Source organism: Silene latifolia, chromosome 10 (assembly GCF_048544455.1).
Source record: "Silene latifolia isolate original U9 population chromosome 10, ASM4854445v1, whole genome shotgun sequence".
Lineage (NCBI taxonomy): Eukaryota > Viridiplantae > Streptophyta > Magnoliopsida > Caryophyllales > Caryophyllaceae > Silene > Silene latifolia.
The window spans coordinates 27,110,049-27,174,900 of NC_133535.1; the positions used below are offsets into that span (position 1 = coordinate 27,110,049).

General features: G+C 41.3%; 3 protein-coding genes and 1 non-coding gene across 5 annotated transcripts; 1 reads left to right on the forward strand and 3 right to left on the reverse strand.

The window, feature by feature from the left end:
* Window positions 1-2,356: 2,356 nt before the first annotated feature.
* LOC141605419 (putative galactinol--sucrose galactosyltransferase 5) lies at window positions 2,357-7,763 on the reverse strand. The gene is made up of 4 exons (XM_074424174.1): window positions 6,204-7,763; window positions 3,751-3,928; window positions 3,294-3,661; window positions 2,357-3,125 (listed from the first exon to the last, which is right to left on the reverse strand). The coding sequence occupies exons 1-4, from the start codon at window positions 7,431-7,433 to the stop codon at window positions 2,550-2,552; spliced, it is 2,352 nt and encodes a 783-aa protein (XP_074280275.1). The 5' UTR covers window positions 7,434-7,763; the 3' UTR covers window positions 2,357-2,549.
* Window positions 7,764-31,682: 23,919 nt separating this feature from the next.
* Window positions 31,683-38,843, reverse strand: LOC141605420 (uncharacterized). Of its 2 annotated transcripts, none has more exons than XM_074424176.1 (2): window positions 38,570-38,843; window positions 31,683-35,006 (listed from the first exon to the last, which is right to left on the reverse strand). In XM_074424176.1, the coding sequence occupies exon 2, from the start codon at window positions 34,140-34,142 to the stop codon at window positions 33,696-33,698; it is 447 nt and encodes a 148-aa protein (XP_074280277.1). In that variant the 5' UTR covers window positions 34,143-35,006; window positions 38,570-38,843; the 3' UTR covers window positions 31,683-33,695. The 2 variants fall into 2 exon arrangements, with proteins under 2 accessions (XP_074280277.1, XP_074280276.1); XM_074424175.1 differs by having other exon boundaries at window positions 31,683-35,009.
* A 2,321-nt stretch (window positions 38,844-41,164) lies between these two features.
* On the forward strand, window positions 41,165-42,040 carry LOC141607339 (uncharacterized). Its single transcript, XM_074426694.1, has 2 exons — window positions 41,165-41,507; window positions 41,676-42,040. The coding sequence occupies exons 1-2, from the start codon at window positions 41,165-41,167 to the stop codon at window positions 42,038-42,040; spliced, it is 708 nt and encodes a 235-aa protein (XP_074282795.1).
* Window positions 42,041-53,580: 11,540 nt separating this feature from the next.
* LOC141609847 (small nucleolar RNA R71) lies at window positions 53,581-53,687 on the reverse strand. Its single transcript, XR_012527753.1, has one exon. It is a non-coding gene; the product is annotated as a small nucleolar RNA R71 (small nucleolar RNA).
* Window positions 53,688-64,852: the final 11,165 nt, after the last annotated feature.

Sequence of the window (64,852 nt, forward strand, 5' to 3'; positions counted from 1 at the left end):
ATGGTCTGATCGGCCATTTTCCCGGCGGACTCCGAGTTCGAGGCCGCCGCACTTGATGAGCTCATTTTTAGGTCCCCTCTTGGGAGGCCTTTCATCGCCGCGAAGGTCGCCACTGTTGCTCGGCTCACGGATCTGCTGAACCTTGGCGTCGAACCTCTTCACGTAACTCCGGAGAGATTCGCCTCCCTCCTGTTTGATAGTCAGGAGGTCCGATGTCTCGACGGCTCTCCTCTTGTTGCAAGAGTACTGGGCCAGGAAAGTGTCCTTTAGGTCGGCGTAACAGTATACCGACCCGTCGGGTAGCCCCTTGTACCAACTTTGCGCCATCCCATGCAGTGTTGTTGGGAAGACTCGGCACCAAACCTCGTCGGGTTGCTCCCATACCGACATGTGAGACTCGTAGGCCTCAACGTGGTCGGTTGGGTCGCCTTCCCCTTTGTATGCTATGGGTGGCAACTTCAGCTTAGTCGGCACCGGGGTATCCAGGACGTAGGCGCTGAGAGGCTGTCTGACCGTGTGTCGAACGATACGCGGCGATCGACTCCTCGCACCCCTAGTCCGGCTCCTCCCCCGTGGCGGGAGGGGCTTTTCTCCGACTCGGTGAGTCGGACTCCTTCCCGACTCCGGTGAGTCGGGCTTCTTCCCGACTCGGTAAGTCGGGCTTCTTCTCCGACTTAGATAAGTCGGACTTCTTTCACTCCTCCGGGAATGCCTCGTCGGCGGCGCGGCGACGGCGTCCTCCCGTGAGTGCGGGAAGGGCTTAGGTCCGCCACTAGCGCTCCGGGCTCCCCGCGTCTTGACAGGCCGCTTCTTCCGGTTTCGTTCAAGTCTCTTGGAGTCACATTATGGGCCCCGGTCTCCTGGACGGGTTCCGCCGCTCTTGTCGGTGTGACAGTGTGAGCCGGCGCACTACTTATTAGTTCCAGAAGTAGCCTCAGTTTTGCTGCTTCGGCCACATGTCCCATGATGGTGATCTGGTCGGTGGGTAGCGGCGTATCTGGCATTATTGGCATCCCGTATTCCGGCTGAATTACTAGGCCGGTGGAGGGCTGCGCAACACCAGAATTGTGGACGGTATCATCTTGGTAGGGTTCGGTTTCGTCAGTTACGAATACCTCTTGTTGTTTCGACATCTTCTTAGCTTTTTGGGTGGGTTTTTTGTTTGGGAATGAATGTGACTAGCTTCTAGTATCTATCCCCACAGACGGCGCCAATTGTTCCGGGTGTAATTCCAGAGCAAGTTTGTTTACCACCCGCGCTTGTAAGATGACGTCTTTGGTTGAATCTTCCTCGCCTTGAATGTTCTCCTCGGCCTCTCCTGCAACAATGAGCGAACTGAGGGCTTGGCTTTGTGCCAAGCGTACTCACTCCGACGCTCAAGTCAGTAAACTCGAATGGACTAAGTTGTATGTTACTTGGCTAAGTATGTGTTGTAGAGAGATAAGGAAGATGTTACCAGATGAATAGTGATTCTTAGGCTCAATTGTGGATCCTCTAGCAGGTGGAAAGACTGATCTACCCCTCGGCCGAGGGACCTATGGCAGGCCGGCGGGCCCTGTTGACTCACCGCCGAGGGGTCTTGGATATGAGTTCGCGGATGTGTGCCCCTACCGCTAGTTGTCTCAAATGGGACCTAGACAGTCAAGCGCTTGTCGGTTAAGTTTAGGTCGTTGACTTGTTGTGGATATCCTTGACCTTGCTCAATGTGTTGACTTGGTCACACGGTGCATATACCCCATCAATAATAATAATAATAATAATAATAATAATAATAATAATAATAATAATAATAATAATAATAATAATAATAATAATAATAATAATAATAATAAATCAAAATATGTAAAACAAAGGAAATTAAAAATTACCCTAAATATAGTTAATTACATGTGGTTAGCAAGTTAACTACATATGTGTAATTACTAATATAACCCTAAATTAACTACATATGATTCACTCTAGTTTGCCACATGACGCAATTTAATTGGTCGTGTATGAGATTTTCATACACCTCATGTATGAGTAGCCTTTTCCATAAAAATTTCTGGAAAAGAATCCTCGATAGGCACAAAAAAAAACTTGAACTAGTGACGATATCCTTTACGTACATCGGCACGCTAAAGTCGTTAATCACGGTAATAATATTCCAACATATTTTAATAATCTTTAAGGACTACTCTCTAGTTTTTTTTGGTGATTATCTTTAATGTATGGATGTGAGTGTAAATGTATACTATGTTAAAAGCACAAAAACTTTAGAAAAACCGTCTCTCACTACGTTATTGAGAGGTCACTTATAATCGACTGATTCAAAATGACACCCTTAGAATTAGGAATAATATAAGTCGGCCATTGATTGATATAAACAAACTTCTTTTTTGTTATAATAATAAAGCTTTCTTGAATTCAATCCATACAAATAACAAACTATAGGCTTGTTCCACGACCAAATATCCAAAAGGGAACAAGCAAATTATACAAGAAAATTGAAAGCCAAACTTCAAAAATTAATTAGGCATCAATCTAGTTAATAATAATAATAATGACTCTTAAGCTTCAAACATGTACTCAACAATTGAAGAACCACCCAAGTCATCATTCCATGGCACTTGTACCTTAATCATACTCTCCTCATACTCAAACTCAACATCTTCTCCATTAACTTTACAACCTCTCGGCTTTCCGGATGCAAAAACCCGCATCTCCCCTGCTCCTTTCACTCCAACCTGAACCATTTTCTCATCATCGTCAATGATATCAAACGACTTAACTGCGCCTCCAGCGTTAAGCATGTTCACTAGCCCTATAGGAGCAAATTGGATTGCTTCCCATGGTAGAGTTGTGACTGGAGAGACGATAATGAGCTCGTAATCAAAGGATTCTAGTGATATTTCGACGGTTTCAGTCATTTCTGAGAGGACTAGCTTGTCTCCTTTGCAAAAATACATAGCAAACAACTCTACTCCTTCTGTTGGAAATGGCTTGTGACCATTTTCCCATTCTACGTCTTTTGGGCGTGTCTTGCATGTGAGTGGTTTCGAGTGCTCGGAGTAGCATTGAGTCCTTCTGAATTCGCGGTTCCATCCTCCTCCTTGACAGTTGAACACTCCAATCACTCCATTGAACTACAACAAACACACATACACATTCATTTAATTTCCATATTATTTTTACTATTTTGTTCGGTTCAATTTAGTTTGCTTTCAGTCACACTAGAGAATTTAATTCACCGAACTCTTAAATAATAACGCGGCCTAAAAGATAAAAACAAAACATGACAAATAAAAAGATACCTTGTTGATATTCCAAATTTTGAGCATAGTTTTGCCATCATGCAGAGGATCGACAAAGAGGCAATCCCTAGTAGGGAGTGCATAATACTCGCAACGAACAGTCGAGCCATCAGGAAACACAAGTCTCTTGAGTAGATCATAATTATGCTTGCCAACAGCGTCACTGACATAAATAGGACCACCGGAGATAGCACGAGAAGCAGCATGAAATTCAGCACAAGGATGAGTAGATTGGAACATATCCCAATCAGGTTGTATGAAATTGCCCATCCATATGCTATTATAAGCACAATGCACCATGTGACAACCTTGTAGCCAATATGTACCATTTATATCACCGTATGGATCCGTCGGCCAAAAATCATCCCCTGTTGTTACAAACACTTGATGTATTAATAGACGATCTAAGATATTGGGAAAGGAGCGGATGTGTGATTGCGAATTGTGATAGACTTACCAACGCGGCCAAGACAGATGGTCTCGGTACCAAGGAGCATGAAATCGTTGCATTGTTCCATGCTAGCGATCACACCATTGCCTTTGAAATGTTTCCGTACTGATTCGGTGATTGCCTTGTAGTATGTTTTCGCAAGTTCGACTCTTCCTCCGTACTCCTCTGCTATCAGTTCTAGCAACTGCATCCATTGTTCATCAAAACACTAAGTCATCTTACCCAATTCATTACGGTCTTTAAATAAATGATCCATAAAACAAGTTACACATTAAACCCCCATCAGTTATTACTTTGTTATCATATAGATCAAACTGTTTAAATGACCCGTGAGGCCGTGACATTAGTAAATTCGGAGTTGGCGTGTTTAAGCTCACTTCGTATTCCAATCGTCATGCTTCAAATTAAAAAAGCATAAATCATTTCTTAATATTGGTTTAACTATAGAAGTATAGAACTATTGTAATATTTGGAAATTTTTACCTAAAGTCAATGTAATAAGGCCCCGGCTATAACATTAATCGTGAGTAATTAATTATGAGTGATTGATAAGATTTGGGGTAGCATAATTGAAATATAAAAAATTCAAACATTTATTATTTTAGAGTAAATTTGGGTCGTGGACAAAAAGAAATTAGATAAGGATAGGTTTGGTTAAGTGTCTTATAAGACCATCTCCAATATTAATATTAAAAAAAAAAAAGCATTATAAAGTTGCGTGATTAAAGGATAAATAGAGAGTGACTAATGGACAGCTTTCGGTAATAGCTACATTTGACTAGCACGAGGAAGCTAATTTCTTTGTCATGTAAACGAAAACGAGATATCCTCCCTCGCCCTCGATCATTTATTTATGTTTATTTTTGACACAAAAAATTAGAAAAATGAGGAGGAACATTTGTGAATAGTATATTTAATACTCTCTTCTAGTCTAATTGTTGGTTTCCTTTTTTTGGACATATTAAGTAAATAAATTTGGACCACACAAAACACCCTACCCCACATGAAATTAAATTTAGACCACACAATACATACCAAAAAAAAGAAAGGGAACCAACACTCGACTAACATCGAAAAAGAAAGAGGAACCAACAATCAGACTAGGAGGGAGTAGATGATAAGTAGAGAGTAATACACTAATATAATTCAATGGTCAATTTAACCATAAAAACTTTTTGGGATATTCTACAGTGTACCTCTGAGTTTTTGAGTTTTTAAAGTTATACCCCTGCTTTTTTGAAATTCTATATCATACCCTTAAACTTTATATTATAGTCTATAACATGACCTTATTAATTGTCTTTATTAACGTAATTCGTTAGTTGATCGACTATTTCACTCATTCATGCACCAATCACTCCTTAACACGCCCGCTTAGTTATTAGCTCACCCAATTATCCACTAACTCGCTTAATAATCAATTAACATTTCCAAAAATGCACAAAACTTTCATTTCGTTTTTTTGCTTCTTTAAATAGGTATTAAAGGTAATTTGTAATTGACTAAAGTTAGTTTGTGATTATTATCATAAAAGAAGATGATATGATGTTAATCAATGAGATTTGAGGTTAAAGAACGATTGTTTAAGAGACAACGAGTGAAAAGAGTGTTGAAAGAGGTCATTATACGGATGAAGTAAAGAGTTCAGGGCTACACGGTGGAATATAAAAAAAGTAGGGGTACAACATGGAAAACGCAAAAACTCAAGGGTACACCATAAAATTTTAAAAACGTAAATAAATGAACAAGACATACTAAAAAAAATTTATTATGTAATTGTAAGGTTTCTATGTGTAACAAAAATGAGGGTACCCAAAACAAGGGAAGTTTAACTTACACAAATTCTCATTATAGACGGACACTATCCGTCTATACGTATAGACGGATATCATTTCCCTTCACAAATTACCCATTTGCCATAAAGTGGGAAGCATATGGGGGTGCCCCACCTTGTCCCCCCTACCCATTTTATTAGAGGTCTTTACCCGTCTGTTCGCTCCACCCGTCTATACCAAGACCTATTGTTTAACTTATGCGAAAGTCTAAATTTAGCAGTTTAACAAAACTTTTTTAACAATCATCCAAATTTAGTTTGCCGACAAACTACGTCGGTATACAATATTAAGATGAAGAATTCTTGACAACGACTTTCTATAGTCAGAAAATCACAAGGTTATGCGGGAACTTCCTTTGGACCACTTGTACGGCGTATAAATCATATATTAGGATCCTGACTTATACGAATGGTCGGTCACTTGGACGACGTACCAACTACCAATATTGCTATCGTTTAACGGGATATCATTCAAAAATAAAGATACCGTTTCCAATTAAAAATGTTCACAACAGTGTTTTAAGTAAAAGGTTATATTCTTGACAATACTAAAACGGAGCAAATGTATAAGAATTTTGGACAATACTAAATACGAAAAATATGATAAATTAGAGCAATTACTTACATGGATAACATCAACTTTGACTCCATCAATGCCACAAGCCTCCAAATGAGAATGCAATCCTTCATACAATTCATGAGCCTTTTCGGGTTGAACCAGCCCAACACCATTGTTCACAATCTTATCAACGGCTAGATCCTCCATTGTCAACTCCAAACCCGGTGAGAGTTTCGGGTTTATTACCCGGGCTTCGGGTAGATCAGGAACATTGGGCCTGACCCCACCCCAGTAGCCCATAAAAGCATGCCAAACATAAACATGTTCAACACTCTTGAACTCCCCCTTTAGGTCCCTCACAAATGCCCCCAATCCTGAATTGGGCTTATCTATCGTGCCGTTTTCATTTGGGCTTACATAATCTCTAAACTTGTAGTTTTCCTCATACTTGATCAGCCTACATGGCATTTGCTCCCCGGCCGAGGTCCGGTTCATGGCCTCTTGGTCCGTAATTGGGTCATCGTCGTGGCAAATTGATTGCCACCCGTCGTCTATGAGAACGAGACCAGGAGGGGTCCCGTTCTCTACTAGACCTTTCACGCCTTCCCATACACCATTGGGCTCCACTTTGAGGTAAAAGGCATCCCATGTGCACCAACCAAACTTGTCAACTATACCCGGAGGACATTTATCCTTTAAAAGGTTAAACGTCCCCAAATGAGCTTGGATCGTACCCATAGCATCTTTAACTAACTTAAACGGGTCTGATCCCGCTTGCATATAAACCACTGAGCGGAACGAGTCGCCAGTCACTTTTGTGGACCCACTCTCTACACACATATCCACAAAGTCATCAACCCCACCCGATTGAAGACCCGCCCTAAATGATCCCTCAATGAATGGGATGATCACAACATAAGGTCGACCCAAATCCTCATCCGATTTATCTAGGATGAGAATTTGGGTCTCATTCTCAACATCCCGTCCATTAGACCCAACCCAATGCGTAGTCCACCACACCTTAAACCTAAAGATACTCATAAAGGGTATGTCCTTAAGCTGTCCTATGGGTACCACGTGGCGGGAATCAGGCTCAGGCACATCAAAGCCGACAAAGAGCCCATCTGATCCCGCCACGTTAGTGCCCGTGACATTGGAAGGTACATCAGACAATATTACATGACCATTGACCATAAAAGTTGACTTTTCCAAGGAGACAAGCATTGGACATTGATCATGGTCCGCTACTACAACGTCGGACATCTCGGAATTGGCCTTGCTTAAGCTTGGAGTCATTTTTTAGACAATAAATTATGGTAATTCAAGTGAAATTATGATTTATACACAGAAAATTCGAATACAAAACCAATTTGGATAGTAAACAAATATATTGACAAAGATATTGGACGTTAATTAAAGGGATTTTGCGGAGGTCAAAATTAACGGAATTGATTCGAGAGATTACTAGAAATTGGATATAAAAGTGTATGTGAAAGGAGAGTATGAGAAAAAGAAGGTGACGGAAATGGTAGTTATATAGGGAGCTGAAATGCTATTTGATTGTTAGGAATTGAAGGTAGATAAGGTAAGGTGGTTGGCTACGGCCGCTACGGGTAACGATGTCATGTGATTGCGTATATTTTTATTCAATAAGTTATTAAGACGATCACATCTCACCACAAGCTAAAGACAGAATGTGACCCTATTTAAAACGAAAATATAACCTTTTTTACATAAAAAGTTACCAAAACAATTTTTAAAGCTATAATAATTTGTCATTAAAGTGATCGCATTTGTCATTAAAATGACGTGATATTTGACCCGTTTTCAGCTGGTAACGAAAAATATCTGTCTTTAATAAAAATTGCTAAATTTTATTTTATTTCATTTTAATTCATTTATACGGGTCCACTTTAGTTTTGTAGTCTAGTGTAGAAAGCTCTTTAGCTCTCTTTTTAGAAATAAAATATTTAGGTAATAGTAACTTATAAAATCAAAATAATTTATGAAATGGTGTCCCACGAGGCCACGAATAATGATCGTTAAGATTTGGTCAATCATAATGTTTGTGATGCGTTAAAATAAAGTGTTTTAGCCGCAAAACAGTTAGGAATCTTAAAGTTAATTGTGGAGGGTGATAATTTATGTGTTATTAACTCACTCCGTAATACTTGGCAAATTACTTGGGAAATCTCTAGTATTATTAAGGAGGTGAAATTAGACCTTCATTTGTTCGATAAAGTGATAATTAAACATTGCTTTCGTAAAGCCAACAAGGTTGCTGACTTCATTGCTTCTATTGGACATTCATGTTCAACTTTTTCGAGGTGGTTTGAAAGCCGGTGGCTTCAACTTACCTCACTCATTTAAAAGGATGAGATATATAGATTGGTCCTAGCATAGAGGATCAACCTAATTTTCTTTCCTTATAAAAATAAATAAATAATGTGTGTGATCTTTAAGCAATATGGCCGACTTTAAGGGTCTCAATTTTTTGTAAGGGTGAAATTGATATATTTATGATTAATAGAGTTTTAAAACTTGATCGATCCATAAAATTGATTATCTAGCGTTTTTAGGATCAAGCTAAGGCCCGTAAATCTTGATTCTCGATCTAATTGACACTGACTTTGAAAAAATTCGTTAATCTATAATCTTAATTCAATGACTCTCCACTACAATGCAATTTTGAAGGTATGTAGTGTGAGGAATGGTAGTTCTATTGATATATTCGCGGATATCGATTTAGAATCTCTAACAGTCAGGACTTCTAACCCCACTGCCCTACCATTACTTATTTATGCATCAGATGACACTCCCATTAGTGACATGGGTCACGGGCATCGAATTAAGATCCCCCATGTTAGTTTTTAAACTTGTCTCAAGTGTGATTTTTCCCAAGTTACCTAAACCCATGCATAAAATGGCAATTCTAAAGCAATTATCCAGGGACGTCTTAAAACAAATAGAGACCCGGTGCGATACAGAAAAATGAGGCCCCAAAATGAATGATTAAGTATATTATATTTCGAGATTTGTATTGAATTTCATTAATAAAAGCTTATAATACGGTGACCAAAAGCGGAGGCCCGGTTCCCACGCCCGTGGCCTTAGACACCCCTGCAATTATCCATATTGCTAAGATTTCATACCTTCTTCGTATTATGCGAGATAAATTCAAATTTAATCCAGTAAAGTGATATATTTCGAAAGGGCACTTTATTCCGCTTTCTAACCTTGTCCCTAAGGGTGATTTTCCCAAGTGTTTGATTTTCCTTTCATATCAATCCCCTACTTCTTAAATTTTACATTTTCACATGCTTTTAGTAGCAGTTGAAATCATCTGTTTCACTTTAATATCCCATCTTGTATCCCACCCAGGGGCGGATCTAGGTGAGAGGCTAATTGGGCTTCAGCCCAACCTGTTTTTAAGAATAAAAATAATTTGCATTTCAAAATACTTAGTGCTGTATTGTAGCTCAGTTGGTGAGACAACTAGACCTTTTATTTCACTGTTGACTTAGTGGCGGGGGTTCAAACCCCATAACAAGCGTATTTTTGTTTTTCTTTTATCCTTATTAAAATTAATTTAAACAAATTAAAGACTCCTTTTATCCTTATTAAAATTAATTTAAACAAATTAAAGACATCCACCTCTTTACGCATACAAATATATTGCATTTTGATAAGACGGAGATTATAAAACGTTTTCATTTTTTTACGATTGTTGTTAAATTTGTACTATAATACGGAGTAAGTGAGTAACTGAACTTGTATCATTGAATGTTATTGAAATTAAATATATAAACAAGTCCACATTTTGTAGTATTTAATCTTATATTTTAATATGATAATATTTATTTTGTAATTATCCTAAAATGAGTGTCTTATCATTCGCAGCTATGTAGTATATGTGCATCTGAAATTATACGGTTTGTCAGTCTTTCATATCTAACCACCGACATCAACTAGCTCAACCTACTTCTAAATCCTGGATCCGCCCCTGATCCCACCACTTTAAAATTTTGACACATCATAATTTAAATGATAGAAATGGTAATATACTATAATTAATCTGTATATCAAAGTTCTTATATGTCAATACTCAATAGGAGACATTAAATTCGAATGGCACGTTTGTCTCTTTCGTTCTATGTGCAATAAACAAGTGTAGGGCGAAAGATGAGTGAATTCTTCCAAGCTGAATCTTTTAAGAAAACAAGAATATCCAACATTTCATGTTAAAATTTGGACCAATAAACATTCAACATTTGTACTTTATTTGCTCTTTTCATTTTGACTAAAACTGTAGTTAGTTTTTATAGTTAGTCGGTTTGCGTTTGCCGTTTCTTGCATGAAATTTTCAAGGCATGCATTCCACCTTGTCTTGTTTATAGTTGAGCTAATTCTTTGTTGTTCATTATTTAATGCTATCGTATTCTAATTTAGTCGGTGGTGTTGTTTCATTGTGTGGAGTTGGCTAATTTTGAAAGGTTGCGTAACATTCAACTTTATTTTGTTTTTGTTAAATATTCTTGTACAAAAAAACAGATGTCTTTGTGTTATATTTTGTGTTATGTGGCCGGAGTAGAAATTTATGTACTAATCTCTATGTTTGGTTTAGATTAATATGTTAAATTATAATATCTTATTCATTCTAGTGAATAAGTCGAATAACGACAAAAAAGAAGTTGGTAGATGATTTGTTTGATGCATTTGCTAATCCAATCTTATGGATTAATTGAGTATAGATTCATTCCTACGGTTCTAACTATTACCTTAAACTTTGGATTAAATTGATTTCCTGACATTCTTCACAACCAATAGAACATTCTTGTGAAGAGACGTGATAAGAGTATAAATTCATTCATAGGGTAGTCCAACTATTAGATTAAGTTTTTGGTTGAGTTGGAATCTCTCCAGGGCCGGTCCTGAATATCTCGGGGCCCTAGGCAAAATTGTAAAATGGAGGCCCGGGCTCTTTAAAAAGTTCTCTTAAAGTAATTCATGTGTCACTGTATAATATAATTCGATAAACGAAACAACACAAACCTTTGGAAGAACACTACAGAGTATTTGTTTTTCCATTTTTAAAGACGGGTCGAAATTCTTTCAAATTTTAGATATGTATAGTTCTATTAGATTAGTAAATTTTTACAAATTATGCCATGAGAAACCCAAGTAAATTTTTACAAATTATGCCATGAGAAACCCAATTCGCTAAATTCCAGAAAATAAAAAAAATAGAATGTAGCCATGAATAATACTCCAACACAAGACCTCCTACCAATTGGTAAGATAAATAACCACTAGGCTACTTCTCTTATTTTGATAATTATATGTGTTCCGGGCGTAATTCCAGAGCAAGTATAGTTACCACCCTTGGCTTGTTGAATGATGTCTTGAGTTGGATTCTCCTTTGGTCTTAATCGTTCCTCACGGCCTCTCCTGCAACAATGAACGAACTGAGCGCTTGGCTTTGTGTCAAGCGTACTCACTCCGACGCTCAAGTCAGTAAACTTAAGAGGTAAGTTGTTACTTGGCTGAATGTGTATTGTAGAGAGATAAGAAAGATATTACCAGATGAATAGTGTATTTAGGTTTAGTTGTGGATTAGTTGGGATCCTTTCCTCAATGAAGGTTGAGGAGTATTTATAGGCTTTCACCTTTTGTCACGTAGTGGCCAAGTGGCCAAGTGGCTAGCGGTGGAAAGACCGATCTACCCTCGGCCGAGGGGCCTATGGGCTGGCCTGGCGGATCTGTTGACTTGCCGCCGAGGGGTCTTGGATATGAGTACGCGGATATGTGTCCCTACCGCGAGTTACCATGCCGAGACCAGTGACAGCCGATGGGCTGCATCGGCTAGACTGTTTAAGTCGTTGACTTGCTGTGGATATCTTTGACCTTGCTCAATCATGTTGACTTGGTCAGCGGTGCAGAATATGCCCCATCAATTTGCCCCCAGCGTAGTCTATGACGTGGTATGGGCTCCGATGTATGTTTGAGCGTATATTCTGCGCAAGTAATTTGTAAAAAATTTCCTGCATCGGCCTCTTCTGCGGCGGCTTCTTTTGCCTCGGCCTGGTCTTTCTTAGGCCGTACCATATCCCCCCTCCACATGGATGCGTAAAGGGCATCCGATGTGGAAAAGAAAGTGACGCTGGCCGAGACCAGGGTTGAGAGTGCCGGTTGTTTTTGATTGCCCCCTGCCGGCGCTTTTTAGCTTGGTTGATTATGTGGCCGGCGGAGAGCAGATGCTTGGGAATTTGTTGAGGAAGGTGAATAGGCGAGGAGATATGAATAGGCGTGTTGAAGACGCTTGGTCACTGTTGCATTGATTGACGTCTAACTGTTGCAACGATTGACATCCCGTGGTTGCATGTCCGACACGTGTCCGCACGCCGATTGGTTGACGCTTCATGGGTCATTCTCGATTGGTCCTTCTTCATGGGCTTTTCCCTATAAATAGGGCAGTTGCTCCGTAAAATTGGTCACCAATTTCATTCTCCAAAATTTTCCTCTAAACTTTCGAAGGTTTCTTTGTCTTCTAATTTTCTCAGTTGTCATTCCGGCGAGTGTTTTTCTTCAAGGTAAACAAACAAACTTCTTCTCTTTATTTTGTTGAACAATTATTGCTATTATGTCTTCTCGCGACGCTGGGACTAGCACTTCGTGGGAGGGTTCCCGTTGCGTCTTGATGGGGAGGAGATACTAGACGCCATTCCAATAAGGTTTGGGGGCCCTAGGTCTCCTTCTCCCGTAGTCGATCCACCAAATCGGAGGGACGGGAGGATGAGGGTGACGATGCTTGATGAGGATGAGGGGACCCCTTCGATGGTGGGAGGTCATTCATCCCGGATCATGGCGAGCCCTGCACGATTGGTCTTGAACGTGGTTGGTCCCATAAGTTCGCCGCTTGTTCCGGCGAGACATTTTTCGGAGGCCATTTCTCATTCGGTGAGGGGTATAAGATCGTTATTCCTAAGAAGGGTCATGCGGTCTGTTGCCCTCCACCGGGTCACACCGGCGTGTACATCGGGCATCCGGAGTATGGGCTGCGGTTTCCTCGAATAAATACGTCGTGGCCATTATCGAGCTATGAACGTCGCGGTGGCCCAACTACATCCGCGGGCCATGAGGACGATAGTTGGCTTTGTGTGGCTTTGTCTCTTTAAGGGGGAGATCCCGACAGTCAACTTATTCCGCCGACTTCACGCTTCGGCCGTCAATTTCCGTAAAGTGGGGTGGTACAACTGACGAGCCAGCTATGTCTCCGTGAACAAGCTTACTTCTTGCAAAGACTGGCAACGGCGGTGGGTGTATGTCCAAGTGCCGGAGGATTACCCTTTGCCTCGGTCTTTCCAGAGCCCTGTTCACTTTCGGTGTGAGAGCCGGGAAGAGTACGATAAATGTATCTCCCGGGGTAAGGCTAAGATGGATGCTTCGATGGTCCTTCTTGCGAGGATGAGAAGCGGGCGATCTGCACTGTTGACGCCGAGAAGGGATGGCTGCCCCGACTCGGATTATTCTTCGGGATGAGCTGCTTGCCACGTCGGCCTCATACCGGCCCTCAGCCAGGGTGAGTGGGGTCGGTGTGAGGCCCATCTTAGCTCGTTATGTTCCTGTTTTTAGAGCTATGTTTCATTTCTTTCATGTAATTCTTTGTTTGATTACTTGCAGACCGGTTTGGCCAGAATCTGTCCGAGAGTACCTTGAAGAGGATAGGCCTTGATAAGGACGGGAAGGTCGTTGAGCAGCATCCTACGGCTGAAAAAAGTGATCGTAGACCGGCTCCTAACGACCTTATGGAGAAGCAGCTGAAGTCGTTGGATCTGTCGGCGGCCCAAGTACGGGTTCTCGGAGGCGTGCCGAAGAGAACAAAGAAAGGAGCGTCCAGGCTGGCGGCGGCATCAGCTTCCTCAACTTTGGCCCTCTCGGCCCCTAGCAGCTTCTCAACTTCCTCCACGCGCTTCGTGGCAGAAGAGAGATCCGAGCCCTTCGCGGCTTCCCCTTTGCGGCAGAGAGATCCAGTTTAAGCTTTGCGAGCAGTGGCGCAGCTTGGGCCATAGTTTTCTCCTGCTCCGTGATGTAGGAGCCGGCCTGTTGGGTCCACCTCCCCAGCCTCTTATACATTTTCGCACCCTCTGCCACAAGCTCGGAGGCAGAAATCTTCTGAGCCGAGGAGTCAACGATGACATTTCTGTCACCCGCCCTCTCAATAGCCTTCTCAGGCTGCTTCCCTGATTGCCGTTCAGCAAGAACGGCGGTCGCCGAGGGAGGATCTACAAAAAATTTACACAGAGCATCCATGTCACCTTGCATTGACACATCAGAAAGCCGGTCATCAGGGATGTCCAACGAACCGGCTAAATCCGAACCGCAAGTTAGATCCGTACCAGTTTGGACCCTCTTAGTTGGAGGGCCGGTAGGCTTCTCCCCGGCAACGGTAGGCGTATTACTATACTTGCTCTGGAATTACGCCCGGAACAATTGGCGCCGTCAAACTGAAAATGGTCCTGGACCTAATTAGTAATACGCCTGCTCACACTGTCACGCCGACAAGAGCGGCGGAAAACGCCCAGGAGACCAGGGCCCAAAACGTGACTCCGAGAAATTTGAACGGAGCATTGGGAGAAGCCGACCTAACCAAGTCGTCGGGGGAGCCCAAAGTGGGCGTGGTAGACCTAAGTCCTTCCCGCACTCATGGGAGGACAGCGTCCCCGCAACACGAACGAGGCTTACCCCAAAGGAACCAGAGGAGTCCGACTCAGCAGAGTTGGAGAAGAAGTCCGAGTCGGAGAAGAAGTCCTTCCCGCTACGAGGAGAGGAGCCGGATTAGGAATGCGAGGAGCCGATCGCCGCGCGTCGTTCGATGGCGGTCGACGACCCCTCAACGCCTACGTCCTAGACGTCCAGGTGCCAACTAAGCTCAAGTTGCCACCTCTATCATACAAGGGAGACAGTGATCCAGCCGACCACGCTAAGGCTTTCGAGTCTTACATGTCGGTATGGGAACAGCCCGATGAGGTCTGGTGCCGAGTCTTCCCGACAACTTTGCATGGGATGGCTCAAAGTTGGTACAAGGGGCTTCCTGACGGCTCGGTATACTATTACGCCGACCTAAGAGACGCCTTTCTAGCCCAGTACTCTTGCAACAAGAGAAGGGCCGTGGAGACATCGGACCTCCTAACTATCAAACAGGAGGGGGGCGAGTCTCTACGAAGCTATGTGAAGAGGTTCGACGGAAAGGTCCAGCAGATTCGAGAAACTAATCCCGAATTGGCAGCCTTCGCGCTGATGAAGGGCCTCCCAAGGGGAGACTTGAAAAATGAGCTCATCAAGTGCGGAGGACTGAACTTGGACGCCGCTAGAAAGATGGCCGACCGGGCCATCAAGGTAGAAGACTATCACAAGACCTGGGTAGGCCCCAGTGAGGCCGAGCACTCAGAGAAGGAGAGCCGCCGGGAGGACAATCCGGATGAAAGACGCCGTGATAACAACGGGTCACGGTCCGATGAAAGACGCCGCGACAATAATAGGTCACGGTCGGACAAATCTGCCAGGAAACAGAACCCGGCGGATGCCGGGGGGAGCTCGGGAACGTATTACAAAAAACGGTACGATGATCACACCCCCCTAGTCGTGTCGGCCGCCGAAGTCTTCGCGTTGAGCAAGAACGAGGGCCAGAAGTGGGAAAGACCCCCTAGGCCGAGGAGTGACGGTGACACGAGCCAGTACTGTGAGTACCACGGCCACACCGGTCACTTAACCAACGACTGCCGACATCTGAAGAATGCCATTGAAGAGCTGATCCGAAAGGGGAGCCTCAGCAAATATGTTGCCGGTGGCCAAAAACCAGATGCCGGCGGATCGCATAGCAAGTCCGTCTCTGAACGGATAGGAGTAATCCATGCTATCATCGAAGGCAACGAGAATGGTGGGTCCGCTCATGGGCACAAACGGCACCTAAATAAACCGTGTCAGACCATCAACCTTGTGCCCAACACAGCCACCCCCGCTTCCCATATCCCCGATATGACCATTGGGAAGAAGGACTACGAGGGAGTCGTCGCTCTTCACAGTGACCCACTTACTGTCCACCTAGACATAGCCAACCACCTGGTGAAGAGGTGCCTGATTGACACAGGCGCCTACACAAACATTATGTACAGAGAATGTTTTCTCAGCCTCGGTCTGAGAGTCGAAGATTTGAGCCCCTGCACCAACCCGCTGTATAGCTTTTCTGGGGTCGGCCTGGTACCCCTGGGATCGGTCAGACTGCCGGTGAGGTTCGGCGAGGGAACTGCAGCCAGGAATGTTATGTCTGAGTTTATAGTTATCGACGGCACATCTGCCCACAACGTGCTCATAGGCCGGGTCACTTTGAGTGAAACCGACGCCGTGATTTCCATCCGGGCCTTGACATTGATATACGTCTCGGACCGGGGGGAAGCACATAAGCTCGCCTCGAAGAACGAGAAGGAACCCGGCGTATGGGAGATACACACCCACGGCCCTTCCACGACGGATAGCTCGAAGGCCAGCATCGTTATTCTTAGCCCAAACGGAGACGTGTTCGAGCACGCCTTGGAGCTTGCCTCCTTGACCTCAAACAACGAATCCAAGTACGAGGCAGTGATAACCGGAGTCAGGCTAGCCAGAACCGCCGGGGCGGAGCATGTCGTGGTGAAAACAGATTCGCTCTTATTGACCAACCAGATCAAAGGAAAGCACAAGGCTCGGGACCATAGGACGACAAGGTATCTAGAGAGAGTGAGAGTCGTCGCTTCAAGATTAAAATCCTTCCAGATACAGCACACTCCCAGGTCCGAGATCGACCGAACCATCAGCATGGTTGAAGGAGCAGAGACAGAGGAGGTGGAGATTGACCCAGGTCGCACCGTGACCGTCGGTGTCAACCTGGAACCAAAATTCAGAGCCGAACTCCTGGACCTGCTAAGGAAAAATAAGGACGTCTTCGCCTACTCAGCGGCCGAGATGCCAGGCGTGAGCCGGGAAGTAATTATTCACAAGCTGAACGTACTCCCCACCGCTCGCCCTGTCAAGCAAAGGATGAGGAACTCCTCAGTCGAGAAAGATGAGGCCATCAAGGCCGAGGTAGATAAACTACTTACGGCGGGCTTTATTATGCCCTGCACTTACCCTGAGTGGTTAGCCAATGTTGTGATGGTAAAGAAATCATCGGGGGCATGGAGAATGTGTGTAGACTTTACCCAACTTAATAAAGCATGCCCCAAAGATTGTTACCCTTTGCCTCGAATAGATAGCTTGATCGACGCCACGGCAGGATACACCATGCTGAGCCTGCTAGACGCCTTCTCGGGGTATCACCAGGTATTCATGGCTGAGGAAGACATGCCTAAATGCGCATTCATCACCGCTAACGGCACATACATGTACAAAATGATGCCGTTTGGTTTGAAAAACGTCGGCGCCACGTATACAAGACTGGTGGACAAGGTATTCCAAAATCAGAAAGGACGGAACATTGAGGCTTACGTCGACGATGCTATTGTGAAAAGCAAGTCGACAAATGAGCACCGGCCGATTTACACGAAACATTTTGTTCACTAAGGAAATACAAGATGAAGCTCAACCCAATGAAATGCAACTTCGGTGTCCGGGCGGAGGTAAATTCCTCGGTGTACTTGTCGGTGCGGAGGCATCGATGCAAATCCAGACAAAATCCAAGCAATCCTAGACCCGCCGGAACCAAGGAATCGAAAAGAGGTTATGATGCTTGACCAGGGAGAATGGCGGCTCTCGCCCGTTTCATCTCTCGGTCAGCCGACAAGAGCACCCCATTCTTCAAAGTATTGAAAGGGAATAAAGACTTCACTGGGGAGGAACAGAGCACGGCTTTCAAGCAACCGAAAGCTCATCTTCGACTCTCCCAACTCTGTCCCGGGCCGATCTTTGGGAGACGCTATACCTATACATAGTAGTTACCTCGGCCACGGTCGGCCGTGATCATCGAGGAAGAGGACAAACAACAACACCCAATCTACTTTGTCGCCATACTGTTGTTGCCCGCCGAGAGAAATTACCCACTAATTGAGAAAGCAGCCTTCGCCGTCGTCGTTGCCACAAGGAAGTTAAAACCCTACTTCGACGCACACCCCGTGACGGTCCTAACCGATCACCACTTGAGAAAGCTTTGGAAAAATTCGAACAATCCGGCAAGCTCATCAAATGGGCAGTGGAACTCTCTGGTTTCGGCATTCAGTACAAACCAAGGCCTTCGATAAAGGGGCAAGCACTTGCAGATTTCCTGGCCGAATGCACATATCAAGAAGAGCCAAACCCAGGCATATGGGAGGTCTACACCGACGGCTCCTCCACGACGAATGGCTCAGAGCCGCATCCTTATCATCAGCCCAAACGGAGACGAGTTTGAGTACGCTTTGAAATTCACCTTCCCGGCCTCGAACAACGAATCCGAATACGAGGCGGTGATAACCGAGTCGAGCTAGCTAGGGCCGCCGGAGCGAAACACATTGTGTTGAAGACAGACTCACAGTTGGTTACTAACCAAATCAGAGGGGAGTTTGAGGCTCGGGACGACGGAATGGTAAGGTACCTAGAGAAGGTAAAATCCGACATAGCGAAATTGAAATCTTTCCAAATCCAATGCGTTCCCAGATCCGAGAACAACCGGGCCGACGCTCTCTCCAAACTTGCCAGCTCAACCATCAAGAATGTCAGCCGAACCGTGCTGGTAGATATCAGGAATGCGAAGAGCATCACGGAGACTGTCGGCATGGTGGGCAACATAGAGACCGAGACAACGTGGATGACCCCGATCATGAAATACAAACTCACAGGTGAATTGCCGGAGGGCCGCAATCCCTCGGCCAAAATAAAAAGGATAGCCACCAGGTACTTGGTGTTCGAAGGGGAACTGTACAGAAGATCCGTAATAAGACCACTCTTGAAGTGTGTCGGTCCGGCCCGACGCAGAATCGAGCATCGACAGAGATTCACGAAGGCATCTGTGGACACCACATGGGGGCAAGAACACTATCCCACAAAGCTCTCCGAGCTGGCTACTTCTGCCCACCATGCTTCAAGATTCCGAACAAAGACCAAGAAATGCACAAACCGTCGATGCATGCCCCGTAATACACGCTCCCTCCAGGGACCTACAACCGGTGCTTAGTCCCCTTCCTTTCGCACAGTGGGGGATGGACATGCTAGGACCATTCCCCACAGCCTCCGGAGGAAGGAAGTTCTTAATCGTCGCCGTCGATTACTTCACCAAATGGGTAGAAGTCGTAGCGATGCAGGCGAAGACCACAAATGTCGTCGAAAGGTAATTTGGGAAAATGTGATAACTCGCTTCGGGTTGCCCCAAGTTATGGTATTCGACCACGGCCGAGAGTTTTGGAGCGACCTGATAATGAACTGGTTAGAAGAGCTTGGCATCAAGTTTGCGTACTCCTCCGTCCGCCACCCACAGCAACGGGCGGCGGAGGCGCCAACAAAACAATCCTCAACGGTTTGAAGAAAACAGTTGAAGACCTTAAGGGAAGGTGGGCCGATGAACTACCCGGCGTCCTGTGGTCCCTTCGGACCACGGAGAAAGAAGCAACGGGGTACACCCCCTTCCACCTGGTCTACGGTTCCGAAGCAGTCCTACCAATTGAAGCAACGGTGCCGACATTCAGAATGGCTACCTTTAACCCAGCTGAAAACGAGGAAGGCCTGAAAGCCTCCCTAGACCTGGTCGAAGAAAGCCGAGATATAGCACGTCTCAACTAGGCAGTATATCAAAACCGGATGAGAAGAGCCTACAACCGAAGGGTCCACAAAAGGGACTTAAAAATAGGAGACCTAGTCCTAAGGAAGTCGGCTGCCACCAACAAAGGAAACATTCACGGTAAGCTGACGGCCAACTGGGAGGGTCCCTACAAAGTGGTTGAAGAGATGAGGCCGGGTACATACCGGCTGACGGACATGGAGGGTGTGCCTTTGATGAGCCATTGGAACACCGACAACTTAAGAAAGTACTTTGTATAGCGGCGGAGGTGTCCAAGCCCATTGTGGACACCCCAACGCGTAATCATAACAAATGAAGAATCACCCAAATTTTCCATCAAAGTGCTTGTCCCCTCCATAAAGTTGCCACCGGCCAGTCACCCAAAGAAGAAACGTATACTCAGTGCAGTTGAGACGCAAGTCTGGCGGTCAATATGCCTACAGTTACGAATGCTATCGAGCCATAACCCCGATTACCTCGGCCCTAGCCGAGAGCGACGGGGACACAATGACCGATACGCGCTATCGAGCCGTAACCCCGATTACCTCGGCCAAAGCCGAGAGCGACGGGGACACAACGACCGGTACGCTAGAAGAAACGTATACTCAGTGCAGTTGAGACGCAGGTCTGGCGGTCAATATGCCTACAGTTACGAATGCTATCGAGCCGTAACCCCGATTACCTCGGCCAAAGCCGAGAGCGACGGGGACACAACGACCGATATGCTAGCAGGAACATAGACTCGGTGCAGCCGAGACGCAAATCAAGCAATACACTAAAGACGTTAGACACAGTTGAGATACGCATCCAAATTACCCCGGTCATGCCGACGGTAAAAACGGAGGCGCTCAATTAATAACGCAAAAAGGTAAGCAAAGGTTCGTGATCAAAGTCCCAGCCAAGCCAAGGACCAAAGAGATAAAACTTTATTGGAAATGACTGCAAAGAGAGTACAGACGACGGCCGTCCCCTTAGGGATAGCCTAAACTCTACCTACCAAAGCTTTACAAAAGCTACGAAACAAAAAAAACAAAAGGTTACAGACTTGGGATTTGAAGCGCCAAAAGATGGCAGGGAGAGGAGGCTCAATAATTGGCCCCCGAACAGCTAAAGCTGTCCGAGACGCCGGGTGAGTCTGGTGACGACCGCCCGTCTCCCTATGCCTGTTGCTTCCTCCGTCGAAGAATAAAGAAGATCTTCGGTGGCCGGCTCAGAAGAGGGCTCGACATTTTCAAGTACCTTTAGCCCGTCACCCTCCTTCGCCTCTGCATCGCAGGCCGCCTTGGCCTCAGCTATCTGAACCGCCTTCGCCGCCTCCGCATCCGCTGCTTCCGCAGCATCAGCCATCTCATCCAGAAGCTGGTCAAATTTATCCCATGGGAAGGTGCCGTCGGGGAGAAGTTTCTTAATTGCCTCCCTGGTCGCCTCCTCGGCCCGGTCCCGAAACTGGGCACACATTTTAGGGAGGAGATCATCTTGAAGCATTTCAATATCCTTCTCCTTTTGGGCAACGGCAGCCTGCGCGTCCCTGAGCGCCTCCGCCTGGTTGTCGAACTGATCTTTCCACTGATCCCTCTTGGCAACCACGGCGTCATAAGCATCCTTATACCTGTTCCGCTCTTCCATCATCTTGGCGGTGGCGGCATCAGCTTCCTCAACTTTGGCCCTCTCGGCCCCTAGCAGCTTCTCAACTTCCTCCACGCGCTTCGTGGCGTAAGAGAGATCCGATTTAGCCTTCGCGGCTTCCCCCTTTGCGGCGAGAGATCCGATTTAAGCTTTGCGAGCAAAGTGGCGCAGCTTGGGCCATAGTTTTCTCCCGCTCCGTGATGTAGGAGCCGGCTGTTGGGTCCACCTCCCCCCTCTTATACGATTTCGCACCCTCTCGCCACAAGCTCGGAGGCGTAAATCTTGAGCCGAGGAGTCAACGATGACATTTCTGTCACCCGCCCTCTCAATAGCCTTCTCAGGCTGCTTCCCTGATTGCCGTTCAGCAAGAACGGCGGTCGCCGAGGGAGGATCTACAAAAAATTTACACAGAGCATCCATGTCACCTTGCATTGACACATCAGAAAGCCGGTCATCAGGGATGTCCAACGAACCGGCTAAATCCGAACCGCAAGTTAGATCCGTACCAGTTTGGACCCTCTTAGTTGGAGGGCCGGTAGGCTTCTCCCCGGCAACGGTGGAAGCAGGTGGTGGCTCCTTTCTCTTCTTTGGGGAAGAAGGACCCTTAGCAACGGTCACCACCTGCTCAGTGATGTCGATAATCTCCACATGATCCTTCTGCACCACTGGGGTCGAGGAGGGAGTGGACACCGATGCCGCCGCCAGCCTGGACGCTCCTTTCTTTGTTCTCTTCGGCACGCCTCCGAGAACCCGTACTTGGGCCGCCGACAGATCCAACGACTTCAGCTGCTTCTCCATAAGGTCGTTAGGAGCCGGTCTACGATCACTTTTTTCAGCCGTAGGATGCTGCTCAACGACCTTCCCGTCCTTATCAAGGCCTATCCTCTTCAAGGTACTCTCGGACAGATTCTGGCCAAACCGGTCTGCAAGAAATCAAACAAAGAATTACATGAAAGAAATGAAACATAGCTCTAAAAACAGGAACATAACGAGCTAAGATGGGCCTCACACCGACCCCACTCACCCTGGCTGAGGGCCGGTATGAGGCCGACGTGGCCAAGCAGCTCATCCTGAAGAATAATCTGAGTCGGGGGCAGCCATCCCTTCTCAGCGTCAAACAATTTGCACGCCCGCTTCTCATCCTCAGTAAGAAGGACCATCGAAGCATCCATCTTAGCCTTACCCCGGGAGATACATTTATCGTACTCTTCCCGGCTCTCACACCGAAAGTGAACAGGGCTCTGGAAAGACCGAGGCAAAGGGTAATCCTCCGGCACTTGGACATACACCCACCGCCGTTGCCAGTCTTTGCAAGAAGTAAGCTTGTTCACGGAGACATAGCCTGGCTCCGTCTGTACGCTGTACCACCCCACTTTACCGGAAATTGACGGCCGAAGACTGTGAAGTCGGCGGAATAAGTTGACTGTCGGGATCTCCCCCCTAAAGAGACAAAGCCACACAAAGCCAACTATCGTCCTCATGGCCAGCGGATGTAGTTGGGCCACCGCGACGTTCATAGCTCTGATAATGGCCACGACGTATTTATTCAGAGGAAACCGCAGCCCATACTCCAGATGCCTGATGTACACGTCGGTGTGACCCGGTGGAGGGCAACAGACCGCCTGACCCTTCTTAGGAATAACGATCTTATACCCCTCACCGAATGAGAAATGGCCTCCGAAAAATGTCTCGCCGGAACAACTGGCGAACTTATGGGACCAACCACGTTCAAGACCAATCGTGCAGGGCTCGCCATGATCCGGGACAGACAGCCTCCCACCATCAGAAGGGGTCCCCTCATCCTCATCAGCATCGTCACCCTCATCCTCCCGTCCCTCCAGATTTGGTGGATCGACTACGGGAGAAGGAGACCTAGGGCCCCCAAACCTTATCGGAATGGCGTCTAGTATCTCCTCCCCATCAAGACGCAACGGGGAACCCTCCGGCACAGAAGTGCTAGTCCCGGCGTCAGCAGAAGACATAATAGCAATAATTGTTCAACAAAATAAAGAGAAGAAGTTTGTTTGTTTACCTTGAAGAAAAACACTCGCCGGAATGACAACTGAGAAAATTAGAAGACAAAGAAACCTTCGAAAGTTTAGAGGAAAATTTTGGAGAATGAAATTGGTGACCAATTTCACGGAGCAACTGCCCTATTTATAGGGAAAAGCCCATGAAGAAGGACCAATCAAGAGAACAGCCTATGAAGCGTCAACCAATCAGCGTGCAGACACGTGCCGGACATGCAACCACGGGATGTCAATCGTTGCAACAGTTAGACGTCAATCAATGCAACAGTGACCAAGCGTCTTCAACACGCCTATTCATATCTCCTCGCCTATTCACCTTCCTCAACAAATTCCCAAGCATCTGCTCTCCGCCGGCCACATAATCAACCAAGCTAAGAAGCGCCGGTCGGGGGCAATCAAAAACAACCGGCACTCTCAACCCTGGTCTCGGCCAGCGTCACTTTCTTTTCCACATCGGATGCCCTTTACGCATCCATGTGGAGGGGGGATATGGTACGGCCTAAGAAAGACCAGGCCGAGGTAAAAGAAGCCGCCGCAGAAGAGGCCGATGCAGGAAATTTTTTACAAATTACTTGCGCAGAATATACGCTCAAACACACATCGGAGCCCATACCACGGCATAGACTACGTTGGGGGCAAATTGATGGGGCATATTCTGCACCGCTGACGAAGTATCTCAACTGTGTCTAACGTCTTTAGTGTATTGCTTGATTTGCGTCTCGGCTGCACCGAGTCTATGTTCCTGCTAGCATATCGGTCGTTGTGTCCCCGTCGCTCTCGGCTTTGGCCGAGGTAATCGGGGTTACGACTCGATAGCGCGTATCGGTCATTGTGTCCCCGTCGCTCTCGGCTAGGGCCGAGGTAATCGGGGTTACGGCTCGATAGCATTCGTAACTGTAGGCATATTGACCGCCAGACCTGCGTCTCAACTGCACTGAGTATACGTTTCTTCTAGCGTACCGGTCGTTGTGTCCCCGTCGCTCTCGGCTTTGGCCGAGGTAATCGGGGTTACGGCTCGATAGCGCGTATCGGTCATTGTGTCCCCGTCGCTCTCGGCTAGGGCCGAGGTAATCGGGGTTATGGCTCGATAGCATTCGTAACTGTAGGCATATTGACCGCCAGACTTGCGTCTCAACTGCACTGAGTATACGTTTCTTCTTTGGGTGACTGACCGGTGGCAACTTTATGGAGGGGACAAGCACTTTGATGGAAAATTTGGGTGATTCTTCATTTGTTATGATTACGCGTTGGGGTGTCCACAATGGGCTTGGACACCTCCGCCGCTATACAAAGTACTTTCTTAAGTTGTCGGTGTTCCAATGGCTCATCAAAGGCACACCCTCCATGTCCGTCAGCCGGTATGTACCCGGCCTCATCTCTTCAACCACTTTGTAGGGTGGTAACAGACGGCGCCAATTGTTCCGGGCGTAATTCCAGAGCAAGTATAGTTACCACCCTTGGCTTGTTGAATGATGTCTTGAGTTGGATTCTCCTTTGGTCTTAATCGTTCCTCACGGCCTCTCCTGCAACAATGAACGAACTGAGGGCTTGGCTTTGTGACAAGCGTACTCACTCCGACGCTCAAGTCAGTAAACTTAAGAGGTAAGTTGTTACTTGGCTGAATGTGTATTGTAGAGAGATAAGGAAGATATTACCAGATGAATAGTGTATTTAGGTTTAGTTGTGGATTAGTTGGGATCCTTTCCTCAATGAAGGTTGAGGAGTATTTATAGGCTTTCACCTTTTGTCACGTAGTAGCCAAGTGGCTAGCGGTGGAAAGATCGATCTACCCCTCGGCCGAGGGGCCTATGGGCTGGCGGCGGATCCTGTTGACTTGCCGCCGAGGGTCTTGGATATGAGTACGCGGATATGTGTCCCTACCGGGCAGTTACCATGCCGAGACCAGTGACAGCCGATGGGCCGATCGGCTAGACTGTTTAAGTCGTTGACTTGCTGTGGATATCTTTGACCTTGCTCAATCATGTTGACTTGGTCAGCGGTGCAGAATATGCCCCATCAATATGTAATAAAATTGATTTGATAAAGGCCTCGACCTATAGCCAATTTAGCGGACTCATAATCCACTCTTATGGGCCCCTTCTAAACATGGGCCCTTGTCATTTGCCCCCCTAAATACCCCTTAGGGGCAGCCCTCGGAATCTCAGACAGTTGGTCTGTATATTTCTCTTGTAAAATTAGCGTGCTTATTTAAAACCAACAAATTAGTTACCATTTCATTATACAACATTTATCTAATTGTCTGAGTTATGCTCCGTTTGGCAAGACATTTCAGGTACCTGTTTTGACTAAAGTAGCTTTTTTGAGAAAAATTTCAGGTAGCTTATTTTTATGGAAGTGTTTGGCAAGTAGCTTATTTGCCCAAATAAGCTACATGAAATGAAATGCTACATAGAGTAGCATTTCACATTTCAGGTACCTGATTCTTAGTAATATTACTTTTTTACCCTTTCAATTTATAATATATTAAATAATTATTATATCCTTTTACGTCATTTTACCAAAATAAGTTACCTTTTCAGTTAGTTTGCCAAACGATTTTTTTATATAATCGATCACCTTATCACTCCTAATTTTCGATTCCTTATCACTATCTTTTCGTGTTTCGGTAGCTTTTCGGTTTCAAGTGACCTTTTTCGTTTTTAATTTACCTTTTCGGTTGTTTTTTAAAACAGGCCTTAGCTTATCTTTACACCAACTGGCAATGTTAGTCTTAAAAGCACATTGAATCGTCGTGTTTGTATAATAAAAACTAAATGCGTAAGGAATCTAAGATAACACTGTCAAATAAATGATTTTTCTTTATTCTATAGACTTTAATAAATGGTAATTAGATTTATACTAGAACTTTCAATGTCAAGAAACAACTGTTTCCTAGAACTTACCTTTTCTTAACAATTGGGAAAACCGAAAACACTTGTACCTCATTCACATACTTAACGTCTTAACCTTTTGTTTTTCAATACCAAAACTATAACATCATAGTTTTACTTGTTAGGCGGTATAATATCGAGGATGGGTAATTCAAAATCGAGACTTATTATTCATTATACCTCCATTTTTTTTTCATTAGGCAAAAGACTTTTTCTGTTGAGAGTAGTGATTTAGTGAGCTTAATAACAACAATTAGGCTATATAAAATCCCATTGGCCGACAGGCTTGGTCCTCTAAGGGGTTGGACACTAAAAATGTGAGTTGGACTTGTTTTGTTTAACACCGTTGAAGGCCGGCCCACCTTGAAAAGAAAAGAGGAGAGACCAACCATGAACGTTGTTAGTGGAACACTATTAATTAGTGAAGACAAAACTACATTAATCAAAACAAAAGATGTGATTACAAGTTGGTTGAAATCATTTACCATTCTAATCATTGATTCAATTAGTACATAAACTCATCATATAATATGTTTATTTATTCAAAATATTGAGCAAAATGATTATTAAAGATCCCCAATGCCGGTTTCACTCTTTGTGAACATAGAATATGATCTTATGAACTTTTACGTTTAGTTGTGTATCCTTGCAGTTACGCTTACATTTATAAAATGGGTCTAACATTATTTTTGATACAAACATATGTCGTAATAGTAAGGAAAAATTACAAATAACCACCACGTATTTGCGTATTTTTACAAATAACCACCACGTATTTACGTTTTTACAAATAACCCCCACACTTTATCGTATACTCCCCAATCACCACCGTATTTTTATCCCGAGTATCGTTTTCTTATTTCCCAACTTGTTAAATGACGATTTACGCAAATTTCCCAAATTACCCTCATTTAATTACACAAACCCACCATCACCCAAATAACTACTAGTCTAATCCTAATCTTTCCCCTAATTCATTCAAAGTTCCAAACATACTAACCCTAAAAATAAATCATTCAATCGAATTCAATTTTTTGCCCGAATTCAGCGTAGAATGAGTGTGATTCTGCAATTGGATATTCTGCAAGAATGAGAAGAAAAAACCACCGCCAAAATTTGTGTTTGTTTAGCTACATTTACTGTTGTTTTAAATCAATTACAATGTTCTATCACACGGGTTCATGAAATTCAATTATTTGACTTTTTTTGTATGGGTTTGATCTCTAGGGTTTATGAGTTGTTTCTTGAATTAGCGATAAATCCTGTACAACAACACCATTCGCAGCAAATTAGGCCGTCATATGACAACACCAGGCGACCACCATGACGGCAGCCTAATCTCTCATCACCTTCGTCTCACAAGCAGCAGCAGCGACGCAGTGCCGAACCCGATACCAGCGAGCATCATGGGCTGACCTCTTCATCTTGATGTAATTGCTGTGTTAAAGCTTTTGAAAATGTGTAATGGGGATTTTCAATAATTGAAACTTTGAATGAATTGGGGGAAAGATTAGGATTAGACTAGTTATTTTGGTGATAGAGTTGATTTGTGTAATTAAATAAGGGTAATTTGGGAAATTTGCGTAAATTGTCACTTAACAAGTCGGAAAATAAGAAAAACGAGGCTCGGGACAATAATACGGTGGTGATTGGGGAGTATACGATAAAGTGTGGGGGTTATTTGTAAAAACGTAAATACGCGGTGGTTATTTGTAAAAATACGTAAATATGTGGTGGTTATTTGTAATTTTTCCTAATAGTAATAGAGTAGTAAAACATCTTCGCTATGAGTGAGTGAATATTTCAATTGAATCACTGAAATATATATATCTATTGGTTTAATTTTATTCGTAAATTAATAATTATACAGTAACCGAAAAATTATATAGGTATCATGGTTAACGAACTCAATGTGCAAAGAAGAGAAAAAGGAACTTACATCGGATGTACTACCTCCAACTTTTTTATTTTTTGAGCATATATGTAATTTTTTTTGAGCTTATTACCTTAAATTTTATTTGTTTTTGAGCATATATGTACAGCATAATAAAGTTTATAAGTTAAATTTTAATATTTTTTCCGTCAAAACTCAAATTTAATTAAACTTATATGTAATGTTTTTGAGTTTTATTATAATTTTTTAGAGCTTAATGTTTAAGTGAATAAACTCAGAAACTTCACAGTGAAACTCATAAACTTTTAAACAAAACTCAAAAACTTTATTATAATGCTCAAAAACTATAAAATTGGAGGTAGTATATCAGATGTATAATCCTCTTACTGAACAAAGAAGTATGAACACTGTTCAAATGATTTTTTGTTATTTTATTTTTACAAAATGTTGTGTACATTTATTTTTATGTAAAACTAGTCAAATTAAATAACATTAAACTCAACAAAAGTAAGTAATAAATATATAAAATAATATTCTAATGCTTTAAATTGATAACTTGCAATTTAAGATATTATTTTTCATTATAACATAAGGATTTATCATCAAATAAAATCAAGAATTTAATACGGAGTATATTAAAGTTATAAGTTTGGTGAGTTGAGATCACCTGTCCCATTTTTATACACAAAAACTCCGGAGAGACGATCTCTCAATAGCGTTATTGAGAGACCGTTCACATGATGGGGGTGAGGGACCCTTTGAATTTCTTTTTTTCCTATATATCTTCCACTAAATTAGTTGGAGACGGTCTCTCATTAAACCTACTGATTTTTGTGTCTCATCTCTTGTCTCATTGTCTTAATTTGCGACACGTCCTCATGGATTCACAGGAAGAGTTACTACCTTCTATTTTTGAGACGGAGTATCATTCAATCGACACTACGCTTGCAATTATTGATGATTACAATGATGAATGATTATGATCATTTCAAGAAATAAAGCCCCTTTCTTCCCCACAATCAAGAAGATAGTGGAAAATAGTTTAAACAACAATTCTTATATAACGAGGTCGTACAAATAGGCATAGTGTCACGATCTGGTATTTTTGCCGGATTGTGGTGTACACCCTTGTCCGACTCTAGGGCAAGAATGCAAGCAACAAGGGTCTCGTACTAGTGAGGGATCGCCCACTAGCACGTTCTCGGGTCTCGGGGTGTGTGTCGGAATCCTAGTCACGATTATCAAGTCCGGCACACGAAAACAATAAAAGTAAGCAATACGATTATTGAAAGCAAGCAACAAGCAACAACAAGCTTTTGGATGAGAAGCGGTTTTTGATAGACTAGCACCTCTCACAGAGGCAAATTTGATTATTTGGTCCTGGTAGCACTATACATTGATTGTGTAGAATAACGATATGTTTTCTAAACGCCTAAAAACCTATTTTAAACTAAAAACGAGACTCTAAGATTCGACACGTAGGAAATAGTCTTGGAGTATTAAATGAAACTAAAAACAGAAATTACAATACATAATTACAAGTAAGAAATCTAAGGGTTCGAAGTAGAAGGACCGCGCGCGCACTTTTCAGGGATTATGCGGCTAAATGTGCGGCTCCTTGCACTCTCTCCCACCTAATCTGTTGCCGCCCTCGGCAACACAAAAATCTCGAACGGCGCTTCAGTGAGACATCCTCGGTGAGTTGTGGCCGTCCATGCTGCATTGTGGTTTGGCTTTCTCTTGAGTTCGGCTTGTAGATACTTCTCGGTCCACACCATGATCGGATTCATCGTCCCTTCAAGAATAGAATGCATTTCCTTGACGGTGAGACTCCTGAATATCATGTCCTCCAAGTTTATCACTCGCCTCTGGTCATTCTGGAAAGTCCAAGTCCTCGTTGCTCGAGTGGAAACTTCACGAGATCGTTCCAGGTGGAAGGACCGCGCGCGCACTTTTCAGGGAACACCAAACATATGTATCTTAACACTAACAGAAAGATAGAATAATAATTTTGTTTTAAGAAAACACAAACATAAATTAAACTTGGTTAAAATTTGACCAGATTACGTTTATTTTAACCCATACTCCTTGCATCATTGCATGTTATAATGTTCCGATTGTACTCCCTCTATACTATTCATTTATTTGCCTTTTTTATTTTGTGCGAATAGTATTTTAATTAAAAATTAATAAATGATTGGTACGGACTGAATAATATATATATATTTTAATGTTTCTAAGAAATAAATAATTTCTTGTAAACCTACTTTAAATGTCAACAATGTAAAGTGGCAACATTCCAAGGCAAAAACGGCTCCCTAGTCGCGATGAACTAACATAACTACATAAGCGATCTCATGAGCAACTTTATTTGACTTCATGGAGGCAAAAGACCAAATAATTGTCGCAAAAGTAAAACTAGTACTCCCTCCCATTCACAATAAACCTCCCATTCCATTTTGGCACAAAAATTAAGGAAACACATTACCCCACCATATAATTAAATTTGGACCACACAAATACACTACCCCACCATACAATTAAATTTGGACCACACAAACACTTACCAAAAAAGGAAATAGGGAGGTTATTGTGAATAACCGAAAAAGGAAATAGGGAGGTTTATTGTGAATGGGAGGGAGTATTACAGAACAAATGTTCAGGTACTTTGTTCTAGAAAATGGGTGTAGTAAATATTAATAATCCCCCTTTTAACCATTGTGGTGAGTGAAGCGTAATGAATCAGAGTACTTTACCCGGCAATGGCAGCAAGTGTAAATAGGAATAAACTGAGCCATCGGATAATTTGCATCACTTCCATCTTCGTCATTGATCAGCATTGCCGACAGGGCGTGGTGTTTTGAAGCAGAGACGGGCTTCTTGCCCAGGACTCGGGCATTATCCTTCCCATCTTCCTCAAGAGTGGGTTACGTTTACTTCAGTCAAGGCAAAGCAACAGAATAAGACAGTACAGCAACCACAACAGTGCAATTCTGAGAATGTAAAAATTCTGTGGGGTCAACGGTGAAAGTTTCTGAAATTGAGCAGCTGAAAATACACAGCTAAATGTGCACCGAGTCCCAACGACCCATACGGATTGGGTCGGTTGATTAAACTGTGAAATAGTAATTCCGGGTTCTTGTATTCAAACACTTCGAGAGTAATTAGACTCCAGATATGTCTTCGGTCTTCCTGAGTCAGAGAATGTCACCCTCATAAAAGAGCTGGTTTACTAAGTGTACGTGTTTGCAGGCTAATGCTTAAACACACTAAAATCATAGACAATCATGGCCAAATAGAAATTACCACATAACATGACTAAGATTAGATGAAAAAAGATATCTCGACTCTTTTTTCGTAAGAAGGTAAGATTTCCATTAGAGAAATAGGAAAGATTCATCTTACACGAGTAGCACCAATGAAAAGCAAAACGCAAGCCTCCCATCATGGCTAAGGCACTAACTAATTCCGCAGATACCCTACATTAGACCAAAAATAGATTCTAGAGCTAACAACAAATTTGATTTGGGAGGTGAGCAGATCGGAACTTCGACAGGCACAAGTAAATCAGAACTTCGACAGAGAGAAGTAAAAATCCTTTGATTTCATTCCTACCAAAGAAAATATATTGTAGCTGCAACTCTGCAAGTGCACATCTCGCCCATATTTTCCTCCATTCTCCCCCTTTGTTCATACCCATCTTATTTAGTTCATGCATGAGGCTCAACCCTCTATGTCTGACTCCCTGCCAATAGGAACATTGGAAGAAAAGGATCCTTACTGATTCCATAGCACTCTGGCACAAGTAGCTCTATTGACTAGTATCATTCCTCGGCTACAGATGTTGTCCACATTGCCTAACCCATTCCAAGCAGCAAGTTTAGCAATAAAAGCATGCCTGGGAAGAAATCAGGCTCCGCCAACCCTTTATCCCGAGTAGGTGAAGGGAAATAGCCTCTAAAAATATTGCACAGAGGAGTACGGAGTGGCTTACCATTCTTGTAACAGGAACTTAGTAGCTCCTTAGCTGCATAGATGTTACCAGTTCTGAAGATTAAATCATCTCGAACCCCTAAAATAGCTTTCCAAGTGCCCGAGGTAGCAGGCCTAGCAATCAGGTTCCAGCAGTCATTGCTTTTAACTAGGTAAGCATTACACCAGGACTTCCAGATGGAGATTGATGAATTTATAAAGTGCCAAAACCATTTCAACAAGAGTTTTTTGTTCCAACTAAGAATTTCTCTAATGTCAAGTCCTCCTTCAACGCTCTTCCTACACATCTTATCCCATTTGAGGAAAAACCATCCTCCTTCCCCCTTGAGAATATCCCCAAAGAAACTGCCTACAAATCTGTTCCACTTGATGCATTACGTTGATAACCCCATTTAGGATGAAAACTTAATCCAATCTTCTAAACATCCTAGATAGCCCCTCCATACAAAGCACAAAGAGAAGAGGGGAAAGGGGGTCCCTGTGCCTAAGGCCACACTTTCCTTGAAAAAAAAACCACAGAAGAACCATTGATTTTAACGGAATATTGAGCAGTAGTTGAAGTCCACTTTGATCATACTTTTCAGGGAAACCAAAGACTTCCAACTTAATCCATTTCCGAGCAGCCTCCTCATGCTTGTTAGTCAACATAAAAGTGACCGTCAGTTGTACTAAGATCATCAGATCATGTAACCCAACAGTAAGGATTCCATTGTTAAAAGTCATCAATCTCCATGAGAAAAGGGGCGGTGTTACTGAATATTTCCTCCACCCTTCTAACACAATTGAAGTCACCAAGGCAAAGCATTAGACTGAGCAACCTGAGCCATAAAATCTCAGACTTTTTTTCTAGCAATTCCTTCATTAGCCTCATAAATAAAAGTCATCAGAAAACTAGAACCATTAGCAGAAGTAATGTGGAGATGAATCCACTGACTGCTCATGGTTAAAAGAATTACTCTCAGACTCGAAAGCTTCCAAATAACTCAAATTCTCCCATTGTAGTGGAATTGGTAATTATTCAAAATAGAAAAACCCTGAAAAATTATTCTTAATAACCCTACCAGCCTTCTTGACCTTTTTATGGTTTCCATGATCCCCAATATATTCACCTGAGATCTCCTAAAGAAATCCTTTATGTCCTTTTGTTGAGGCAATTATGCCAAGAACTGGTAATCATGAAGATAATAAGGGTGGATCATCACCTCGATCCCCAACATCTTGTTCCACTAAAACATTAAAACCTGACAAGCCCACAGGGCCACAGGTATAGGTAGGATGTTCATTTTTGGCTTGTATTTACTAACTTTCTTCATAAACACTTTAGTGAATTTCAAATGGACATTATCATCCATGACTACAGTAGAGACAGCAACCTGTTTCTCCATTCTCAGCATCTTGGATAACTTCAGAAAGAGCAGGGGCAGGGTGCTGGGAGCCCTTCCCACCATACCCCTGCACCTCCAAAGCATCCGGACTAACTTTCCACAAGTTGCCCTCCTTATCCTGAGCTGGGTGCTGGGCAGTAGACCCACCATACTCGGATCCAGAGGACACCCACCAGTTAGTCACCCCAGCCTGAGAGGAAGATACAGAGTGAGGATTTATGGCCTTAGATTCCACCACATCGCCAACAGGAATATCAGAGTCAACTGCTTTCTTTTCCTGTTGTTTCCTCAACACTGAGTTTAATAATCTGCAGTGCTGCTGTTCATGCCCACCCCATTCATAATCTAGCTTCTGCATACCAGGTCCAGCAAAAGGGGTACGTAACAATATATGTTCAGGAAGCATAATCGCCAGATCTACCTCAGTCAGTACCTAGCAAAAGCCAGCCTCTCCTTATGAGAGGTAGTAACAGGATCAGCATATAAAGGGGTACCCAATTTACTGGCTATTTTGCTAAGCCCAGCAGCAGACCAGAAGATAGGATCCAAGTCTGGGAGGAGAACCCAAACGGGCACTCGAGACACATTATCAAGTTCTTGCCCAAAAGTAGGACACCATTTCTTCAGGATCAGCATACAACCACTTAGACTCCAACATCAACCCCGTATAATTTTTTAAGATCCTCCTTGGAATGAAAACAGAAGTAAAACTATCCCTTATTGAAGTAAAGTACCTTTGGTTTTGTCACATGATTCCAGAACTTCGCCACAAAACCCTCCATTTGAGCCAGTCTAGGCTTACCACCAAGAAATTGATCCACCAAAGTCAAAGACCAATAAACGATTTCACCCTGAATGTCTGAAACCTCTGTGCAAACTTCATCAGAGAGAATCCATGACCTTATGCAATTCCATTCCCACCTTAGACTTCGCCAAGAACTGCTCTCTATAAGTAGGTTTGTTGCTTTTAGTACCCCTGATATTTCCAAGATCCCTTTTAGTACCCCCGATATTTCCCAGATCCCCTTTTGTAGAATTAGGATCATGAATTCATGAGTAGTATTAGACTCCGATTGATTAAAATTTAATTACCCAGAATTATCAGTAATTTGAGAACTTAAACCAGGAGATTTTAACCCCGACAAATCCAGAGCCCGGTCAATAAAAGCATTCAATGATGGAGCAACAGGAGTAGAAATCACAGTATCATATTCCACATGCTGCACCACTTCTGGCATAATGTTCAAGAGATTTTCCACATGCTGCACCACTTCTGGCTCAAAAGCAGAAAAGGCAATTAAAACTCTAAAACAGAACAAACAATTAAGGATGGCTAAGAGATGCTCTGAGACTTAATATAGAAATAGCATACTGAAAACAAACGAAAAAACAACAGTGTAGATGATCTTCTAATCTTTGCCTATATATTTTGACATTTAGTCTCCTAGGAGACTGTGTTTATATAAAAAGCACGACATGCACCAAGGCGACGAGGACCATGGAGATAAGACTCAAGGCGCGCACTTTATTGTCACGAGGTGCACTGTTTTTACAAACTAATTTGTATTTGAAAAATAAAATCTTGTGCAAAATACATTAGTTTAAAATTTAAATATCAAAGGGTCGCATGCAAATGAGCAAGAGCTGGGGATAATGTGATAAAAATAAATAATAAAAGAGCTATTAGAAGAAATATAAAAATTGCATTGTAGTGCATCTCGCTAGTTGGTGGCCTTTTTTCAAAGGCGCACTTCATGCACACCAAGGTGTCTGCCAGTCCCTTACAGAGACTCAGGCTTAAGCGCGCCCGAGGCATGCCTTTTTAAACTAAGCTAGGAGATGGTCTCATCTGACATATATCCATTAACCCGCTAAAAAATAAAATCAACATACAACTACCGCACATTGTGGGTTAGTCGCCTAAAAATCTTGTCATAAGACCATCTCATATACGAATTCGCTATAAATGATAGGCGAATCTAAATCTAAAATCTACGACATACGCCGAACATCTTTCATCGGAGGGGTTAGCCATGTCTATATTCTATCTAGTTTCTTAGGGACACGATGATATGTCTTGTTATCTTACAATATGCTTTTATGGCTTATAAATATTATATAAAGCAATAAATAGTGCCAACAACTACGAACTAGAGAGACCGTGTACTCCAAGCTTTTATGGGCATTGTAGAAAATAGAAATAGATCAAACACCATTCTATCAGGCTAGACCCATAACAGTAATCCTAAAACACATACACAAGAATATTTCTTAGCATCAAGAAAAAGATCACCAGTGACCAGTGTTGATCATTGATTTAGATTTTCGCATGCCATTTCAGCAACAGAAGGTGGGACTCTTAAAATGAAATATTCCTCCATCCTTCTGGATAAGTGGATATTGCAACACACAACCACCAGAAGATCCCTCATTAGAAACAGAAAATACCCCTGTCTAGAGATACAATAACAATAATACCGCATTGCCTCAAGGGATCCACAAATTGCAAGGTAATGGGAGTCGAATGGATGCAACTCTACCTCTTATTAGGGGATGGGGGTCTATTTTTCCAAATGACTCAAGATGAAATTTGCACCCGAATGAGCTACTTCACAAGAAAAAAGTGCAGTCAGATTAACAAGCCATTCCACTCTAACATCTAAATATAATAATGAAAATTTGCATTGAAAGTCGTGAAACAAATAAGATATTTGCAACGCTTACTACTTACTAGCCAACTAACATATTTTCTGAACACGATTTTCTTCTACTTAGCAAAACAGGCGATAGAGAGAGTGATTACTGAGGGATCGGGGTTGCAAATTCACCCACCACACCTAGACATACTCATAAAAGATTTCCTTTGAAAAGAGGAACATAGTTTGGTATCCTAAAGTTCAACAACAATAAACAAAGCGCAAGAGTCATAGAGATGATAAAGATCATATATAATGAAAAACAGTGGCAGCTCTAATATTTTCATAGTAAAGGGGAGAGCTACAGTAACAATAGAATCAGAGACTTGATTTGCCACTAAAATTATACTCCTTCCATTTGATTGGATTCACTAGCTTTCTGAAAATAGCTGTGGGGAAATTTTGATAAATGCAGTGAATCCAAATATGGAGAGGGATTCACTAGAACATAGTTCATATGAACTATAATGGCCAATTCGGCCTTCAATTAAGTAAAAATGGCTTTAGTATTGCTAGCCTAAATGCCTAATTCAAATATGCATCAAGATTTATAATTGAAATAACTTGAATGAGCTATTCAATTCCCTTCACTTACCAAACAAACTAAAAATTTAATATCCCAACAACTTCCATCTCCAGGATCCCTACTTTACAACTCTACATACTTGTGCAACTAAAGGACATATTTCAATTCACCTGAAATTTCAATTTAAGGAGAAACCCAGTTTTTAGAACATTGAACAATATGATTGAACTAATCAAATGAACTTATATAGAAACAACAATGGGGCTCTGAATACAATCAATCAACTGTGCGACTCGTGTTGTGGTATAGTCAAAATTGGTGGAAAAAAAACCTCAAGCTTTCTCATAAGATACTGTCGCAGTGAAGTTCATTTAACAAACAAAAATCAACAACTGGATGGAGCTTAAAATGACAAACGAAAAACATAAAGGAAATATCCATAGACCAAAGCTTGAAGTCAAAAATTCACCTTGGTATAACCAAGATGCAAAAATCCACAACAAATGTAATGAAACCTGGCGAAAAGGGGATAAAGTTTATATCTTTCTCTATTGGAAAGAAAATACAAGCCCCAAACAAAGCCCAAAATCACCGTTAATACAAAAGTACGGAGTATTTGATCTTATTGATGAATCCATCATCCGTCAAAGTCACATCCCAATTATATCGAATGTTATCTTTTCCTTCTCTTTTCAATTTTCATCATAAAACAATATAACGAACATACAACCTAGATACTGATCTAGAATTTATAGAGAGGGGAGCACCCTTAACGCCTTCAAGTAATTGACATAAAAGTTACAAATTGGTTTCAGAGAGCAAAAGAGGCTTATCTATCAACAAACTGCTAATCGATGACTCCAAGATGGATTGTTGTTATAAGCTAAGCAACAAGAATCGTGCACGAAATCCTCCTTTGTACTCTATGGCCTATGCAAACATCATTGCTTTAGAAGACAAAATGTTCATCAAGAGGTAGTTAAACAGAAAGGAACCCATCAAAATGCAATGCCTAACATCTTATGACGAACAATGACATGGCGATCATTCGAACCCAAATATCTTCATAGAAAATGGGTAAGAGTAAAACCAGCACATCATAAGAATGCTCAATTTCAAAGTGACAAAAATTGGGGCAAGACAGGCATTAGAGCTTTAATGTGTTTCAAACAAATGAGTGGTAATCAATATGAAATCATGAGTTTATTCAGTAAATGGTGCCAGTAAGACGATATCACTATGAGCAATAGCAGGTTGATATAGGGCACTCATTCAAGGCCAAGAGACCCGGCAAACGCAAATTCCTCCGTAAGGCAGCCTTACACAATAATATACCGGTTGAAGTGGGTCATAATTCGGGTAGATAGATCCGTTTTATACAATATTAGCGTAAAATGGCCGTAAAGGAGAGCAGGAGACTAATTGTCCAGTGAAATACAAGGGAAAATGAGCGTCACAGCCTCATAATTGAAGACTTGAAGTACACAAGAATGAAGATGAAATCATCAACCTCAGAAAATGCAAAATAAACCAATTTATAAGAGAATATGAATGATTAATCGAGATTTCATACAAATAAAAACGGGAATGAATTGAGCAAAGAAAACATACCAGTTCCAAAGTACAAGGTTAAAGGAGAGGGTTTTTATACACTCTCTTCTGCTTCATCTCAAATACTTCTGGCTTCCATGGGTTGTTTACATACATATTCCTATTTTAGGATGTTGTATTTGATTGTTTACGTTTTCCTTATATAGATATCTTTATCAATTTTTGTTGGGTGTTTATTTTCGCAGTACTTATTTTACTCATCGTAGTACATTTATGACAATTTTACCCGTCTCATTTTTCTATCTCATTTCCCTCTCTTTTCTCCATCTCATCTAAAACCACCATTGTCAAATATCATTGTCCTACAACTTTGCCTCACCATCTATATTATCAGTGCGGATGTCGATATTGACCAACTAAATCAGAATCACCAATTACTAATTGTGTTATGATGTTATTTATACGGGAGACCATGAATTCATGATACTTTTCATAATTCTATGTTTTCTCATGCTTTTTCTAATCAATTGTGTTTCTAATTTTATCAATCTCTTCTAAGTTTTTTGTTTAATTTGTTCGGTGGTACATAGTTGAATGATTTAGTAATTCAAGTGATCTATATCGTCATTGCTCATTTATGTACAACTTTTACTCATTCATGTACTTTTTGTCATTATTTTTCCTTACCTTGTCCTTCTAAAAAAAATATCAAATTCACTCCACTTCTCTTCCTTCCAAAACTCATCAAATTCGATTCAATTATAGATGATTATCCTTCATGTTGATTAAGTAAAAATACCAAATTTACTCCATTATGCATGAACAATATTAAATTAGGGAAATTTAATTAGTTAAGGCTAAAGAAATTAGGGTTTGTAGAATTTCGTAAAATGTTATTAAAATTAGAGAACCCAGGAAGGGAATTGTGGCAGGTGGCGAGGGAGAAGAGCAGTAGGGAGGCAGTACTTGTGACAACAAATTAAAGTTACTGCCGGCGTTCAGGAGGCGAGGGCGCCGTTTATAGTTGCCGGCGTTCAGGAGGAGGCTGTAGTGATGGTGTGGTGCGGTCGTGCGGAAGCCTTGACTCCGGCCAGTCTTAGGGATGCGACGGGAAGGGATTCAGGGACGGCAGGGAGACGATGTTGTTGTAGCGTGCAGGTTTGCTGTGGGGTCGGAGGTGGTGCGGCGGTACTGAAGGGGGCCGATATGGCTGTGGTGGACGTTGCTGGTGGATGGCGGTGGTTTTGGAGTGAGTAATTTGAGTGGTTTGACAAGGGTATAATGGTCATTCATGTCCATGATTGAGTAAATCATGTCCATGAATGAGCATAACCCATCTATATTAGGAAGACTATTGTCAAAGAGGGACAAGAAGCTTTGTCAGTCGTCGTCGATGTCGGGTGAGGCGACTTTGAGAGAATGAAGAGTCACGAAAAGGATTGTTTACAGGCGACGGGGATTGTCGACGACGGTCGAATGGATGGCTGGCGGCTGCGATGGTGCCTGGTGGTTGGATTTGGTGGTGGCCGGTGGGGTGAAAGGGAGTGGTGGTTGGTAGGTTGTATTATGGATACTATAGTACGTTTTTTTCCTTTTCTTTGATGTAGTACATTAGTCTTTCTCTCAGGGGTATCAAATGGAAATTAGTAATAAAAAAGTACTGAGATGAGTAAAAAGTGTACTGCGAAAATAAATTACGTTTTTTTTAGGAAATACTTCCTCCATTCAACTCCATTCTACCAATTGGAGTTTTGCACAGCTATTAAGACAAAATAAATAAACAATAGAAGTACATTTGGGATTGTGTATATTACTTTATTAAATAATAAAGTGGGGCTCTTAAACTGATTTGATTATGGGATAATCTTCCCACCAAATTGTTCAACATTTCAAAACCCCCACCAAAACTTCCCTTTACATTTTCCCTCCACTCCCTGTCAACTCTAATTTACCAAAATCAAGGAGAACTCCAGCAATATAAGAGTACTACTTCACCATTATTTACAACAAATGGTAGCTTAAATTACATTCTCTCTCCATTAAATTACAACACAACCAAAAAAAACCTTACAGTCCAAAAATTATTACAGTCCATAACATTAAATTACAAACATAAAAATACAAAGAAAATGGGCTTCAAATGCATGACGAAGATCGGCGGACAAAATCGCCATTTACTTGCTCGAAAAGTCGCAAAATGGTAAGCTTTCTCGTGGCACCATCAAAGAGGTAGCTGCAAGGTACACTTTGAGTGATAGAAGCATATCTAACATATGGAGACTAGCCAAAAAACCAAGGTTAGTAGGTGAGAAGTTAGATGTAAAAAGTGGTAGGATAGGAAACAAAAATAGGAAAAGAATCCTACCAAACATTGAGCACATAAAGTCACTAGATCATTCTCTAAGAGATACCATGATCAAAGTTTCAGAAAACTGTGGAGTTTCAGTTGGAACTGTCCATTCATGGGTGAAAGAGGGTTTACTTAAACCTCATTCAAGCCCATTGCATCCTAAACTCACAGACTTACATAAGGATCAAAGGCTACTTTATTCGCTTAGGTAATTAGTTGTCAAGCAAGTAATTCAGGAATTCTTTGATCTCAATAATGTGCCACTAACTGAAATCTTATTTACTGAAATGAGCAACACAATACATATGGATGAGAAGTGGTTCTTCGTCACAGATGACAACGAAAAAGCATATGTTGTGGAGGGGGAGGAGCTGCCATATAGAAGCTGCCAATCAAAGAGGTACATCACAAAAGTGATGTTCATGTGTGCAGTCAGCATGCCAATATATTCAGCTGATGGGGAATGTCTATTTGATGGTAAAATAGGCATGTTTCCATTCACAAACCAAGTACCGGCAGCTAGGGCAAGCAGAAATAGGCCTAGGGGTACTTTAGAGACTAAGCCAATTGAGTCTATCACAAAAGTGGTCATCAAAGAATGCTTAATACAACAAGTCATTCCAGCAATTAAGAGGGTTTGGCCAGAAGGTTTAAACAAACACATATATATATACAGCAAGACAATGCAAGGCCTCATATCAAGAATGATGATCCTAAGTTTATGGCAGCTGCAAACTCAGATGGATTTCACATTGAGTTGGTTTTTCAGCCACCTAACTCCCCAGACCTCAACTGTAATGACTTAGGTTATTTCAGAGCTTTACAGCCATTACAAAAAAAAACATGCAATAAAGACAGTGGATGATTTAGTTAATGAGGTAATGCAAGCATTTATTGATTATAGTCCAAGTAAACTGAATAATATATTCCTATCATTACAAGCAGTAATGGTTGAGATTATGAAATGCAAGGGTCATAACAATTTCTCTCTTCCACATATGGGGAAGGGGCATCTGGTTGCCATTGGTATGTTACCAAGGAATTTAGAGGTCAATGTGGAGTTGGTTAGGGAATGCATTGATTATTTACAAGGTATTGGTAAAACAGAAGGGTTAGAATATCTTATGAACGAACTAAGTTACAATGTTGAAGGTATAGTTGATCAACTAAATGGAATGTAATGGTTAGTTTAATGTTCACTTGAATCCTTCAATGTAATGTTAAGTTTAAAGTTCATTTGAAAAAACCTACTCAAATGACAATTAAACTTCATTTTGAAATGTAATGGAATGTGAAATGCAAAGTTCAGTTCTGTTTTATGCATACAAAATGTGAAATGCAAAGTTCAGTTCAGTTTTATGCATACAAAATGTGAAATGCAAAGTTCAGTTTAGTTTTATGCATACAAAATGTGAAATGCAAAGTACAGTTGCAAAATGCATAGACTAACTCTCAGGCTACGTTTGCCCTCATCATTGAGTTGTCCCAAATATTCTTGCCTCCGAAATTTAACAAAATGAAGGTAGACCATGCTCAACAAGCAAAATACAGTATTGACATCCAAAATAATCTCTCAAACCAATAACGTATAGTCATCATTGAGTTATCATACTGCAGTTACCATGATTAAGCACACACACCCTTTCATTAATATAATATGTGGCGGCAAAAATACTTGTAAGTAATTGGCAATAAAAAGTACATATACTTCCTCCATTCAACTCCACCAAAAACCATGTATAGCTCTCAAACCATTAAGGTATAATCATCATAGAGCTTGTCTGGTTTAAACAACTCTCAGGCCAAAGTGGCCTCATCATTGAGTTGTTTGAAGTTGTAAAGCCTCCTACACAGAAACAATGAAGGTAGACCATGTCATCTCCATTCAACAAGAGTACTAAACCAGCCCTCAAACCATGAAGGTAGAGTAATCATTGAGCTCTCAAAGTACTCCTATTTAAATGGTTAGACACACACACACACACCCATTCATTCATTTATAATGTGGTGGCTGAACAACTAAACAATATTGGCCACTTAACTAGACTCCACCAAAAACCATGCATAGCTCTCAAACCATTAAGGCTACTTCATCACAGAGCAACAATGACAGTAACAAACTAAGCCTTGAATCCTCAGAAATTAAAACAAAAAAAATAGACAGACAGACAAAACCAAACAGACAAAACCAGACAGAAATTAAAACAAAGAACATCACTAAGCTAAGAAGGACATGAAGAAAGACAGGTTTATATTGACCCATAACCTATACAGTGCAGCCATTTTAGATTTCAATACAGCAATTTCAATACAGCAATTTTAGATTTCAATACAGCCAAACAGACAAAAATGCTTTGAGATTTCAATTTTAACAACCCAAAGACAATACAACAATTTCAATTTTTCAATTTTAACAGACAAAATCCTCGGCATACAACAATTTTCAATTTAACAGAATATCCTAACAAACAAACAAACCAAACAGGTAATTTTTCAGTTCAGACAAGCATACCTACTAAAAATCGTACAAAAAATCCTAACAAAATATCTTAACAGCAGTTAACCCTGCAGTTCAATAAATTGTTGAAATAATATACGAATAAATAAAATAAAAATACAAAAAAAAGTTAATGAGTAAGGAAATATACCAACACCTTGAAGTAATTATCGCTTAGATAAGAATCTATCAACAAACGAAATTGAATTTCACAGTCTTTGGTGATGGAGAATCAACCACCGCTTTTTCAACATACTCGGTTGTTTTCTCAGGCATTTTAGGACGCTTATCAGCCATGCGCTTCAAAAATCGATTTAAGTACTTTGTGCAAGGACTTTCAGGCTCTCCAGATCCACCACCCACTTCGATTAAAGTGGTTTTCTCAGGCATTTCAGGCTCCTTTGAAGGAGCGACGTTCTCAGGCGTTTCAGGCGACTTTAGAATGCAAACACCACCATCATCGAACTCCGTCTCTTCAACTTCAGTCCCCAAATCATCAGGTTCTAGCGAATCAGGTACGATATGGGTTGGAGGAGGCAATTCAGGAGCAGATTCATCATAATCATCATCGCCTTCATCGTCTTGTAAACCAACACGATAAAGATAAAAAACACACGGGATACACTCATTACCACAGTTTGGATGAGGAGGTTTCATGATAGGACGGATTTATAGATATAAAGATGAGAAGACAAAGGTGAAGTGATGAAGTGATGAAGTGATGAAGTGAAGGAGACGGATTTACAGATCTAGGGTTTCTGAGAAGATGAATTGAAGGAGGCGGATGTAGAGAGAGAAGGGAGAGCTTAGGGTTTTAGAATTGTGTAGAAGGTTTGAGAGAATATGAGGGGTTGTTAGGGCTGAGGATGAAATGGACGGAATGAGAGGAGGGAGAGTATTGGGTTTGGGTATATTGAAAGAGACGGAATGATCCAGTCCAAACTTCCCTTCACAAATTTGAATGGGTTTATTGGGTATATTGGGTTTGGGTCATTAATATTTGGAGGGAAGGGTTAGTGTATTAAGATGGATTAGGTAGTGTTAATTGGGCTAGGATTAGTTTAGGGTGTATTTTGTGGGTAAAAGTAAGTGGGCCATTTAGTGGCATTATTTGTAAATAAAATGTTGTTATAAGGATAATATGGTCATTTTACTTCCTTTTTTTAGTAAGTGGTAGAGTGGAGTTGAATGGATGAAAATGGAAAGGTGGTAGAGTGGGGTTGAATGGAGGAAGTATATGTCTAAGTAAATAGTTTACATTTTATTTTATTGTGTGAGTAGGTAATAAAGCAAATATAAACTATTGATTTGGACGGAAGGAGTACTCCGTAAATGACCGATATAACATTTTCTATTTTTATACTTTTTAAAGGATATTAATCACTGCCTTATATTGATTATCTCAAATGTATAAATACAAGAATGAGTCCTACTAATTAGCAACTGAATACTGCAAGGTAGGAAACAAATAACACTAAATTAGGTAACTAATTACGCTAATCTAAGTAAGTAAATCACAAACAAATAATTACAATATACACATTATTTACTTATTCTATCACACCCCGCAGTTGAAAAGGGAGGTAACCGAACGTATAAACTGTCTCGGAAATCATCAAAAAGGACGAGTGGAAGGCCTTTAGTTAATATATATCCGTGATTTGATAACAAGAGGAGACATGTTTGACTCGAACTTCCCCACGTTCAACTTTCTCACGGACAAAGTGGATGCCCATTTTAATATGCTTAGTACGTTGGTGTTGAACCGGGTTGCCCGAAAGGTAGATGGCACTGACGTTATCACATCATGTAGCTTTAGGCATTGGGACGTGTAGCTCAACTAGTAAGTTTCGTAGCCAACACTACTTAGCGACAACATTGGCCACTCCACGGTATTCGGCCTCTGCACTGGACCATGATAGTGTAGGTTGTCGTTTAGACGCTCACGAGATCAAGTTTGCACCTAGAAACACACAATAAGTTGAGGTTAACCTCATCGTATCGGGACACCCACCCCAATCAGCATTCGTGTATGCCCAAAGAAGAGAAGGAGCGGACTTATAGAGCCATAACCCACTGGTTGCAGTACCGTGCACATAGCGTATGATCCGTTTAAGAGAGTCATGTGTTCGGTCATCGGATTGTACATAAAGAGGCACACTTGTTGAACCGCATATGAGATGTCGTGTCAAAAGTAAGATATTATAGAGCACCGGCAAGACTACGGTAGAGTGTGGGATTGTCATAAGGAATTGATGTGGCAGCACTTAACTTAGGCTTAGTATCAACATGAGTGGCAGCTGCCTTACAAGACGGCATACCTGCACGCTCTACAATTTCATTGGCATATTTGGTCTGAGATAAGAACATTCCTTTGGAGCATTGCTTTACGGAAATCCCCAAAAAATAGCTCAGAGGGCAGATATCCTTCATAGCAAATTCCGTCTGAAGATTACTCATAATATTGGCGCGAAGAGCATCGGATGAACACGTTAGGCTAATATCATCGACATAGAGTAATAAATATGCAAGATTTGTACCTTGTCAAAGAACAAATAGTGAGTGATCAACTTTACTATGCTGAAAACCAAGATGAGCAATATAGTCCGCAAACCTTTTATACCAAGCACGGGGTGCTTGCTTGAGACCGTAGAGCGGTTTTTGGAGGAGACAAACATGGTCAGGCCGTGTCTTGTCCCAATTTCTGAGAGGTTGATACATATAGACCGTGTCATTAAGAGTGTCGTGTAAAAAATCATTTTTGACATCAAGTTGATTCACGGACCATGACTTAGATAAAGCAAGACATAGATGTAACACCCCCATACATCAAGGTGCCTAACCAAGAGCACCTTAGCCCATGGAAATGCTACCATCTCGGTTACCCGAGATATAGCAATCGAAGGAGACTATAAAGAAACATACTTTAAGTTTAAAAGTTTAAAGTGCGTGCAACTTAAACCAAAATTGAAATATAAAATACAACCGTCTCAAACTGAAATCCAAAACTGTCATAACTATCAGCGGAAGACTAAAAGACTCGGACTAGTGATGACTCCATTCCCAGCTAGATCCCGCGCATACTCCATAGATATACCTGCTAATCAACTGCTCACCATCCCTGAATGGATCACCACAGTTTTCAAAATACTTAAACGGGGTCTGTTACTGAATAATCAAGATAAACAAATAACAGCATCCAGTTACATAAACACATTCCTTCAACTCCAGTTCATCACCAATCACCTGCCTAAACACTAAAGTGTGTAGCCCTACCAAAATACTCATCGCAACAGATATTCCACTCTGCCAGTGGGGACCGCAGCCGTACCACCTAAGCCCCGCTCAAAACCGTAGAGCGAATAACCCATGTCCATTAATGTGCACAACCCCTTGTGACGGAACCACAAGGGGCGAATCAAGGGCGTGAAGTCATTCCCGATGATGACTCCACTCAGCCGAGGGCGCACCTCGCAAACCACATGTACATCAACAACTAAAATAGCAATATTAATATAACAAGCCAATTCCAAATTAAACAATCTCAACAATCCAATAATCATGCCAGTACATCAAACAACACCGTCTTAAACTTAATTACACAGTCAACTGACTAGGGAAACCCTATCTTTTCGCAATTCGCTATAACTGCAGCCAAACATACAGATGTACAAGAGTACCATATCGTCACCTACAACAATAATCAACAACTATACGTCATAATACAATTCTACCCAAAACCCCCAAATTACTCAAATTAGGGTTTAAACAAACTTCGCAAATCAATAAAAGAACAAAATAAAGATCTTACCCAAAATCCGAGGATCGCCAAGGAAGTAAAAATCCCCGAAATCTATGAACCATAGCATTAGATTTGATTGTAAAAGATGGAGAGAAGTGAACGTCGTTTAAAGTTTATGAAAGTTCTTTTGAGAATAGAAGAAAAAAAATGAAAAGAACTAAGAAAGAACTAATAAATACCTCCTCCAGTTTTACGATCAAACCACGTTAAAATTCCGAAAACAAACCAGACACTCGATCAAGTAACTCACGTACTCGACCGAGTACAGCCTACTCGATCGAGTTGTCTCCACTCGATCGAGTACACTCAGATCAAAACGTACTCCAGAACCCACATACAACTTACTCAATAGAGTACCCCCTACTCGATAGAGTACCCTAAGACCAGAATACCCGAGGAATTACAGTCTTCCCTCCTTAAAAATGAACTTCGTCCCCGAAGTTCAAACCCATCCTATAAAACATGTACATCTAACACTAACTCCACCAACTATGCCTACCTCCACAACGCGGCTCACGATATCGTATCAACTATATCATAGCCTATCGACACTAACTACATAACACTCCAGAAGACCAACCACAAATGTCGCTAACCCCGTCTCACTAAAGTATTACCTACTAGCAAACCCAATACTAAGACAATCCACCAAACAAGATCAACCACCAAAACGGAATGTTACATTCTACCACCCTTAAAACGAACTTCGTCCTTGGAGTTTACTCACACTCATAAATATCATAATACTACAAGCACTGTCATGACCTTTAATAATATCAACTACAACACAAGTCCATCCTTTATTCTACATCAAGACTCAAACTTCCAAATATACTGCAACATGTACTACCATCAAACTCTTTTTGTCGCATCTACTCCTCTTAAGATAAATGTTATGTCCTCGTAACCCACTAATACTAGATCCTTAGCTAATTCTTTTCATTATCCTTATCACCAACGCATGTCAATGATAAACGCCTATAATCTCAACACCTATAACCATTCCTATATCCAGGGCTCTCTTTCTCTAACATTTCTCATACTTCAAATCATTCGGCATACCACCTAACCTATACCACATTGCGGATGATGGGCACGGCTTTGGTAGTGAACATGTTGAGCCTCTAGGTAATTATTAGTATCGTCGTCTATGTTCTTATGTTATTATGTTAAGGCTACCTTATGTTAGAAACTTATAATTATGGATTAGTATTTTAGTTGGTATGTAAAAGACATTGTTTTATGAGACATGTAAAAATTTGACCTTTAGTTTTTGTGTAACAACTTCGTTCTTCCAATCGTGTTCGGTTTTCTATCGATAATTTCGTTGTCTACTCTTGATTCCTGCTCATGCGGTCGACATGATAATGGATTCCCGCTTGGCGGTCGACGGTTATATATGGTTTTTTGCAGGTTTGGTGTGTAAAACAATGCAAATTCCGCATTGTGGCTGATAGGCTTATCGCGTACCTATGCAAAGATAATTTCCGTAGACACAAATTAATGTAGTAATAGGGGTCGAACACAAGGAAACGAGAATTACGTCGTGAATTGCTATGGGTAGATTTTTATTAAGGTTGACTTCGATTTGGGTTTGGTTTGTTGGTTGATGATTAATAAAAATTATGATGTAAATTATATAATAAAAGAGAGTCTAAAGGGTTCGGGTCACTCATACAAAGGTGAACATATGAACATGGTAAATTTGGTACTAATAATTTTGTCAATTGTTTAGGCTTAGAGATACCCACCGTACGGCATTAGTATCAACCTTAAACCGGGTCCTAGAGAAACTCTCGTCCATGACTAGGTCGTCCTACCACACATGCTTAGTCTAATTCAATTCTGTGCCTCTCGACTTTAGAACGAATGAACAAACTTAATCTACGATTACGGCCGATAACCAAATATTAACGTAACAATACAAACATGTGATGGAAACAATTGAACAATATTATTATCAACCTATTTAAACATGTTATATATTTGATTTTGCATGGCTCCCCTAGCCTTTAGACTAGGAAATTTAGCTACTCATACTAAAATGTAAATTGCAAACTAAATTATAAGAAATGCTAAACATGGTTGTATGATTTATATGGATTAGATGATATAACATGTAAAAGGAATAATGCTAATGTAAAATGAAGTACTTAATTATAAATTATGTGGTAACTAAGTTAGTAATGTGAAATTGCAAACTTAGAATTAGAAATACCTTAATAGAAGAGAACTTATATGGAAGAACCAATAACAATAACCAAATGCTTGAATATCAAATGCTTGAACAATAGTTTGTAGTACAAATGTTGAAAGATTAACTAATGGAATGCTTAACAACTTGTAAATTAAAATGAGAAAACTAATGAGAGAAAATATAATGCTTGAGGCTATTGTAAGTAAACTTAGACGTGAAAATGAGATGCCTAAAGCCTTGGAATACCTCTCCTATTTATAGGAGAGGAAGAGCAAAATGTAAGAAATCAATGAGCATATGGCCCCGATCGGGGTTGGGCGGCCCCAATTGGGGTCATGTGTTTCCTGATTAATTGCCTTAATTCCTTGATTAATTACGTGAGGAATCTCTATGCTCGTGTTTTAATGCTCCTTAATCACCCGGTAATGCTCTAAATTCCTAGCATCCTAAGCTTTCTTGGCATCCAATGCTTGCACCTTAATATGGACCTTCATTTTGGGCTTTACTTTACATTTGGCTTCATTTGTAATTCCTTACTTCAATCCACTAAATCTTCATGCAAAACCCAAGCAACTTCACACACTTAGTCCAATATTTGGTCTTTGTTTAGCTTAGTGAACTTGGTGTACAAAATCATAGGAAAAAGCCTCTAAATGCTTAGATTCCTACAAAACCGTAACAAACACAACAATACACATAGAACACAAGATTAGCTCAAATATATACTAATTAAAGTATGATAAATAATAGAAACCGAGCTAAAATGAGGGGTAAAAGTATATATAAAATGAACATATCAAACTCCCGCAAGCCAAACCCTTGCTTGTCCCCAAGCAAGAAACCAATTCCCATCTATTGCAATATCCAAACAAGCTAAGCATAATGATTTAAAAACCCGAAACAACATGGGCAAGGAATAAAGCAAGACATGGATGAGATTTACACGACGGCGTAGCATAGAAACTTTGAATGAACCTTTAAGCTCTTGCACGATCTTTTGACTTATGAACTCTCACGGGGCACTCAAACTCTTTATATGTGAATAGGACAATTTTGTGAATGAACACTCAACTATCCTCAACTTATAACAATTTGTCCGCAATCTAATATGGTAAACATGTCAAAACTAGCAAGCAAAGATAATCAAATGTAAGCATGATAAAGAAGCCAAATGGGTAGGAAGAAAGCGAATAAACATGGGTAAGAAAGGGGAACAAAAGTGTTATGGCAATGTGGAGCTAAGTCGAGCTAGCAACTACCAAAATGCAAGGACGCTCAATCCCAATACTAACCCAATTTTGCAATTCAAACCATAAGAAAAATCTCCAAAATAATATGAATAATGCTTGAGAATTTCTCACATCTTTTCTTCTTCTTTTTTTTCTTTTCAATGCATACTTTTTTTTTTCATGCTTTTTTCATTCATTCATTTTTCTTTCTTCATTTTTCCATTTTTTCCATTTTTTTTCATTCTCATTTTTTCTTTTCCATTTTTTTCTTTTTGAGCATTAAGACCAAGCTCACATGACTTCAAACAATAAACCATATCCCAATGAGCACCCAAACACTATCCAACTAAGCTACTAGCTCAACAAGGGTAGGCAATTTCAATGATGTAGCTAGGGATAAATTTTGTGAAGGGGTAAAAAAAGGCTAAAATATCATGTGAATGGCTCCAAAATGCTATAACAAATGAATGCATGCTAACCAAGAAATGACATGAGAACCATACTTGTACGTTTTGATGAAACACACATTATAAGGAGACACCTACACTCACCTAAGAGAGACCGGATATGGATGCATCGGTCTAAAGAGGTTCTACCTTACCATTTTTTAGCTTGCCACAAGTCAAGATCAAGCCTATTCGTTTCATTCTCCATCTCCCACCTACTATGTCAAGACGTCCCCATGTAGCTATTATCCCATCATTAAAGAATAAATCATTAGCAACAAGCCATTATTAGGATAAGCAAAGAGGAAAGTAGGCTGATGCGTGTCTTTTATATGATGTTTTACACCTCATTTTACACGCATTTCAGAGCTCAATTGTGTAGTTTATGCTACTATTTGCCTCATTTTGTCTACTTTCGTATTTTTATGTAATATTGCAGATTTATGCGGAAATAAGTAGAAATCGAGCCGAATCCGTCCCCGAGTACCTTGCATTGCATTTGACGTGAGGTATTTACTCAAGAAACGAGCTTGGTGCGCATATCGAGGCCCAAAAGATGAATTCACGAGACTTTTTGGAGCCAAGTACCAGCTACTCCAGTCGATCGACTGCTGTCCATAGTCGATCGACCAGAGCACGACTTACAGAAGTTACTGTTCAGTGCAGACCAGTCGATCGACTGCCTTGCATGGTCGATCGACCATCATACGAGCTGACGCGCAAATTAAAGAAATAGAACGAGAATTCCAAAGCCCATTGTATATTAGGTTTAGGAATAAGTGTTACGTTATATTCCTATATAGCGTAACCTGACATTATCAAGTGGGGATACTCAGTTTTTAGATTATCATCAAATTTATTAGGGTTCTATATTGAGTTTAGCATTAGGGCATAATTGTTCGAATACAATTTATCTTCTCTTGGTTTTCGGATTCTTCCTTTCTCTGCAAATCCTTTTACGGTATTCACTGTTCCAATATTCAGTTTTATTGCTTTATTTCGTTCGTAGTATAGAATTGCTAGGTTAGATCTCCCGAAGCCAATTATTGTTTTATGTTAATTGTTCATTTAATTAATTTAAGTATGAATTCAAATGTTTTAATAGTTGATTTTATTGCTGTCATTATTTCTAGTATGAGTAGCTAAATCCCTTGTGCTAGGATGTAGGGAATCTGTAGAAGTAGGCGGGATTAGAATAGTATGACCTGAAATCGCGCCATGGTGATCGACTGGCCTATCTGGCCGATCGACCGGCCACGTGAGATATGCTTCGTTTTATTTAATTTAATTGCTATATTTGACGAATCGAGTGCACGCGACTAGTTGAATATTTAGGAATTGACCGACCCGATAAGATCGAAAGATAGGGGAGGGAAATAGACTGCCTAATTAAGACGACTAAATTAATAAGATCGAGAGATAAGTTAATTTAGCCTTTTAAATCACTTTTCAGGACGAAAGTTAGCATTAGTGATATTAGGGACCTGTAGCGAGTTCGAAAGATGCTACCTGTTAAGAAAGGACCGAGAGGACTTCTTATTTTCCCGTCTCACGTGATTGTTTTAGACCTACCTAGTGTACTGCCGCCGAAACTATAGTGAACCGACCATCTTAGCACCCTTTTAATATTTGATTTTATCCGTTTACTTAGTTTACTTTTCATTTACTGCCTTTAGTTATAGATCAACTCAAATCAAATCCCCCTCACTTTTGTTACTTTAGACTTAAATAAAACAACTATTAATTGCATCGCCTCTCTGTGGTTCGACCCTGACTGCCACTAGTTATAGTAGTAGTTTTGACTATAAATATTATTTTTGGTGCATACAACGACAGGCATCAAATTTTGGCGCCGTTGCCGGGGAGGCAATTGTTTAATTTTTAGTTGTTTCTATTTTAGTCTTTCTCTTAGTTTAAGGGACATCTGTTCCTTAAACTATTCTCATATTCTACTTTTAGTTTCTTCTTATGCGCAGGTCACAGGGTGGTGAATTACTACCGTTCAATCCTGAGATTGAGAAGACTTTGCGTGAGTTGAGACGATCATCTAGGGTATTGCCGACAGAGGAAGAGCTGAGTACTCTGTCTAGTTACTACGAGAACGAGTACATTTGAGGAGGATCCACCTTCATCTCCTGTTTCTACTTCCTCACCGAGACCATCACATCTCCGGACATGGTCAAGAAGCGAGTATAGCCACCACTGAGCCGACGTGAGAATCTCTATAAGGGATTCGCATTACCAGGGACGGATAGAAAATTCGAGCCGAAACCGTTCTATATCAACTTGGTTGGGAAAAACCAATTCGGGGGAGCTGCAAATGAAGATGCAGCTAAACATATGGAGACATTCATTGACTACTGCTGCTCCATACCCCCACCAACCGGTGTGACCCAGGACCAGGTAAAGGAGACTATGTTCATATTCTCTCTTCGTGATGCTACAAGGGAGTGGTACCGAGACCTGGATCGAGCTGCTAACGGGATCACTGATTGGAATTCGCTGGCCCTGACATTTTACAAGAAATATTTCTCTGCCTCAAAGACAAATGCCATTAGAGCTCAGATCACGAGCTTTAAACAGGGTCCTGATGAGAATTTTCATGAGGCATGGGTCCGTTTCAAGAAGCTGGTGCGAACTATTCCGCACCATGGGTTCGAGAAATGGAGCCTATGCAATCAATTTTATAATGGGCTTTATGACGATCGAGGGCTATCCCGGATGCGGCAATAATGGTAGATTCCAGGAGAATGTTGGAGAAACTAAGGGGTGGGAAATTATTGATGATTTGGCCACCCATAAAGCTGAGTATGGAAATTCCAGGGGAAATCAAAGGAGAAGTGCTGAATCCCCTTCTGTAGCTGCATTAGAGGCTCTTACGACGAGATTTGATAAGTACGAGTTGGGAGGAGCTTCAAAAGGAGGGATCTATCATGTGAATGTTGTTTCAGACGGTCCTTTCGTCTGTAAGAGATGTGGAGGAGAAGGACATGTTTCATAACAAAATTTCCTATGAGTCTTGTCTTTGCTTTTCAACATTATAGGCAGACAAACACTTATTTTGAGCCGAATGTCCATCTGAACTTGAGGTGGAGTAGCCAAAATGTCCTAAATCCGACTCCACCTCCACAGCAGCAGCAACAGCAGAATTATGTGCCCCATCATAAGCAGCAGCAGCCATATCAAAAGCCTCCGTATGTCCCTCAACAGCAGCAGCAGTCCCATGGCTCCGATTTTGCCGAGTTGAAAAATTTGTTGCTGAAAGAGTCTCAAGCTAGAGAGGTCGGGATGAAAATGTTGGAGAGCCAAATCGCTCAATTGGCTAGCAAGAGTGCAACTCGAACTCCGGGGCATTTACTATTGCAGATGGACCAAAAGGAGACCCTTAATGCCATTACTTTGAGGAGTGGGTCCACCCTTGAGGGGGCCGCTATGGTCGAGGATGTCACTGAAAAAGATGAGGCGGAACCAAGTAAGAAGAAGGCTGTAACGAATAATAGCAAGAAGAAGATGATCAGCAGGTATGTCAGTCGATCGACTGACATACCCAGTCGGTCGACCAGTCCGCGAAGTGACACAACTACTGTTCCTGTACAAGTCAGTCGATCGACTGACATGCATGGTCGATCGACTGACTACGCTGCTGATGGTGAGTCTTTTCGTCCTCCAATGCCAAATAACTTGAGGGACCACTTGTTTCGGGGTACGACGACTCCGGAATTATTGAGGCAAGACCCAAATGCTGATGGGTCAGTTCCGATTCCAAAATATGATCCGATGACGATTAATGGCTCATTCTTGAGACGGTCTGAAGAGGGTTCGAGCTTCAACAAGGAGAAGGTAGTGGATTTTCAGCCTAAATCCACTGACGCCGGCATGAGAGACCTAGAGGAGAGGGCTAAGTTGCTTCTTACAGCCCCTTATCCAGAGAGATTGGTGCCGACAAAGGAACAGGTATCATTCAACAAATTTTAAAATGTTATTCGTAGCTTAAATGTACAAGTTCCTTTTCTTGAGTTAGTTAATCAAGTGCCTGCTTACATGAAATTTATGAAGCAACTTTTATCTAAAAAGAAGTCACTTGAAACTGTGCAATCGGTCGCACTAACTAAGGAGTCATGTTCTTATTTAACTCATACTGCACCTTGCAAACTAGAAGACCCAGGTAGTTTTTCAGTCCCATATAATATTGGCACCTTTTCTATTGAGAAGGCATTATGTGACCTAGGAGCCAGTATTAGTGTAATGCCCTTGAGTCTTGCTAGGAAGTTGAAATTGACTAGGTTTGCAGTTACCAACATGACAATACAGATGGCTGATCGATCTGCGGTCCAGCCTATAGGAGTCTTAGAGGACATTCCTGTGCAAATAGGGAAGTTCTTTTTCCCTGTCGATTTTGTTGTGTTAGATATGCCCGAGGATGCCCACATTCCTATCATATTGGGTAGACCATTTCTGCACACTGCTGGTGCAGTTATAGATGTTGGTTCAGGGACTTTGACCTTCAAAGTAGGGAAGCACTCCATTGTCTTTGCCCAGACAGCTAAGAAGAAAGACCCCATGTGGCCAGTCACTTGTAATACGGTTTCTGAAAAGAAATCCTATTTTGTGCTTCTTGATATGCCTGCCCCTATGACTATTCCTGTTGCAGCACCTCCGCCCCAGATTGGGAGCAAATTGGAGGAAGATTCTTCTGTTTTGGATATTGCAGGAGCTGGTTTGGGGAAGGAAGAGCCGCATGTTGCTCCAGCTGTGAAGGAGCCAATCGTTCAAAGAGGCGGTTTAGGATGTCTTAGCTATGGCACTGATGAGGAGCCCGATGAGGAGCCAGTCAAAGTGACGGAGTCCGATTTGGATTCTGATGAGCCGGACGAGGTCATTGATTGGGAAGATGTTAGAAATGTTGATCCGTTGAGTTCTGCGGATGTTGAAGTTGATAGGAGTGCAGCTGAGGAGATGAGCACTGTAGAGGCTACCTCTTGTAGCCAGAAGCCGAGCAAGTGGGCCATTCCGTGGCCGTTCTTGATCAACTAGTAGTTGATCGAATGCATTATAAAACATTTTATTGTTTTCGTTAAACTCTTTTTATTGCTTTTGTGTGCGCGAGACTTCGCATTTTAATAAGTTTTCTTAGGATTTTAAACATTTAGACTGTTACTTTGGGTTTTGCGCAATTTTGGGCGTGTTATTATGTGCATTTACAGGTTTATGGACCATATTAGCTCGAGTTATTGAGCTAATTCGAAGAAAATTAGAACTTACAGCAGGTTTCCCAGTCGATCGACTGCCTCCTATGGTCGGTCGACTGAGCTGCGAATTCCAGGAGCTTCTGTTCCTGTTCACTCTGGTCGATCGACTGGGTGATGTGGTCGATCGACCATGTTCGCTGCTGTACCTGTTTTCGACCGTTCCCCTGCTGTGTTTGGTCGATTTGCGGAAGTTGAGGGAGTCTTTTCTCCACTTTATTCTCCGACTCATTTCTTTTTTCTTCCGTTCCTTTATTTTACACATAATTTTGCGTTTCAATAAATTATTTTCTCGGATTTACGCGTAGTACTTTTGCCTCTTTTCAGGTACTTATTGGTAGCACTGCTGGCTACTGAAACCTCCTAGCTCACGCTGGTTTGGGGAGGTTTCCTTTTGTTGCGCTTAAAGTCTTGTGAGTTTCCGAGCTTAATTTCATGTCTTCTTTAGTTATTTATCGCAAATTCCCGTTTCCCTTTTCTTTCATTATATGATTTTACACAATGAGGACATTGTGTGATTTGGTTTGGGGAAGGGTTTTGCATAGCATTCATATGTTTTTGCATTCACGTTTAATTACTCTGTTTGCATTATTTATTTTATTTCCTATATATACACCAAAATTCAAAAAAATTGGAAAATTTAAAAAATTTAAAAAATTGCACGTTTATTTTAGCATATAGGTCGAGTCGGAACGGTAGTATTTCAATGATGACATTGCATTTTCATCCGTTTATGCCTAAGCCTTGCTAATTAACATGTTATTAGTAGAATCATTTGCATAATCTACGAGTTTTCGTTAATTTATTTGCTGGACTTGAGACTTGACTTAGATTTTTGGCAAACTACATCATTTTCTGAGTTTTAGAGCTTATAACTGGTGTCATTTATGACCAGTTTATCTAGGATTGTGAGTAGTTACTCCTTATGAGACATGTTACATAAATTTGCATAAATATGAACTTAATTTGCTTAATACCTATATGCATTCGGTTTGTGGTTTGTTGACACATGTGAAAGAGGTATCCTTTATTCATTTTGCCCATAAGCTCCACACTGCCAAAAATAGCCTTTTTGTCCCGATAACTACATCCTACACTTAGCCTGCCCTTGTCAAGCTAGTAGTTTATGTTCTTGGGATTGTTACTTTGTTTTTGGTAACTAATGCTCATTTTGAGATGTTGTTGGGAAAATGAAAAAGGAAGGAAAGAAAGAAGAAAAAAATATAGAATTGAAAAGAAAAAAAAAAGAGAAGAAAAATGATTCGAAAAAGAGAAAAGAGAAAACGCGTGTTGTACTGTAGAGGGCGGTCGATCGACTGGCCACCCTGGTCGATCGACTGAAGCCCGAAAAGAAAAAAAAAACATATACATGGTTGGAGTTTTGATTAGTTGGTGATTTTATTCCCATGCTTTATTATCATCATTTGGGGAATTACAATTATATCGGAGGTTGTGAGATTTGTGCTTGCTATTAGCACCGTTTCGATTAAAATTTTGAGCAAGAAGTTGGATGTTGTTATAATTTGGTTCCCTTAGTTACTAGCTTGGCTTTTAACTCTGTTTTTATCCAAATTTATCTTAGTCTCTTCTTACCCATTACCTCACATATCCATATTTACCTCGGCATGTGTCATGGTCATTTGATTGGTTGAAATGCATATGTACGGTTGTAGAGATTATTTTCATATTAGATTGCAGGCATGTTTTTTATAGGTCGTAGTTAAGTGAGAGTCACTACAATATTACTTCTTTCTATCTTTTACATATACTCACCCGTATTCATTGAGTGATAGGAGCGACCCGTGAGAGTCCATCACGATAAGTCTCTATAGTTGACAGTTCAGCAGTTTTTAATGCCTTCATAACTCGTTTGCATGATTCATATTGCTAATTGATTGTTAGTTATTGCATTAAATTGGTTTAATCTTTACATGTTGCATTTCGCTCTGAGATTGAACTCGTTCCACTAGGTTTTAGGATCGAGTCTTGTTCTTGCTTGGGGATAAGCAAGGGTTTGGTTTGGGGAAGTTTGATGCGTGTCTTTTATATGATGTTTTACACCTCATTTTACACGCATTTCAGAGCTCAATTGTGTAGTTTATGCTACTATTTGCCCCATTTCGTCTACTTTCGTATTTTTATGTAATATTGTAGATTTATGCGGAAATGAGTAGAAATCGAGCCGAATCCAACCCCGAGTACCTTGCATTGCATTTGACGTGAGGTATTTACTCAAGAAACGAGCTTGGTGCGCATATCGAGACCCGAAAAATGAATTCACGAGACTTTTTGGAGCCAAGTACCAGCTACTCCAGTCGATCGACTGCTGTCCATAGTCGATCGACCAGAGCACGACTTACAGAAGCTACTGTTCAGTGCAGACTAGTCGATCGACTGCCTTGCATGGTCGATCGACCATCATACGAGCTGACGCGCAAATTAAAGAAATAGAACGAGAATTCCAAAGCCCATTGTATATTAGGTTTAGGAATAAGTGTTACGTTATATTCCTATATAACGTAACCTGACATTATCAAGTGGGGATATTCAGTTTTTAGATTATCATCAAATTTATTAGGGTTCTATATTGAGTTTAGCATTAGGGCATAATTGTTCGAATACAATTTATCTTCGTTCTTGCTTTTCGGATTCTTCCTTTCTCTGCAAATCCTTTTACGGTATTCTCTGTTCCAATATTCAGTTTTATTGCTTTATTTCGTTCGTAGTATAGAATTGCTAGGTTAGATCTCCCGAAGCCAATTATTGTTTTATGTTAATTGTTTATTTAATTAATTTAAGTATGAATTCGAATGTTTTAATAGTTGATTTTATTGCTGTCATTATTTCTAGTATGAGTAGCTAAATCCCTTGTGCTAGGATGTAGGGAATCTGTAGAAGTAGGCGGCATTAGAATAGTATGACCTGAAATCGCGCCATGGTCGATCGACTGGCCTATCTGGTCGATCGACCGGCCACATGAGATATGCTTCGTTTTAATTAATTTAATTGCTATATTTGACGAATCGAGTGCACGCGACTAGTTGAATGTTTAGGAATTGACCGACCCGATAAGATCGAAAGATAGGGGAGGGAAATAGACTGCCTAATTAAGACGACTAAATTAATAAGATCGAGAGATAAGTTAATTTAGCCTTTTAAATCACTTTTCAGGACGAAAGTTAGCATTAGTGATATTAGGGACCTGTAGCGAGATCGAAATATGCTACCTGTTAAGAAAGGACTGAGAGGACTTCTTATTTTCCCATCTCACGTGATTGTTTTAGACCTACCTAGTGTACTGCCGACGAAACTATAGTGAACCGACCATCTTAGCACCCTTTTAATATTTGATTTTATCCGTTTATTTAGTTTACTTTTATTTACTGCCTTTAGTTATAGATCAACTCAAATCAAATCCCCCTCACGTTTGTTACTTTAGACTTAAATAAAACAACTATTAATTGCATCGCCTCTCTGTGGTTCGACCCTGACTGCCACTAGCTATAGTAGTAGTTTGGACTATAAATATTATTTTTGGTGCATACAACGACAGACATCATAGGCTACAAGCAAGCTCAAAGCAAAAATTTCTCTAAAAAATTTTCAAATTTTCTACACTACATGCAAACTACATTATATGCAAATATCCTCCACTTGATTCACCTTGGTGGCCACTTCCACTTGAATCATCCTCTTGAAGAGGAGTGACATACTCACCAAGATCTTGGCCACTACCAAGACCATCACCATAGCTACTAATCCCACCATAGCCACCATAGCCACCATATCCTCCATAAAATGCCTCAACACCATAATTCGAACCACAAAAATCCAGACCGGGTTCATATATAGCAAATGTACCTGTATCATTGTTAGGAAGGGGAGGGGGAATAGGGGAAGGAGGAGGAAATCCACCCGGAGGATAAGTATAGAATGAAGGGTGTGGCCCCTCGGGTTGGAGAACTCCTTGCCTAGCAAAATGATCATAAATAGGATGTAATGCAAGTCGTTGGTCATCACGAATTTGATTTACACCTAAGTTCATTTCCCACATCATATTCATCATTTATATGCTAGATGGTGACTCAATGCTAGAGGTGGAGTGACGTTCTTGAGAGAGTTGACCTACCGCACGCCTCTCAACCGTGGTAGGCGGCTCACCTCTTAGGTCTAAATGGTAGGTAGGTCTAGTGAAGGGGTCACTTCCACGATGAGGCTTAGTGTGAACTAAAACCTTAATTTCTTTCTTTTCTTCGGGTAGACGAATGGAGTCTTGCCTAGCTATCTTCCAGACCATGTTAGGGTAAGCATCCCTAAACCAATTACAAGAAAGAAAATATTCATAATCAAGCCCAATTCCCTTTTCCCTAGACTCAAGCAATGGTCTCAAATTGGTATTCTCTTGGTTAAACCGACATAAGTGGTGTGTAATCTTAGTGACCAAACCTCCTAAGACAATAAAACTATTCTTGACATTACATTGTTTGGTCAAGTGGACCGCAAAGTGGTAGGGGATATTGATTCCCCATTTCTCATCACCATTAACATTCAAGAAAGCACCCAAAATTTCTACCTCAATCATCCTCACCGAGTGAGGTTCATTTCTCCCAAAAAAGGTCCATCCCATAAACCTTTGCCAAATCCTTATGTCGGGATAATGAATAAATTGATGAGGGGTATGATCCCAACCCGGAAAAGGCAAGTGAAACCAAAATTCATCCTAATACGCCTCACCTCTCCTTGATGAATTCCGCCTCACCTCTCCTTCTCTTAGAAGCACCTTGGGTAGGAGGTCTTCTTGGTGCCATTTTTCTGAAATTGAAGACAAAAATTCATCTTAAGGCAAACCAAAATTCATCCTAATACGCATAATAGTATGAATTAGAACATGTAATAAGCATTCTACAATCAATTTCTAGCACTAAAAAGCACAAAATCGAATTCCCCCAAATTGAGTTAGAGTTTGCATAATCCAATTAATTGATTGAAATGGATGAATTAAATAGAAAAGAGAAGAAAACTTACCAAATTGATGTTAATGGGTGAATGAATCTTGCAAATCAATGAAGAAATTGAGGTTTCCTTGTGATTTTAGATGAAGAAGTGAAGAAAATAATGGAGATAGAGGGGAGCAAGGTACCGTCGGGTTTGTGAGAATGAGAGAAAAATTTTCTTTTTTTTTTACTTACCCGTCAAATAGCACCACAAAAGTCACAGAACCACGACCCCAATCTTGGTTGACTGCCTCTTCCCGCATTGACTTGCTTGCATACGGAAGTGAATTCTTTTCCTTTTTTTTTCGAAAACCACGTCCCCGAACGGGGTTCTTGCTTGGGGAAGCGTGTTAAATTCACTCTAAATTCTCCTTTCTTCATTTTCACCTAAAAATCACAAAAAGAAACAACATCAAGTGGAGTATTTTATTACTAATCTACGAAAAACAATAAATTGCAGAAAATTAAAAACAAAAATAAATAAAAGCAATAAAAGGCTTGGGTTGCCTCCCAAGAAGCGCTGGTTTAACGTCCCGCACGACGAAAAAGCTTAAGTCGGTTTAAGCTTTCTTTGGTAGAGGTTGAACGGTCATTTCCTCTATCATACCAACGATCACATTCTCATGGTAGAGTTTCAAACGATGACCGTTTGCTTTGAATTTTTCGCCCTTGGTGGTCATCACTTCAACGGAACCGAACTTGTTGACATTTGTGACGGTATATGGACCGGTCCACCGTGATCGTAATTTTCCCGGAAATAGCTTGTAACGGGAATTGAATAACAAGACCTTATCACCAATTTGAAATTCCTTGTTCAAGATCTTCTTGTCATGCCATCTTTTTGTTTTCTCCTTATAGAGACGGGAGCTCTTATAAGCTTGCAAACGAAATTCATCAAGTTCATTGAGTTGCAATAACTGCTTCTCTCCACTCAATTTCGGGTCCATGTTAAGCTCCTTAATTGCCCAAAAAGCCTTTTGTTCCATCTCAACGGGAAGATGGCACGCCTTTCCATAGACCAACCTATATGGTGAGGTACCAATAGGTGTCTTAAACGCGGTACGGTAGGCCTATAAGGTGTCATCGAGCTTCATACTCCAATCCTTTCGTGATTTGGCAACAACTTTCTCAAGTATGGACTTGATCTCACGGTTGGAAACCTCCACTTGGCCACTAGTTTTTGGGTGATAAGCCAAGCCTCTTATATGATAGACTCCATACTTTTCCAACAAAGCATCAAGTTTTTTCTCACCGAAATGAGTACCACAATCACTAATGATTGCTCTTGGAACACCGAACCCTGGGAAAATGATCTTCTTGAACAAGTTAATCACGGTGCGAGCATCATTGGTAGGAGTAGCAATTGCCTCTACCCATTTAGAGACATAATCAACGGCAACCAAAATATACCTATTCCCTTTTGAGGAAGGAAACGGTCCTTGATAATCTATGCCCCAAACATCAAACACCTCTACTTCCAAGATATCATTTAGAGGCATCTCGTGCCTTCTTGATATGGAGCCCGTCCATTTACCAGCATCACAAGCCATTACGAAATTCTTAGCATCTTGGAACATGGTTGGCCAATAGAAGCCGGATTGCAACACCTTTGCAACGGTCTTGGATGATCCATGGTGACCACCATAAGGAGAAGAATGGCATCCTTCTAGCACCCCTTTCACATCCCAATGTGGGATACATCTCCGGAATAGTCCATCGGAGCAATGTTTGAACAAATGTGGATCATCCCATAGGAAGAACTTGGCATCATGTAAGAACTTATTCCTTTGTTGATATGAAAGGTCGGGTGGGAATTATCTCCCAACTAGGTAGTTGGCTATGTTGGCATACCAAGGAGTATTGGCTTCCAACATCATTAGAACATCGTCGGTGAAGGAATCATCGATAGGTAATTCAATACCTCCATCATGGAACTTTAATCGGGATAAGTGATCGGCAACAACATTTTCGGCCCCCTTCTTGTCTTTAATCTCAAGATCAAATTCTTGCAAGAGCAAGATCCATCTTATCAACCTTGGCTTAGCTTCTTGTTTGGCTAGATTCAATGCGGCATGATCCGTATGAACAATGACTTTAAAGCCGATCAAGTAAGAGCGAAATTTGTCTAAGGCATAGACAATGGCAAGTAGCTCTTTCTCCGTCGTGGCATAGTTAATTTGAGCCGCATCCAAGGTTTTGCTAACGTAGTAGATAGCATGGAGAACCTTATCCTTTCTTTGTCCTAGAACGACACCTACCGCATAGTCACTTGCATCACACATGAGCTCGAATGGCAAGTTCCAATCCGGTGATTGGATGATAGGTACGGGAATCAAAGCCTTCTTGATCCTATTAAAAGACTCAAGACAATCGTTAGTAAACACAAAGGGAGCATCTTTTAAAAGAAGCTCCGTAAGGGGTATGACAATCTTAGAAAAATCTTTAATAAAACGGTGGTAGAAACCCGCATGGCCTAAGAAACTCCTTACACTCTTCACATTTACCGGTGGGGGTAGTTGCTCAATAACTTGGACCTTAGCACGGTCCACTTAAATTCCTCTTTCCGAAACAATATGACCAAGCACCACTCCTTCATTTACCATGAAGTGGCACTTTTCCCAATTCAACACCAAATCAACCTCTTCACAACGCTTCAAAACTTTGGACAAGTTAGTCAAACAAGCATCAAAAGAAGAACCATAGACACTAAAATCATCCATAAACACCTCCATGATAGACTCAATGTAGTCGAAAAAGATGCTTATCATGCAACGTTGGAGAAAGACCAAAAGGCATTCTACGGTAGGCAAATGTACCATAAGGATTCTACGGGGGCATTACAAAGACCAAAAGGCATTCTACGGTAGGCAAATGTACCATAGGGACATGTAAACGTGGTCTTCTCTTGGTCATCCGGGTGAATGGGTATTTGAAAGAACCCGGAATAACCATCTAGGTAGCAAAAATATTTGTGACATGCCAACCTTTCCAACATTTGGTCAATAAAAGGTAGTGGGTAGTGGTCTTTCTTGGTGGCTAGATTTAGCCTCCTATATTCAATGCACATTCTCCAACCCGTCACAATTCTAGTTGGAATTAACTCATTTTTATCATTTTTTACTACGGTGGTTCCTCCTTTCTTAGGAACCACTTGGACCGGACTCACCCATTTAGAATCGGAAATTGCATAGATAATTCCCGCATATAACAATTTAAGCACTTCCTTTTTGACCACTTCTTGCATGTTAGGATTTAGTCGTCTTTGACCTTGGACACATGGTTTATGATCTTCCTCAAGATTAATTCGGTGCATGCAAAATTCGGGACTTATGCCTTTTAAATCGTCAAGTTTATAGTCAATGGATTTCTTGTGAGACCTTAAGACATGAAGCAATTTAGCCAATTGACTCTCATCTAATTTAGCACTAACGATTACCGGACACATCCCCTCATCATCTAGAAAAGCATACCTCAAATTGGAAGGAAGGGGCTTAAACTCGGGGTTTTGTACCTCAAGATCTTGAGGTGTAGCAACCAAGCCTATAAAGTGTGAGATATCCTCCAATTATAGCTCCTCTCCAT

Coding starts and splice junctions, on each gene's coding strand:
- LOC141605419 (XM_074424174.1), bottom strand. CDS start 7,433: ATGACTCCAAGCTTAAGCAAGGCCAATTCCGAGATGTCCGACGTTGTA. Junction 3,929..6,203: donor TCAAAGTTGATGTTATCCAT/GTAAGTAATTGC, acceptor CAATGGATGCAG/TTGCTAGAACTGATAGCAGA. Junction 3,126..3,293: donor AAATTTGGAATATCAACAAG/GTATCTTTTTAT, acceptor TGTTTGTTGTAG/TTCAATGGAGTGATTGGAGT.
- LOC141607339 (XM_074426694.1), top strand. CDS start 41,165: ATGGATGAGAAGTGGTTCTTCGTCACAGATGACAACGAAAAAGCATAT. Junction 41,508..41,675: donor TAAGAGGGTTTGGCCAGAAG/GTTTAAACAAAC, acceptor AGGTTATTTCAG/AGCTTTACAGCCATTACAAA.
- LOC141605420 (XM_074424176.1), bottom strand. CDS start 34,142: ATGCTTCCTGAACATATATTGTTACGTACCCCTTTTGCTGGACCTGGT.